We start from the raw sequence: 72,089 nt of genomic DNA on the forward strand, positions 1-72,089 counted from the left end.
ATAGAAATATTCGGGCAAAATGAGCTGACATGAAACCTTTTTCATCATGACATTTTTGTATTACCATCATTCTAGCCACAATATTAGTCCATGTGAATATGGGTAGTGACTCGTATGCAACACTATATAGCAGTTTGGCAGTAATGATATGCATAAATGCTGTTATCCAAATTTGGGCTTCTTTGTTTTTTAATTCGGGCAGGAACCAACCTGCCCCCACCCACCCCCTATCCATACGTCATTAGACACACTGGATGCCAACACTAGGTAATTCTGTCACATAGTCGTCAGGGGAAACATACTATATTTTTCCATTTGCAATAAAACTGGAAATAGAGAGCATATTGACTTGAGGTGGGAGGGATGTAAAGAGAAGACGGAGGTGTGTGTGTGTGTGAGAGAGAGAGAGAGAGAGAGAGAGAGAGAGAGAGAGAGAGAGAGAGAGAGAGAGGAGAGAGAGAGAGGAGAGGGGGGGGGGGGGGGGGGGGGGGAGAGACCAATGACAGCGTCACGGCCTGTTCTAACTGATTACTCTGTGTTCCAGCGTGCTGTGCTCGGTCGAGTGTTTCGACCTTAGGACCAACTCGTGGTCGTACGTGGCCCCGATGAGGACGGCCCGGTGCGGCATGGGCGCCACGGTTCACGACGGCTACATCTACGTGGCCGGGGGGTTCGGCGAGCCCCACGACAAGAAATCGCGCATGCCAGTGTTGAATCAGATGGAGATATACAGCCCCAGGACAAACAGGTTAGTCAAAATAATCAGTGACAGAAAAACAAAAAATAACCAACCCCCCGAAAAAAACCCACACACCCCAAAAAACAATAACTTTTTTTTTAAAACCCCACAAAAAAATAGAAAAACAAGAACAGATAAACAAAAAACACAAAAGCAAACACTATGCCAATAAAATAGAGTGGTTTTATTGCTGATATCTGAAAAATTAACACATCCTGGCTAACCCACCTTATTAATTAATTTTTAAATATCTATATATTATACATACAGTAAATATACAGTATATGAGGTCCCTAGCTTCTGTTTAATGAGTTAAATGGTACACTCCATTCAAATAAGTATTCAGGCACGCTTTCCTGGGCACACACCTCAGCTATCTGAGATGTCTGTCCTGGGCAGTGGGTTAGTGGTTAGTGAGAGAGAAGTCGGTGTAGTGGCCTTACACCCACCCAGCGAGTCGTTAAACTCTCTCTCGGTAGGAGCCGGTACCGTGAGGCGAAACCAGTATCTGCCAGCCTTACGTCAGGTCAGGTCAGGTCAGGTCAGAGTGTTTAACGTGCACATTCAGAGCAAGCTGTTGTAGCGCACGCCTGTCCTGGGCAGGAAAGGGGGCCTTACGTTTGATGATCATGACTTAAGGCTTATGTAGATTGAATGCAGCGCGTGCGTGCGGTCCGACTGTCGCGTCAGATGCGTCTGCGGCTTGCGTTTTAGCCATATACACAATATGCCATTATTTTATTGCGTCTGGCCGTATTCGTTTTACAGACGCACGCATCACTTTTTTGTGTGTGCTGGGGTGTCGTTAAACATCAATTCATTGCATCGCACGCATCCATTCTAGACGCTCTCATTGAAACTAATGTATTTAAATTTTTTTACCCAGACCGCATGCACACTCCGCATCCATTCTATAATTTGAAAGTAATGTATTTCAATGTTTTTATCCAGACCGCATGCACACTCCGCATCCATTCTATAATTTGAAAGTAATGTATTTCAATGTTTTTATCCAGACCGCATGCACGCGCCACATTAATTCTATATGAGCCCATCTTCGCAAGCCAGGGTACCATTCCGTTTAACTACTACCTTTCGAAATGCAGTACTTAAACAGAGTGTGGTATCTTGGCTTGCGAACATGATATGAGCCTTATTCATTCATTCATTCATCCATTTGAACGTATTTTCGTGCTTAGATTTAATTATGGTTCAAGCACTCTGTCCTGGGCACATACCTCAGCTATCTGGGCTGTCTGTCCAGGACAATGGGTTAGTTGTTAATTGTTACTGGTTATTGGGAGAAAAGAGGGTGTAGAATCATACACCTACCCATTGAGTCGTTAAAACTCGCTCTAGGTGGGAGCCGGTACCGGGTGGCGAACCCTGTATCTACCAGCCTTATGTCCGATGGCTTAACCACGACACCATCGAGGCCGGTGAGCCTTAAACAACTACACCAACAAGGCTGGCATTCATGTTTTTTGTTGTTGTTGTTTTTTGTGTGTTTTTTAAACATATTTTTAATATAATTTAATAGGTGGACTGATGCATGCCGCCTGGCTATGCCGCGCTGTTACGCCAACCTCGTGTCCGTGGAAAACCACCTGTACCTGTGCGGCGGGGCCACGCGTAACGGCGGCCCGGCAGACAACCTGCCCCTGGTGAGCGTCACCCAGGTGGACGTGTACGATCCGTTCGAGGATCGCTGGGACGCGTGCACAGACCTCTTCCAGGCACGACACAACGCCGGGGCAATCGTCATGGGTAAGATCATCGTAGGCAGTCTACTGGTCGTGTTCCAATCATCGATTATAATCGAAAATGCATAATCGATTGTGTGGAAATGTTAACTGTAATTGTTCATCCAGTTTGATTGAAAACGTATTTTATTTCATATAATATATATATATACACACACACAACTCTCTCTCTCTCTCACTCTCTCTCTCTCTCATACACACATACACACATACACACACACACACACACACAAATATACTCTTCAAAAGAAGAAACGCAAAACCACATTGTCGTAACATTTGGAGAATTGATTTAATTATTGAATGGTGAGTCCGATAATTACCAAATGTTGCAGGATTGTTCACAATTCACTCTAGTCCATTGTGAGTAAGTGATCACCACCAAGGTCTCATCTGGAGTCTCTCCTCCGCGTCTCTGGCACCGCCTCCCATTGAAGCAACCAGAGTACGGATGACGTCTCCCACTCTCTCTCTCTCTCTCTCTCTCTCTGTGGTTGTCGCTCTCACTCGTCCACACTCAATTGGGTTCAAATCCGGTGACGATGGCCAAGGAAGGACATTAATGTTGTTGTTCTGTAGGAAAGCCGTTGTGAGACGTGCTGTGTGAGGCCTCGTCCATGTTGGAACACTGCTTGGCGTTGGCCTCGATGTGTGGCTAATCCTCATTCAGGTTGCCCTGCACGTGGACAGTCAGTTCTGCCAGTGTAGATGGCTGCCCACACCATGACACTACCCCCGCCGAATCTGTCCACTTCCTGCACGCAGTTTGCCGCATAACGTTTCACCACGACGCCTATACACGCGACATCTTCCATCATGACGTCGGAGCAGAAATCGGGACTCGTCACTGAAACCACACCTGTCTCCATCGCAGTTGAGGCCATTGTCGATGAATCTGTTTCGACGGTGTTGTGGTGTTAAGATGACATAACTGGACGAAAACCGTAGATTAAATAATCGTTCCCGAAGGTGGCGTACCCGATGTAGCGGTCCTGCCCTAGGGTAGGTATCTAAGGTCATTCCATGTTTGCTGGTAACCATCTGGAGATGGTGCACACATGACCCTGGCAACGTTCGGATTCGCAGTCGGCCGATGGCATTGTTTCTCTGCGGTTCACTGAGAATGTCCTGGATTGTCAAAAGCCAGATACTGCTTTTATACTGTCGGTGTTCATGTTGCACGTGCAGACAACGCACGTTACATGGTTTGCTCGTGGCTGCGTTTTTGCGAATATTCACATTTTGGAACTTTATTGTACAGTAGCTGCGTTTTATCGAATGTAACCGTGGGAATGTGTTTGGGACATGCAATGACCTTATATTCACAAAGCATGAACCGGTAGGAAACATAAAATCGGAGTTATAACCCATTTGAACCCTTTTGCGTTTCTTTTTTTGAAGAGTATAGATGTAAATATACCGATGTTTTGTTTTGTTTTCATGTGTACATAAAGAAAACTAGATTAAATAGTTAATAAAGGTAAAATTAGCCATTTGCAGGGTGCACACGACAGTCGGTGCATGGTCCTTGGAATTCAAAGCCTTCTTATGTTCATAACATTCGAACTGATTGTGTAATCGAAAGTTGATCGGTTAATGCCACCTCAGTCTGATTAAAATTAGCTCTACTGGTCTACCAGTAGAGTGTGTGTGTGTGTGAAGACTTTCCCATGCTCCTATACCACTAAGGCTTCGAGCATGTCCACCCCGAGGTTCGGTCTCTGGAGGCCAGGGGCCCAATCCGGGACAGAAACTACCAGTAGAGCTAATTTTAATCAGACTGAGGTGGCATATATACTGGTCTACCAGTAGATCTAACAGCATTGCGTGGACTCCCATGTCCAGGTGACATTTCATCTATAAATAACAATTTAAATATCGACCAATTACACTTCACCTTTTATAGCGTTATTCGGGACCATATAAATTCTAAAAATATCGGGCGAGAGTATTTATGCAATAGGCAAACTTGTTGGTCTATTTCAACATTGAAAAACCAGGGGGAAAAGTGCAGTAATAAACTCTGTATTGTATACTAGTATAAGCAGATTTTATGGCTATACCATCACGGTTGATTTTTTTGTCTTGAAACGAATTTTATATAAAATATAAAAAATGTGCCAAAACGTGTGTGTGTGTGTGTGTGTGCGCGCCCCCCCCCCCCACCCCCACACACACACACACACTTTTTGGCACCTTCCTACGCCCGTGCTTGTAATAATACATTTATTTGTGTTCCCGTGTTACTTGCAGGAAATAAAATCTACATCATGGGCGGCGTGTCTTCTGAACAGAACGACACCCTGCAGACGATCGAGTGTTTCGACACCACCACCCGAACGTGGGACCGCTCCATCACCAAACTGCCCCACCCTGCCACGGGCATTGGGTGCGTGTCGGTGCCAATCAGGTCCTTCTAATCGAACTAACGAAGCCGTGGAGAAAAAGAAAAATCATTGAAGAGGAATGAAACAACTAGCGGCGACTTTTAAGATAATAGATTTTTGGAGGAAAAAAAAAGAGGAAAAAAATTAATTCAAGTTGGAATTTGTTATTTTGTAAGTTAGGTTAAAAACAAAAGTTTTAGTATTGATGGGTGTGTTGACAGGTCTGTTTATATACTGATATATTGATGTGGGCAAGTCATTTGGTACCGACAATACTTTTTATTGTTGGTGGTGATATGGATAAAGTCCGTTTATACTGGTACTGACGTAGGCAAGTGATTTTGTACTGACAATGCGGTTAGTGTTGATAAATGCGTAGATACAAAAGTCTGTTTATACTAATATTGATATGGGCAAGGTGTTTTGTTTTGTTTGTTTTTTACTAATACTAATGTGCAGGGCCCCGTTCCATGAAGCGATCTTAGCGCTAAGACCACCCTAATGCCGGCGCCACACCAATACGGTTTCGCCAATGCGCATCGATATGCGCTTTGAACTGGACGAGAATAGAACTGGAAATTGATTATGACGCCGTTAACATACCGGGCGATAAAAGCGCATTAAAGCGCTTTGGAATGTGCTACACCAAATACGGTTCTCATGTAACAGGAGGGTTCTGTTGCTTTCATATGACGTCAGGTAATTTACCTGTCTTTTTGCTTCCATATGATGTCATCCAGTTTTCCTTTACCTTCAAAGTACCATAGTAACCTGCAAAATGGGAATGTGAATGGCCTGTATCGCTTTCGTACGACGTGACGTTATAAATAGAACTGAACTGGAATGGGTTCAAAGCGCATTGAAGCGCTTCGTAACCGAATTTGGTGTAGCAGCAACAGGTATTCAACCGTATTCAAGCACATTGATGCGCTTTGGGTGTTTGGTGTAGCACCAATGTAAGACTGCTTCGTGGAACGAGGCCCTGACGGATATGCAGATAGTTTGTTTATACTGCTGGTGAAGCGGGCAAGTCATTTTATACTGAGTTTTGTCGGTGCATACAGTGAAGTCGTCCAGTTTGCTTTCACTCATACTAATGTTGGCAGCATGCTTTAAAACATATCCATATTATTTACAGTTATTGTTTCATTTCTTGCAGTTTTGTGCAAAATTCACGTTGATTTGGTAGGAAATTTTCGTTTTCTGTTAAACACACGCTTTACATTTTGTTGTATACGTTTGGCTGTTTCACAACTGATCACATCGCTAGTTGTGGTCCGTCTCGTCGGACCAGTCCGTGTCGCTTTGTGTGGCCAACTGTAGGCAAATAATTAATTTTATTTGCAGTACTGATGGGCAAAGTTCAAAAATTCGGATGTATCGTACTACAGCTTGACTTGTATACGTCATCACTGTATGCTACAAAACTTTACTGTTTTGCATAGCATCATTGTTTACGTCTGTTGTTTCTGTGAATACTGTTTTGCCTTGCACACTTGTTTTATTATGTTTATATATATATATATATATATATGAACCATTTTAGTTGTGAATGTTTATAATATAAACATTTGTAGAACATGCACGTGATACTATTAAGTTTTCTTACTTAACCATTTTATATAAACATTTGTAGAACATACATTTCATACTATTAAGTTTTCTTACTTAAATCATTTTGGTTATTTTTCTTCTATATCATGTCTTGTTTCTGAAAAGGTGTTGTTTTTTGTGTTTTGTAAGGGCTAATTATATGGTATTTATGCTTTTGAATTAAAATTGTGTGGATACGTCTGTTGGTGCTTTTGACGTGGGCAGTGTGTTGATTATACTCATGCGGGCACAAGTTATTAATGGTATTGATGCGGTCGAAGTTTGTTGATAATACTGATGCAGCACAGTTTATTGACACTACTGATGAGTCGTAATTTATTGATGATGCTGATGTGGGCACAAATTATTGATAATACTGATGCGGCACAAGTTGTTGATAATAATATGGTTTGAAGATTACTGATATGGTTTGATGTGGGCAGTTTGTTGATAATACTGATGCGGCACAATATGCTGATAATACTGATATGGGCGCAGTGCATTGATGAGACTGATGCAGCACAAGCTGTTGATGGTATTGATGCGGCACAGTTTATTGTTGGTACCTATGTGGGCACAGTTTGTTGATAATATACTGTTGGCACCCATAATGGTATAAGCGCGATTGAATTTGTTTAATCCAGTATGAATATGTGCAGCATGCTTTACAGATATCCATACAATGCTGAGTTATATTTTCATTTATTGTTATTGTGTGCAAAATCAACATTTATTGATCATTGTATTATTGTTTTGTAATAAACATCTTTGCAACTGTTGTATGTTTATGTCTAAATAGTAATTGTCTATATGGCGGCTGTGTTTATTTATAATCATGTTGTCTGGTCTGTTGGGTTAGTGTTGGTTTAATGTGGGTGATTGTGATAGGGTAGTTATGCTGTGTGCTATAATGAATGATACGTGAGTTTGTGTAATGAGCGATGGTCAACGATTCGAATGTATAGAATATGTATCTTTCACTATTATCTTCATTAATTATTGTTTTAGAATTCAATCAAATGTCTTGCATGTGTCTGTCGTCTTTTTTAATACCTCGTGTACTTTAGTATTTTTATCCTTACTAAATCGTATGTCAGTTATTTGTGGTAGATAATGAATAGGTTCATATTTCTGTCGTTTTGAATAGCTCGTGTATTTTATTATTTTTACTTGTACTAAATTGTATATCAGTTATTTGTGATAGATAATGGATTGGTTCTTTTATATGTCTGTTCTGAATGAAAGCGTAATTATGTTCAATAATTTGTATTAATACAATGCTTAATTAAATATTGCATTCATTTGACAACGTGTTGTGTTTTGTGTTGTCATAACTAGTGTTGTACACAAACTTACATGTATCACTTGAAGACCACATTTCAAACCACAACTGGCATTTAATACACAACTGTTTTGCAGAAAGGCGTTTAACTGTGATTGTAAATGTAGAATACACTGCACTCAAGATGTTTGGAAAATGTGGACAGCCTTCTTACAAACAGGCAGTCTCGTACATACAAACTTATATTCTAAACAACCGTGGACAGCCTTCTTACAAACAGGCAGTCTCGTACATACAAACTTGTATTCTAAAAACCGTGTCTTTGGTATTCTTCATGTCGAACAGGAAATTCACCCCTACCAAAATCACAGAATTTCAATATTTAGTATTTAGCTAACCGATCAAACGTACCAAATCTGGCATATTAGTCATGGCCGTAGCTAGCGGGGGCCAGAAACAAAATCCGGAAAACATTATAGAAACTTAAAGAAAATTCTCTTCTTAACCGTTTAAGGAGTTTTAGACTATTAACTACTCACTCCCCCCCCCCCCCCCCCCCCCCCAACAAAACATCCTAGCTACGGCCATGTTAGTAACTAACCAACTGATGAAGCAGCCTCTGTTTGACTTAGTATAAACCAAGAGATGAGAGCGAGCATAAAACATTTGGCGAATTAAGCTAGACCATGCAAAACGTTAATATTTTATAACGCTAACTTCAGCAAGATTTAAAGCGAACATGAGCCGCGGAACAGACGGCTCCGGAGGCTGCGAATGTTGTATTTGAAAACCATTAATTTCGAACCTAAAACAGGTTCGGCACTTCGGACCCTCACATTTCCATCTCCTTGGCCATCGCACTAACAGTCGTCCACCCCATTTTCAAATACACTGTACAAATTTTCACTTTCGTATTGTACCTCATTTATTTGAATTTAATTTGTTGCTTACATCCAATTAACATTCAAGCACGCTATCCTAAACATACCTCAGCTATCTGAGCTGTCCGTCTAGGACAATAGGGTAGTGGTTAGTGGTTAGTGTGAGCTAAGTCGGTGTAGCCTAATGCTAGGTTCAAATTACCAACAGCCAGCAAGTTTGTGCTGGCAGTTGGTAGTCTTAGCCTAGCATAACACCTCTCTTTGAGCCTTTTAAAATTCACTTTGGGTGGGAGCGAACCTAGTATCTACCAGCCTTAAGACCGATGGCTTAAGTTAAACACTACCCCCACCAAGGCCGGTCTATTGTACTTCAGCTCTGTTGTAGTCAAAAGTTCATTAATATAAAATATTGCTGCATTTTGGCAGGACACCAAATACATATATCGACTTTATATATCGCTTTTGTTGCAATCGAAGATAATTGAATCCATTGTGAGGGATTAATGCAGGGTTAAACGGGTGTGACATACGTAGATATGTATCTGACAAAGATCACACGCAGGTGATTTTATAATTTTTTCCCAGGCTGATGGGTGGATGATGGACCATTTGTTTTTTTATATAGATTTATCGAATGGGAAAAACAGAAAGGTTCCATTTAATAACACATTTTTAGTATTCAGTCTACGGATCTGGTATAACATTTAACAGTGGAGGTTCCACATATTCTCAAGTGGTGAAAACGTTTGTTTGGTTTGACGGCACCACTAGAGCACATTGATTTATTAATTACCGGCTATTGGATGTCAAACATTTGGTTATTTAGAAAGGAAACCCGCTAGCAAGGGATCTTTTATATGCACCATCCCACAGACAGGATAGTACACACCACAGCTTTTGATATATCAGTTGTGGTGCATTGGCTGGAGGGGTTCTGCCCCGGGCCAAGTCCCAAGGATCCGGGATAGACATGCTCGAAACCGTAGTGGTATATGAGTATATTAAAATTATCCGCTCCGCTCCGCATTGGCTGGAAATAAAAAACAGCTCAATGGGCACACCGACGGGCATCGATCCCACAACCACCTCGCACCAGGCGAGCGCTTTACCACTGCGCTATGTCCCGCCCCCTCCCGACTAATAGACTCTTGTTTGGTGACTAAAATTACATATTAAATGTATTTTCTTGTTTAGAATGTCAGTGTTTGTGTATTCAATGTGTTTTGTTGTCAACCTACATTTTGTAGTAGCCCAAACCAGATTTTACTTCTTAATAGAATCGTACGTACGGAAGAAAAAAAATATATATAATACTAAATAAAATGAAAAATTACTTTAGCAAATATTAGCACACGACCGCAAACACAGTGAAAAATGTATTTTATGTGTAATTTTAATCTTTAGAAAATCTCTGTTTGTCGGAAACATCTTACAATATCTGCAAGCTCAGTTCATACCGTTTAAAATGATACTTTGATGCCAGTACTGTCATAAATAATGTCGAACAAAAATAAATGTGTTAGTGTTCGACTGAAAACTTACAGCTGGTGCGGTAAAAAAAAAACAAAAAAACCCGGAAATAAACATTCAATAATTCTTGGGGCGGGATTTAGCTCAGTCGGTGGAGTGCTCGACTGAGGTGCTTGCATCGCAGGATCGAACCACCTCGGCGGATTCATTCAATTGATTGGGGGCTTTCTTGTTACAACCAGTGCACTGCAACTGGTCAAAAGCCGTGGTATGTGCTTTCGTGTCTGTGGGGAAATGCATATAAAAGATCCCTTGCTGCTAATGGACAATTGTAGCTGGTTTCCTCTAATGACTGTGTTAGAATTACCAAATGTTTGACACCCAAATAGTCGATGCTTAATTAATCAATGTGTTCTAGTGGTCTCGGTAAACAAAACAAACTTTACAATAATTCCTATTTTTAATTATTATTATTATTTTTTTTTTTTTTTTTTATTTTTTTTTAAAGAAAAAACATTCAGCTTCTGTTCACATAGAACGTTAAATTACATACACGTATTGCACGCTATTAACCACTGGAGACAAAAGGGTCTACTTATACCGAAGTAATCTTTCCACTCACCCCGATATCTGATCTTCATGGTCTGTCACGTACTTCCATTGGCCACACAAATTGGAGTACACGCCATGTTGGAAACAATAAATATACAGTTACAGTCATTCACTGTGACAGGTTGGGGGCATGTCGTACACAAAGCCTTGCTCGCGGAATACGCCGTGTATCTAACGAGCACTCTCGTGACGTCACGACCGATCGCCTAGCGCCGAATGTCGATATGGCCCCCATGGACTGTCAAATCCTCCAGCAGATCGAAACGGATTAATCGCAACGGAGTTAGAGAGAGAGAGACGTCTCGTTGGGAAGATTGTGAAGCGAAGCTTGAGCAAACACTACATGTCGACATAACAAGAATTGATGAATATGAAAAAATAGAACCTGTTTTACAGTAAAGTGAACAGAAAGGTGAATTATTGAGACAGACGGGAAAGAGAAGTACATAGTGAACAGGAAAAACAACGTGACAAAACATTTATGAACAAAAGAACATCTTTGAAGCGCAGTGGACAGAAAAACCTGTGAGATATAAACTGCGGAAAGATATCGAAGCCATGACTGAACGCGTTCAGTGTCACCACAACCCTAAGTTCATAGCGCAGGATATTTTGCTTCGTAAGAATGAGAACAAGGGTGACGGTGGTGTTCGAAACATAGCGGTCACGTTTCTCACGCTTGAGACTAACGAACTTAATAGTCCGGCGGATGAATACGACGTGCACGTTGATGATGATGACATTCGACAGAAATCCAAGTTCCTCCACGAATTTCGAGTGAGGCGGAAATATCCATTCACGAGGAAAACGACACCGAGTCTTCAGAGAAACGACACTTTTCTTGAACTCGGTCTCCTGGGGAAGGGTTACCTCAACGAAAAGGGCCACCACAACACACCCGCGTTTCAACCGAAAACGAAGGAAAACGCTCACCTGACAGCCTCCCCGAACCCTAGTGACATCATTGGTGCTTCTCGCAACAGCCTTGGCCTTCCTCCAGTGTCTCCGCGATCAACGAAATCCGACAACCCAACTCTCTCAAACATCCATCAGTTCTCCTATCTCAACACGGATTTCGGATTTGGGAAATACCGAACTGACACCTTTTCCGGTTTAGGCGTGCACAGCAGCCGCAATCTGTTTCATTATGGTGGTGACTTGCAGAGTCGGTTGGCCACGCAGGCCAGAAGACACATCGACGCTTGCACCACGGTGGGGATGGTGAGGAAACGCAGCAGGGCGGCGCAGAACGTGCTGGGGCTGAAGAAGACGATAGAAGAGGGTGCGGTCTTTGATAAATACGGAAAGCTGGTGCCTCTCCCAATCAACGTGGACAAGGAAGAGAAGAACGACACTAACACAATGAAATCATCGTTACGCAGCAGCAACGACAAGACGAAAAGACACAGACGTCAGGCTCTACCGCTGATCTATGGAAATTCGTCCTTCAGAGCTAGATGATAACCTAAAATTCTCAAGACGATTCATCGGATAACAGTAAACGTAACGAATTCAATTGCAAAGAGGTGCATCTTTAGAAGAGCGGATAATATAGTGCTGTTGCTGATTTTCAATTTGAAGGTTTAAAAATATAATAACCACAAAAATAATAGTAGTAACATAAAACACTGAATACCGTAATTAACACTGCATGTGATCTATTGCTAAAACTGGAAGGATTCTACACCGAAACTATATGGATACAGTATGTTCCCTTTACAAACTGATGGAGTCCGTCGTGAATATGTGAATAACGTTGCTTTGAAGTAAAGGACCAACCGGTCATATATTACAAGAAGTTATTTGATGTCTAACACCCAACACGTCTACAGCCCGTTGATGTTTATGAATAATTATCACATTAACTGAAAAGGAAAGGACGAACAGGTCATACATTACTTGTAAGAAGTTGTTTGATGACTAACACCCAATGTGTCTACAATCCGTTGTTGGTTATGAATATTCATGACATTAACTGAAAAGGAAAGGAATATATGTCTTTTGTTTCGAACTTTAAATCCAGCTACGGTACAGGTACGCTATCCTGTGTACACGCGTTAGCTGTTTCGACTGGTTTTTTTCTGAACTGAGGTTCCTTGTTAACAGTTCATTAGAATAAACCTCGAATGTAGGGTCGAGGTTTTTGATCTTGATGAAGATATATTGTGGACTTACATCTCCAAACTGTTAAACTGTATCCAAGTTGGAGCTGTTACTGGGAGGCGAACCCAGCAGCTATTAGTAGGAAACTCGATGCCTTGACCACTACGCTTTCAGGACATGTATATATTTGTTTACTAAAATAGTTTTATTGAATCACGTTCTAGGCTTATTAAATGCATAATATCATTATGTTATTTGCGATCATATAGATTAACTGTGAACATAATTAATATGTTATTTGCGATCATATAGATTAACTGTGAACATAATTAATATGTTATTTGCGATCATATAGATTAACTGTGAACATAACTAATATGCTATTTGCGATCATATAGATTAACTGTGAAACATAATTAATATGTTATTTGCGATCATGTAGGCTAATCTTATCCATTAGCAGAAAGGAGTGTTTTATTTTAACTTTCATGACTTCAAACAATATAGAACTCGTAGAATACTGACTTGAAAGGGGAAAGCGCTGAGAGGGTTTAATCTTTTGACCTACATGAACCTGATCTTTTAACCCAGTGCAAGTCAAGCGGAGGTGCTACTACTGAGCTAAACCTATAACTGCATTAATGAGCAGGATAATCTGTATTATTTTTTTCCGACAGCAAAGTCGGCGACGACATCAACGTTGGAGTTTAGCTCAACGTTTTTCTCCATTTTTCACAAAAGTTCCGGATCAATGAAACTTACCGATAGGTCATAAACGCACGTATAGGGCCTATATGTTTATTTTAAAACATTTTTTAAATGTGTTTTATTAAATGATATCAATCATGAATTTTACATCATAAAATTTCTTTAATCAAATTCATTTCACTTTTTTTTTAAAAGGAGAGAGAGAGAGAGAGAGAGAGAGAGAGAGAGAGAGAGAGAGAGAGAGAGAGAGAGAGAGAGAACATTGACTAGTGCATTATAACAGACACCATCTTGGTTTATAGTAGACGAGACAAAAAAATATTTTAATTCCGCGGTGGTCCTATAAATCTAATTAAGGCGTGCTGTGTATTGGATTCCCTCTGCTAACCAACCGAGAGGATTTCGCGTCGTGTGACTCCACCGCGATACAAGAGGACGGTATTGGATTGCACCGAATCGATTTAGCTACTGATCGGTAATGGTGTGCTCCCCAAGACGTGAATCCGCTCTGTACTATCGGGTCGAGCTGTACAAACCAAGGACGCTAGCAACGTGGATCAACTATGTTTGTCCTTTATTACACAATTCCAAATCCCATACCGGAACCGTAAGGAAAGGGGGGATGGGGGAAATGGGGGGGGGGGGGGGGGTAGCAGAAGGAGGGCGACGGGAGAGGTCGAAAGGTACGTTACTTTAATTTATTTTCGTGCTTATATCCAATTAAGGTTCAAGTAAAATGTACTGGGTACACACCTCAGCTATCTGAGCTGTCTGTACAGGACAGTGGGTTAGTTGTTAGTGATTAGTGAGAGAGAACAGGATGTGGTGGTCTTACACCTACCCATCGAGTCGTTAAAACTCGCTCTGGGTGAGAGCCGGTACCGGGCTGCGAACTCAATACCTACCAGCCTTATGTCCGATGGTTTAACCACTACACCAACGAGGATGGTAAAAAAAATAATGTACGTTTGTCTTACCCTATCTCGTGTCAGAATTTATAAAGACTGTAGCGAGCAAAGATTTTATGGGGAGTCGAGACATGCTGACCCCCCACCCCCACCCTCCTGCACACGTGCCTGTTTATATCGAGATAAAAATCTGGCTTGTGCCCTTCCACTAGAGACTGTGCCCCCCACTTGAGATCACCCCCATACATTTCAGATATCGTCAGTAAGCTTGAGTAGTTTCAAACAAAAAGCTATGAGCGATTAAATATGTGTGTACATGTATATATGTGCAGGTTACATGCATTGTTATATATAAAATTATATGAAATATGTGTATATATGTGTGTACGTTACATGTATTGTTATATATAAAATTATATGAAATATGTGTGTATATGTGTGTACGTTACATGCATTGTTATACAATGTATATAAAATTATATGAAATATATTTTGTACGTGGTACGTATTTTATCTGTCAGATTGCAATTACTGAATTATGTGTATATGCATGTATGTATGTATTGTATGTATGTATATATGTATTGATGTATGAATGTCGATGTTGACTGTTACATACATAGATATTAACGCACTGGCGCAGGGGATAATTAAATCCTTTCTGGCCTCACAAATTGTTCCATGCCGTTGCTGAGACTCAAACCTATGGCACCTATGGCACTTTGCAGACTTGCCACGATACTGTTTGAGCTATTGAGGCATCCATGTGTATGTATGTATGTATGTATGTACGTACGTATGTATGTGTGCGTGTCTGCGTGCTTGCGCGCGCGCGTGTGTCTGTCGGTCTGTCGGTCTCTCTCTCTCTCTCTCTCTCTCTCTCTCTCTCTCTCTCTCTCTCTGTGTGTGTGTGTGGGGGGGGGGGGTCACTAAAGTAGTGTCGGAAATAGAATAAAAAAAAATTTCGTCAATTATTTCTTTCATATTAAACTGACAAGTAAATATTTTATAAATATCTATTTAATGATACTCTACCTAATTGAGCATTCACTTGTTTGGGCTCTCATTGATGTACAAGGTGGTGTTTACTCTTGAAATTAAAATAAAGAGGTCAGTAAACAGGATATTTGTGACCTTTATTGGAACAGACTATAACACATTTTGGTTGATATGTGTCAATGTCATTTACCATTAAAGAAACTTTTAATTTAAAACTACAAGTTAACTGATTATTTTGAATTGCAGCATAAATTATTAATTATGACCAGCATATTTAGTAAATATAAATTCAATATTAGTACATTAAAAATTTACACAATCTTGCAACCATTTAAAGGTGATATATCAGAAGTTATATGTGAGCATCTGTTTGTGATAAAGATTCTTCAATAAAAATGTTTTTTCTACTAGTAGATCAAATTATTTCCTATAATCATTTATGGAAATATAGTTAAAAGTGTAGTCTTTAAATGTTAAAGCAAAATTTAATAAAAACATGATTTGCAATAGCTGCCATTATGCAACTTTGAGATAGCACCTTTAATACCGGTATAATAGATCACAAACGCAAAATGGTTCTTGACAGTTTTACTTATAAATGTCTACAACTATTTTGTTTTGGAGAGGAATAGGGGTAAACCGTAATCAGAAACGGTCTCTCAAATACTGAAACAGCAATGAAATTGACACATGTTGACCAAAATGTGTTATAGTCTGTTCCAATAAAGAGCACAGATTACTTGTTTACTGACATCTTTCAAGAGTATACACCACCTTGTGCATCAGTGAAGGAAATGGTTTATTTAACGACGCACTCAACACATTTTATTTACAGTTATATGGCGTCAGTGTGCATCTATGAGAGCCAAAACAAGTAAATACTAAATTAGGTAGACTATCCTTAAATAGATATTTACAAAATATTTACTTGTCTGTTTAATATGTAAGAAATAATCGACGAAAATCATTTTTATTTTATTTCCGACAGTACTATAGTACGGTACATACATAGACAGATATTAACACTTAAATTTTCCATCAGCAACAGGGCATCTTTTAAATGTACTTCCGACAGACAAGACAGCACATACCATGTCCTTTGATATATTAGTCATGGGACACTAGTTGGGACGGGGTGTACAGGTCAGGTCAGGTCAGAGAGTTTTAACGTGCACATTCGAAGCAAGCTGTTGTAGCGCACGCCTGTCTTGGGCGCAGATGTCGGCCTCAGCCGATTCCTCCGTCCAGGACAGGAAAGGGGTAGGGAGGGGGGGGGGGCGCCTGCACTGTCAGGTGCAAGGGAGCATCTGCAGTCCGACCGTGATCGGTAAATGGCAGAGGGGTGGTTTGGTGCTATGGAATTTTGAGTCCCGAAGGATGAGTCCAAAGAGAAATGGTGCGCATTTATGAAAAGGAAATTAGGCGCATTTTTGAACGGTCCGCCGAAATAGTAAAGAATATAGTTTTGGAATTTAGTAAACCGAGAGTAGCTCGTTAAAGGGACACACCCTAGTTACGGCTATTTGTTAACCATTACGGCGTTGTTTTTCGCTATTAAACCCCATTTTTCACAAATAAAATTGCACTTTACTTACATTTTATTATTTAGAATACACATTTCCATTCACCTGAAGTGCTTTTTGGTAATCCTGATGTTTGTAAAACCACGAAATGCATTTTTTGCATTTTTTCACAAGACGTGTTGTCGAGAAAAAACCGTTAAGCAAGCGAGGTCCAATCTATTTTTAGAGGGGATATTTCCATTTCAATGTCACAGACGTTGGTATATCACGTGACCGTTATCATTTTGGTGCTTCGAGCGACATCTACCGGTGACATCAGAATACTAACTTTCAAAATTATTTCAAGCAATTGGGACATGGGGATTCCCATGGTATTTATCGATATAAAACCTGCTTTTTCACTCCATTTGATAAAAACGTGATCTAAGTGTGTTACAGGTTTGTAGATTAACCAAATTATAATTTATTTTCGCTGGATGGAACTAGGCTGTGCGGCTTTAAGGGGACCTAGATGGCGTTGAAATGTCTCCCTATGTTGCCCATAGGGCCCTTAAAAGGGCCTGAACTGTTAAGCTCCTGGCATGACACCCCAGGGGAGACTCACTAGCAACTGACGGGGTGTGTGTCATGTCATGTCATGGGGTTTTACGTGCACATTCAGAACAAGCTGTTGTAGCGCACGCCTGTCGTGGGCACAAGAGCCGGCCTTGGCCGGCTCCTCCGTCCATGACAGGAAAGGTGGGGGGAGGGACCGCCTGCACTAGCAGGTGCAACGGGAGCACCAGCAGCCCGATCAAATCGGTAGCAGGCGGGTGGGGGGTGGTGGTGGTGCTATGGAATTTGAATGGAGAAGTTAAATGCCAAAGAGAAAAGGGTGCGCAATTTTGATTGAGGGAATTTGGCGCAATTTTGAACGGTCGGTTGAAAGGTAAATGGCCGAGCTAATATAGGTTTTGATATTAGTGAATCGAGAGTAGCTCGTTCATTTTAGACCTCTACGATGCTGTGGTGTCTCCTAGGTTGCCCATAGGGCCCTTATAAAGGGCATGACCGCTTCTGGTCGAGGCATAGCCCCCTTTATATACATAGGCATCAGATGATGCCAGCAACCGCGTGAGGGGCAGATATATCAATGCGCCTTTCAACATATCCCCACCCACCCCCCGTTTCCGATCCAGTTGGCTAAAGGCGACGCCACACAATACGAGTGTCTCGTGCGATAATAACCGTAATGTTTATCTGAAGTTTGTTTTGTTTAACAACACCACTAGAGCACATGGATTTATTAATCATCGGCTATTGAATGTCAAACATTTGGTAATTTTGACAAATAGTCTTAGAGTGGAAACCCGCTACATTTTTCCATTAGTAGCAAGGGATCTTTTATATGCACCATCCCAGACAGGATAGCATATACCACGGCCTTTGATATACCAGTCGTGGTGCACGGGATAGAACGAGAAATAGCCCAATGAGGCCACCGACGGGGATTGATCCCAAACCGACCGCGCACCAAGCATGCACTGTACCACTAATGTTTATCTCGTCACAATTGGCTATTCTCGCACAAGGCACTCGTATCGTGTTGCGTCACCATAAGCATAACGTGAAGCTATATATATATATATATTTGTATAATGTCGTATTGTATTGAGTTAGGCCCGGCTACTAACATATTGTACTTTGTTCGTGGCACATTGTACATACAGACGCGGATCCGGGGCGGGGGGGGGGGGGGTATGGACCCCCCCCCCCACCTGCTCGTGACCAACAAGCAGGATTTTGATAATGGGAATATACTTCAAATCCATCTAAAGCTATCTTCAAATATGAAAATTTCCTATCGGGGGGGGGGGGGGGCCTTCAAAGGCTCAAGACTGCTCCCCCCTGCTAAAATTCCTGGATCCGCCCCTGACATAGTTAAAAGGGCTACTTAGGCTCCACCCGTGAAGGGTTTACGCCTGGTCAGATTTCAAGTAGTCAAGTGTACGCTGACCAGAGCGAAAACTGTTCTAGGTTATTCCTTCTCAGTCTAGTATTATAATGCAATCCCAGTTATACCACCCACTACTTTTATTTATGGCACTGACCCTAGATATTAGTGTAAAACACTTTCGGTTAATATTTAGGGGGGGGGGGAGGGTTGTGTGTGGGGTGTTTTTTTTTAATATGTCAGAACGTACACCTTACAACGTCTTGATTAAATTATCAATTTTAATCGCCCTACTGTTTGTCGCCCTTAGACCCAAATGCTTATTATGCATTACAGAAAAGGTACACACTTCGAAGGCTATGGTCAGTAATTAACATTATGTCTAGGACTTATTACTGTGCAAGATAAAAACTAATGAAACCGTATTAAATTTCCTTTTTGTGACAGTGTAACAGTAAGTTTGTTTGTGTGTGAGGAATGGGGTGGGGGTGTTCTGGGGGACATGAGGGTATATTGCTCTTGTTTTTGCTATGCCTACATTGGTGTAGCCAGGATTTTATATTGATGGGGTGGACATCCACTGTGTTATTTACATGTTATGGGTGCTACAGACAAATATAAAAGGTGGTGGGGGAAAAGACGTGTGAGTGGGGGGGGGGGGGGGGGGGGGGGGGGGGTAATCGAAGGGCATGGCTACGCCAATGGTTGTATGCCTGGTTATGTATTGTTATTTATATGACTATATGCATTTCACTTGTCGACCAAAAACACTCATAGTTCTTATCTTTTTAACATAATAAACTGTGATATTATTTTGCTTATCTCTGGCCTGTTTGTCCTCCTTTTTTTATTGACACTCCAATTCCCTTGACACCAAGGAATTAATATAGCAACTCAATACATGTGGGTACATTGTCAACAACTTAATACTGGTATATGCATTGTCAGACTGTGTTAGGATCTATACTATACAAACAACACGTGCCTTTGTCACCACTAGTCTCGCGTTCCTGAACTCTCTCACTGGTCAGAATTAATATGAAGACCGGCCTCGGTGGCGTCGTGGCAGGCCATCGGTCTACAGGCTGGTAGGTACTGGGTTCGGATCCCAGTCGAGGCATGGGATTTTTAATCCAGATACCGACTCCAAACCCTGAGTGAGTGCTCCGCAAGGCTCAATGGGTAGGTGTAAACCACTTGCACCGACCAGTGATCCATAACTGGTTCAACAAAGGCCATGGTTTGTGCTATCCTGCCTGTGGGAAGCGCAAATAAAAGATCCCTTGCTGCCTGTCGTAAAGAAGAGTAGCCTATGTGGCGACAGCGGGTTTCCTCTAAAAACAGTGTCAGAATGACCATATGCTTGACGTCCAATAGCCGATGATAAGATTAAAAATCAATGTGCTCTAGTGGCGTCGTTAAATAAAACAAACTTTACTTTAATATGAAGATTTCCCCGAAGAGCCGAACTGATCGAGTCAACTTACTTACTTATTTAGGGGATGTATAACGTAAATATGTCATTTCTGTCGTAATAGTTTGTTTTGCTTAACGACACCACTAGAGCCGAATTTACAATGCCTGTTTTTCTTATACGCCGTCTTGTTTAATTTTCTTTTTCGTTCTGTTTTATACTCTTTGATATTGATGTTAAAAAGCCGTCGACACTGTCATACATCAGGCGCGGATCCAGTAGAGTATTCCATAGAGGGGGCCCAAAAGCCGTTGTTGTTTATGGAAATAAAATATAAAGGTCTTTGACAAGTGGACAGGATAATGTGTATTCTGTAATATATATATATTGTTTCACCATAAATAGGGGTTGGGTGGGGCCCTTGGGCACCCGCCTTAATCCGCGCCTGTGCATTTGCTGTGAACTGCATCACACAAATTAATATGATGATGTTTTAAACAAATTTTTGACAGTGTGGACACTGGACAGGATCTACACAGATAATGAGAGAGGAAACCCGCTTCCGCCACTCTATGGGATACTCTTTTCATTTAGCAACGAGAGGTATTTTATATGCAATGTGTCAAAGACAGGCGCAGGGGAGTATACGTACCACGACCTTTGTTACACATGATGTGGAGCACCTTCAGTCCCCGTGCTATAAAACGGTTATAGCCTAGTCAAGACTCTAATAGTCGGGGTCGGTCATAGAGCGATCACGCAATAGGCGATCGTGTTACCACTGGGCTATACGTACCGCCCCCAACCCCAGAGTGAATGGACACAGTGGAGGGACATAGAACCACCACACTGATTTCAATCTTTCTATCCACTAATTTCGATATAGGGAAAGGGTGTGTATATCGTGGAATGCATTACAATGTGTCAAAATCGTTATCCGTGATCAACACCTATATATCTGTACAATGCAGAGTCTAATGGGCATTTGTCAAAATAGTGGTTGATTCCATGAATCTCTATCTGGTGCATCGGCTATAGGAGGACAGTCATTCCCCAAGGAGATCCTTTACTAAGAGTCTGCTAAGAGTCCGTGGTTCGAATCTTGTCAGTGGAGGTTGATTTTTATCTGTTACATCAAGTCCATCACTTCATCTAAAACGATGGGGAAAAAAATATGGAAGAGGCATTTGTCACGAATGCTAGTTAACTCACCCCAAAATCGACTCGTGACAACTCGTCCAAAACTATGCATGTCGTCAACTCGCACCCTAAAAGCTGTAAGCTCACTCCAGTGATTGGTGAACTTGCTCCAATTGCAATTTAAGTACCATAAGTATTAAATTGCAACCACGTGTATAGTGTGAACAAGCTATTACGAATTCCCATTTAAACCAGCTGGTGCATATAACTATTTGTGTTGTACATAGCCTACATCATTTAACATGGTTCTTGGTCAACTCGCCCCAATCCCACAACTGAAAAAGGACGTCTCCTGTCATCACTGTATGCATTTTTTAGTAAAACAATAAATTATTGAATTTGTAGAAAAAATGTACCATAATATCCTGGATAATATCATATTCTGTTATTTTAACTCCAACATTGGGTGATTTTAATATAAAAATTATGTTATTTAAAAACAAACAAAATACAACGAAACCAATAACAAATTAACAAACAACAAAAACAAATTCTGTTATTTAAAAATATCAGTTAATTGTACCTCGCTTAGGTGCAGAAGTGTGCAATAAATATGTATAACTGGCCACTTGAACCTGAATTCTCACCGAGCTAAAACCTTCCGTTCAACTACTCTCGGGGCTACAGACTGTCAATCAAAACATCAAACAAGTTCAATAACTATAATATGCGTACTACTCTTAAGTCTATGCAGTAATTAAAACTTAATTACGTTTGAACAGTAAAACCGGGTTGAGGTGAGTTAACTAAACATTGGGGTGGGTTGGTAACCCAGATGCGAGACAGTTTTGGGGAGCTCACTGACATCGTTTGAATATTTAGTAATGGCGGACTGGAATTAAAGTTGCGTATACAGTTTACAAAAATAAGTTGTATTAAGCTTGAGATTATGTGATAGAGACTAGCATAATACAATTTTTACCCCAAATATATATTGACAATACCGAAAAACACTCTAGCAATACCCCCCCCCCCCCCCCCCCCCCCCTCCTCTCTCTCTCTCTCTCTCTCTCTCTCTCTCTCTCTCTCTCTCTCTCTCTCTCTCTCTCTCTCTCTCTCTCTTTCTCTCTCTCTCTCTCTCTCTTGTTTTCTTTTAATATTTATTTTAATTAAGTATTTTATTAATACTAAAACCTCCACTGAAAATGCAAACAAAAAACCCTTTATAATGTTGGTCAAATTACTCACCACACACACCAAAAAAACCCTAAAACAAACAAAAAACAAAAATAATAATAAATAAATTTTTAAACAAAATTAATTCAAAGTCCTATTACTCGTCCGTATTTCTTTGTGATTCACTGCCTTCATCACATTCCGGTTAATGAGGACAGGGTTCAGAGTGGTCTCCCATTAACAACAAAAAAAGACCTTCCGGCGAAAGACGACGCATTTCATGATTTTGCTTTGGTTTTTCACTTAAAATACATCATGCCATTACCTGCAGCATTAGCAGCAAGATTGGCCAAAAGAGGGCTTGTTAAGGCCGAAGAACGCAAGCCTCCACAAAAGCCAGGTGGGTTTTGTAAGTCTGTCTACTTGGGTAGTGTTAGGAGAGATGGTTTTTATATGGCAATATAGCCTATTATCGTGAAGGTGTTTATATATATATATATATATATATATATATATATATATATATATATATATATATATATATATATATATATCGTGGAGTTTAGGTCGGTAAGTGTATAAGAATTGTCGACCACTGTCATTTCCAAGTGTAAAAGTGAAATCTACTTACAATATTAATTTAATGAACATTGCATTATAATTATTCATAATGGTTCGGCCATTAGCAGGGGTGTCGGAAGCAGTACAGCCATGGCACTACCACCTTTTGGGCCAGGAACGTTTTGCTTTCTCTTCATATAGTGCTCGCATAGTATAGATATCATCATATACATTGCTTCCGATGCTCCTGATTAGGCATTACCAGTTTCCAAAATTAAGACTGGTCTGTTATTTAACTTTCAGATAGACCTGGTCCGAACAGACATAGGGAATAGTATTGACTTAATGTATGCCATGCACTAAGATAGACCTACATGTAAGCTAAATCTTACGTATAATGTTGGATTTCTTATAAAAACATTCTTGTACGAATTGGCAAAAAGAAAGAAAAATAATATTTTGTTTTTCTTCTTAAAATATACTAGCCCATCAGGCTACCAAGTTGGTGTTTAAATTGTCACTAGTATTTCATATTTAACTTTAAATAGGTTTTCATATCTTAATAATAACAGTTACACAGCCATGTATATGCACTGATGGTGAATATTTGCTCTTTTTTCCAGAGGAAGTGGAAGAAGTTTTTGCAGAAGATTACGATGATCCTTCCAATCCAGAACCAGCCCCAGAAGCACCCCTCCAGTCTGCGGATGTTCCTCCCAGTCAGGTTACCATGGTACACATAACCCCAGACAAAGAACCGCCCACAACTGAGACTTTGATCTTCGAAACCATAAACTGTCCCAACAAGTGGAACCCTTATCACAAGTGTGTCACTTACTGTCGCACCCACTGGGGGGTGAAGGAATTCCTCCCGGAGCCAGTCATGTTGAAGCGTCGTGACCGCCACCTTCGAAAATATCCTCTGCCTGATGGCTGGATAGAGGTTGCTGATCCTAAAACGTTAGTTCTTATGTTATATGTACATGAAGTAGGTAACTTTGTTTTGACCATACCATATAAAAATAGACTGTCATAAATCTACAAGTTCTCCCTTGTTTGGCTTGTTATTGGCATACATAATTAGTGATTTTCCTAGAAATTAGGCAAGACATGGTAGACCAAACACTTTTGGGGCATTTTCACCATTTTCGGGGCACTTGTTTTTCATTAAAAATACACAAAAAGTAATTGAAATAAACATTAATGTAATTTATGTGCTTGCTTTAATAAATGAATGGCAAAAGATATAAAAGGCATATTTTATTAATTAATAATACCTTTTTTTGGTGTTTTATAAAGGCAATTTTAGAATTAATTACTGAAAAAGGCTTGTTTAATCTCAAGCAGCATGGTGCTGATTAAGGCAAGATGGTGTTGGACTATTGAGGCATGGTGCTGCACCATGCTAAAACAAGCTGGGGAAAACACTAATAATCATCCAATTGTCAAAGAGAACTATAGGTTTCGTCTCTGTCCATCCATCTGTCTGTCTCAAGTATACAATGTAGTTTTCCTGACTTGTTTGCTCAGTACTTCAAGATATTAAGCTGAGATTTTGTACATTATAAATATATAATTACAGATCACGTTTGACTTTCATAGGAATTTGCCCATTTTTAACAAAGTTATGGTCCTTAAACTTAGGAGATATGAAAATTTGGTGGTCTCAGTAGGCCTAGGGACATGTATTGTTGTTCTCAGAATGCTTTGGTATCATTCTGTTTGTCACATAACATACATTTGTAACTGATTGTTATAACTGGCTATAACTTTTGAAACATTTGATTTCAGTGGCAGATACTACTACTGGAGCATTACAACAGACCAAGTCTCTTGGCTTTCACCACTTCATCCCAAGTCGACCATCACACTGCCAGCCGACAGACTCCAAGGTAAGATGTTATAAACCAAGGCAGGGTTAACTGTGGGTGATCAGAAAATTTTGCAATATTATCTAAAAAATGCAAAACCTATAGCTATTTTACAACAAAATATCAGTAATAACACAAATTATTTTCACCAAATTAAAATAAAATTTGCCAATTCTTCTTAAAATTTGCGAATTTGGCGAGTGCTAGAGCTAGCCCTGTAAAGACAAGATGTAGGTCAGTAGTACTAGTAGAGTGCTTAAAGGAAACATGTCACGTAAACCATATTTGGCACCAACCATGTACAATTAATTATAAATTGAATCGCCTAAAAAAATTTTTTTTTTTAAATTAATTACTTAAAATATCTCCATAAAAGAACCCCAGATACGAGCTCTTAGCGGAAATTGCCGATCTTTAATGAGCAGGGCAATCACGAGGTCCGTGACGTCAGAGACGCGTCGCTTGATCTGACGCCTTACACTTAAAAGCATTAGTCCGTACCACGCATAAAGAATCTAAGACTTGCACAGCTTACCAAAACAATGAGTGTTCGTTCGCAAAACGTTTTGCCGTATCAATATGAGCTGTTAGTAAATGAAGAAAGACACACATTTACTTACAACAGTGATACTGAAGAAAAAACGGATAGCGAGTCGGAGGGTGGAGAAACTGATGGTGCCAGACCAGACCGGTCGACTAATTTACAGCCCGGAGCCCGAAAGTAACCCAGAGACAAAACCGAAACTCGGATGCTAATGCCGAGGTGTATACTGTTCATATTTAGCATAAAGATACACCTCGATATGATGTATTTAAATATGTAAAAAATATAAATGTAGGACAAACATTTTTGGGTGGGTTTTTTTAGAAAATATCGCATTTTTTATGTTCGGGCTGTACATAATGAAATCTGTATGCACAGTGTAAACAAACGCTCTAATTTACGACAAGGCGCTTCACTTTAATTAACCTGGCTTGTAAAACAACATAAATGACTTGAGAGTATAATCAACTTTTAAACTAAATATATTTCTATTTGCATCAATAGAACGAAATGGGGTTATAGTATTTTTCTCTCATAAAAAAAAGTAGCATATTATTAGGCCTATTGGTTGGGTGCGTTAGAGTAAAAACGACCACTCACGATACCCAAGTGATAATTTTCTTTTCTTTGGTACTACGTAATTGGTCAGTTTTGTAATTTTAGATGGGAAAGTCTACTTAATCAAGGGTTTTACAGCATTATTTACAGTAATGAAGCAGGGCGGCTGATAATGTCCATTAACATTGTACTATAGTCGCGACAGGTTACGCCACAATACCCTGTGATCTTAAAAAAACTGGCACGTATTTTGTACGTATGTCTAGACCGTGGTAATCACTTACCTGGTCGATACCCTGCAATATACACCTGCCAATCAGGAATCACATGTGCAGGCCACGGAAAGAAAGGACCAATTAACTAAAACAACACTCCGATTCTCAAGTCAGCCCGTGGATGAAACATAATAGTTATTTCGACACCGACAGTAGTGGTTTATTTTGTATTGAACTTCGTGTTGCTTCGGGCGATGAGGAAGATTAAAAACATTTAAAATTATTATTGTTTTCTACACGTTTTTTAAAAACATATTTAAATACATCATACTGAGATGTATCCTCATGCCAAATCCCATGTTTGTATATGCCATATTTAATTACTTATTGACGTTTCCTTCTTCGGACGGTGAATACAGATTTTGTTATGTAGGCCTACAGCCCTAACATGAAAAATCTTTTTTTTTCCAAAAAAAAAAATAAAAAAAAAAATTCTACATTTTTGTTTTAACATATATAAATACATCATGCTGAGGTGTATCTTTGTGCCAAATATGTACAATGTACACCTCGGCATTCGCAACCGAGTACTGTATTTGTCTCCGGGTAACGTTCGGGCTCCGGGCTGTAAATAGGCTGACACCAAAGTACTATGCGGTGTTGGTGTCCAATCTTTTCTTTTGAGATAAAATACACGCGTCTTTCTTCGGATACAATACTTTGGAAAACCATAAAAAGACAATCCCGATCGTTTAAAGTGTTTATTTTTACACCCAAAGGCCACGCAGTACGGCACTGTTGGACTGAAAAGACTGAAAAGCCCCTTACTCCATATATAAACAGTTAACAACAATGGAAGAGTACAGCGGCTCTGACGTCACTTCCCTTTTTTTCCGAACGCTCACGAAGAAATATGCATAAATCGTACTTTGATACTGATTAGCGTAATTTCTTCATTTTAAGTTAACTACACGTATTTTATTGTTATAAAGTTATTTGTATATTATTTTTATATCATTTTTCTTTTAAAATTAGCTATAATATGGTCTCGTGTCATGTTTCCTTTAACTCTTGTACGATGGTATGTAGGATTGATCCACATTGGTAGATCCAGCCAGTGCCCCATGACTGGTATACCAGTTGTCACTGAGTGATGCATGTCTTCATGGAATCAGGACATAGCTTACTAGTAGAGGACATTAAAATGAACTACTAGAATTAGGGCATAGCTCACTAGTAGAGGACATTAAAAATGAACTACTAGGATCAGGGCATAGCTCACTAGTAGAGAACATTAAACATGACCTACTAGGATCAGGGCATAGCTCACTAGTAGGGGACATTAAAAATGACCTACTAGGATCAGGGCATAGCTCACTAGTAGAGGACATTAAAATGGACTACTAGAATTAGGGCATAGCTCACTAGTAGAGGACATTAAAAATGAACTACTAGGACTAGTAGAGGACATTAAAAATGAACTACTAGGATTAGGGCATAACTCACTAGTAGAGGACATTAAAAATGAACTACTAGAATCAGGGCATAACTCACTAGTAGAGGACATTAAAAATGAACTACTAGAATCAGGGCATAGCTCACTAGTAGAGGACATTAAAAATGAACTACTAGGATCAGGGCGTAGCCTACTAGTTGAGAACATTAAAAATGACCTACTAGGATCAGGGCGTAGCCTACTAGTTGAGAACATTAAAAATGAACTACTAGGATCAGGGCATAGCTCACTAGTAGAGTGTAAGACATTACAAATAAATTATTGGGATCAAGGTATACATCATTGGTAGAAAATTAAACATTGAAACCAAACTACTGGGATCAATGTTGAATATGATTTTTGTTTGTATTTTCAGCAATGCTTGATAGCTCAGCGCGAGTTACCTTGAATGACAAGGTCAATGAGGAGGAACAAATGGACATGGAGAGTGATCTGGTAAGGACACAGTATTACTTGAACACAAATGTAGAGCAGACAAATTCTGGGTTGTTAGCCCATCTGGATTTGTTTCAGAGTGACATGAGCAGCTGTGGTTGTTTTGTTTCAGAGTGACATGAGTAGCTGCGATTGTCTGTGTTTTGTTTTAGAGTGACATGAACAGCTGTGGTTGTTTTGTTTCAGAGTGACATGAGCAGCTGTGGTTGTTTTGTTTTAGAGTGACATGAACAGCTGTGGTTGTTTTGTTTCAGAATGACATGAGTAGCTGCGATTGTCTGTGTTTTGTTTTAGAGTGACATGAACAGCTGTGATTGTTTTGTTTCGGTATGACATGAGTATCTGTTATTGTCTGTGTTTTGTTTCAGAGTGACATGAGCAGCTGTGATTGTGTTTTTGTTTCAGTGACACAAGCAGCTGTGATTGTGTTTTTCTTTCAGTGACGTGAGCAACTGTGATTGTGGGGGGGGGGGGTTTCAGAGTGACATGAGCAGCTGTGATTGTGTTTTTGTTTGAGTGACATGAGCAGCTGTGATTGTCTGTGTTTCCTTTCAGAGTGACATGAGCAGCTGTGATTGTCTGTGTTTTCTTTCCTTTGTTAGTGACATGAGCAGCTGTGATTGTCTGTGTTTTCTTTCAGAGTGACATGAGCAGCTGTGATTGTCTGTGTTTTCTTTCCTTTCTTAGTGACATGAGCAGCTGTGATTGTCTGTGTTTTCTTTCAGAGTGACATGAGTAGCTGTGATTGTCTGTGTTTTCTTTCAGAGTGACATGAGCAGTTCGGAATCTTCGAGTGAAGATGAACGAGAGCGCCGCCGAGACCATGGCCGTGACAGACGATATGGCCGAGGTAACCAAGGAGACAAGAAAGGTAAACAATAACACTAGACTCATCTGTAAAAAGCTTACAGTCCACCAGTCTAATACAAATAAGACAACATATCATTATTGTAAGACTAGACTAACCTTTAAACAGTTTAGTCTCCCAGTCCACCAGTCTGACGCAAATAACACAACATTATTGTTAGAGTAGACTAACCTTTAAACAGTTTAGTCTCCCAGTCCACCAGTCTGACACAAATAACATAACATTATTATAACAAATTAAAGTAGTTGCAGAGTTGCTGCAAGGAATGTTTTTTGGAGGGTGCAAATTTCTACAATTCTGTCCATTTTTATTTTCATTCATGACTATGGAAAATCATCAATCTTGTGAATGATGCTTGAACTATTTTTCGCTCCATCCAGTGCACCACAACTGGTATATCAAAGGCTGTGGGATGGTGCATATAAAAGATCCCTTGCTACTAATGGAAAAATTTAATGGGTTTCCTGTCTAAGACTATATGTCAAAATCACCAAATGCGTGACATCCAATAGTCTATGATTAATAAATCAATGTGCACTAGTGGTGTTGTTAAACAAAACAAACTTTAACTTTAAAACCAATGACAATGTTCATTCATTGTATTTTAGAAAACATTTACAGTGTTTTTCTTCCATAGCATATTTGAACAACATATATACAGATGTAGGTAAACCATCAAGCCATGTCCAAAAATAATGCAGATATCAGAAAATTAGAAAAAAGCTTTTGTTTAACGACACCATTAGAGCACATTGATTTATTAAACATTGGCTATTGGATGTCAGACATTTGGTAATTTTGACATATAGTCTTAGAGAGAAAACCTGCTACATTTTTCCATTAGTAGAAAGGGATCTTTTATATGCACCATCTCACAAACAGGATAGCACATACCACGGCTTTTGGTATACCAGTCGTGGTGCACTGACTGGAATGAGAAATAGCCCAATGGGCCCACCGACGGGGATTGATCCCACACTGACCGTGAACACTTTACCACTGGGCTACATCCCACCCCGCAGAAAATGAGAAAGAGCAATCACTGAAGCATAATTCTGATAATCTTAACAATCAGTATTCTGCTATATTAACCATTCAATTTTGTTACAAAAATATGTTGGTTTTGGTTTTGAATTAGTGTCAAAGTGCTTTAAGGTGTATACTACCAATACAATGTACTACCAAATCAAATCCCAATAGTAACATATGTGGCTAAAACTTTTACCTGCAGTGTATCAATCAATAAAAATGCCTCATATATAAATACTACCACCTCTCACACTTAAAGTGAATCAGAAAAAATTGGGGGTCAAGCTGCTCATTTCTGAGATAACGGGTAGCGTCTATGACTACCCTAGTTCCACACAAAATTTGAGTACTTTTTTTTCACAGGTACCCCATACATGTTTCAAGCACAAGGCTACTTGACACAGTGGTACTAGATGAAATAAAATTGCATACATTTTTTGCCCAGATAAAACTATTTGTTTTTACAACCAACACACTGACATTTATCACCAATCACAGGACTTATAGTGTTCACTTCTCTATCAAAAGTTGGGTGCACCTCGAACTTTGACCTAGCCGGAAGTTATTTTGTTTGGTACTACCTTTAGTACCAATGAATTATACCCTACCAGTATGCACCTCGAACTTTGACCCAGCCGGACGTTATTTGGTTTAGTACTACATTTAGTACCAATGAATTATACCCTGTTAGTATGCACCTCGAACTTTGACCCAGTCGGACGTTATTTGGTTTAGTACTACCTTTAGTACCAATGAATTATACCCTACCAATATGCACCTCGAACTTTGACCCAGCCGGAAGTTATTTGGTTTAGTACTACCTTTAGTACCAATGAATTATACCCTACCAGTATGCACCTTGAACTTTGACCCAGCCAGAAGTTATTTGGTTTAGTACTACCTTTAGTACCAATGAATTATACCCTACCAGTATGCACCTCGAACTTTGACCCAGCCGGACGTTATTTGGTTTAGTACTACCTTTAGTACCAATGAATTATACCCTACCAGTATGCACCTCGAACTTTGACCCAGCCAGAAGTTATTTGGTTTAGTACTACCTTTAGTACCAATGAATTATACCCTACCAATATGCACCTCGAACTTTGACCCAGCCGGGAGTTATTTGGTTTAGTACTACCTTTAGTTCCAGTGAATTATACCCTACCAGTATGCACCTCGAACTTTGACCCAGCCAGAAGTTATTTGATTTAGTACTACCTTTAGTACCAATGAATTATACCCTACCAGTATGCACCTCAAACTTTGACCCAGCCAGAAGTTATTTGGTTTAGTACTACCTTTAGTACCAATGAATTATACCCTACCAGTATGCACCTCGAACTTTGACCCAGCCAGAAGTTATTTGGTTTAGTACTACCTTTAGTACCAATGAATTATACCCTACCAGTATGCACCTCGAACTTTGACCCAGCCAGAAGTTATTTGGTTTAGTACTACCTTTAGTACCAATGAATTATACCCTACCAATATGCACCTCGAACTTTGACCCAGCCGGGAGTTATTTGGTTTAGTACTACCTTTAGTTCCAGTGAATTATACCCTACCAGTATGCACCTCAAACTTTGACCCAGCCAGAAGTTATTTGATTTAGTACTACCTTTAGTACCAATGAATTATACCCTACCAGTATGCACCTCAAACTTTGACCCAGCCAGAAGTTATTTGATTTAGTACTACCTTTAGTACCAATGAATTATACCCTACCAGTATGCACCTCGAACTTTGACCCAGCCGGACGTTATTTGGTTTAGTACTACCTTTAGTACCAATGAATTATACCCTACCAGTATGCACCTCGAACTTTGACCCAGCTGGACGTTATTTGGTTTAGTACTACCTTTAGTACCAATGAATTATACCCTACCAGTATGCACCTCAAACTTTGACCCAGCCGGGAGTTATTTGATTTAGTACTACCTTAAGTTCCAGTGAATTATACCCTACCAGTATGCACCTCAAACTTTGACCCAGCCAGAAGTTATTTGATTTAGTACTACCTTTAGTACCAATGAATTATACCCTACCAGTATGCACCTCAAACTTTGACCCAGCCAGAAGTTATTTGATTTAGTACTACCTTTAGTACCAATGAATTATACCCTACCAGTATGCACCTCGAACTTTGACCCAGCCGGGAGTTATTTGATTTAGTACTACCTTTAGTACCAATGAATTATACCCTACCAGTATGCACCTCGAACTTTGACCCAGCCGGGAGTTATTTGGTTTAGTACTACCTTTAGTACCATTGAATTATACCCTACCAGTATGCACCTCGAACTTTGACCCAGCCGGGAGTTATTTGGTTTAGTACTACCTTTAGTTCCAGTGAATTATACCCTACCAGTATGCACCTCGAACTTTGACCCAGCCGGGAGTTATTTGGTTTAGTACTACCTTTAGTACCATTGAATTATACCCTACCAGTATGCACCTCGAACTTTGACCCAGCCGGGAGTTATTTGGTTTAGTACTACCTTTAGTACCAATGAATTATACCCTACCAGTATGCACCTCGAACTTTGACCCAGCCGGGAGTTATTTGGTTTAGTACTACCTTTAGTACCAGTGAATTATACCCTACCAGTATGCACCTCGAACTTTGACCCAGCCGGGAGTTATTTGGTTTAGTACTACCTTTAGTACCAATGAATTATACCCTACCAGTATGCACCTCGAACTTTGACCCAGTCGGACGTTATTTGGTTTAGTACTACCTTTAGTACCAATGAATTATACCCTACCAGTATGCACCTCGAACTTTGACCCAGCCGGACGTTATTTGGTTTAGTACTACCTTTAGTACCAATGAATTATACTCTACCAGTATGTTTATTGATTGGGAGACATTTTATTATATTTAGAACAGATTATTGTTTAGTTTTTTTAATAATGAGTGGATCCGGTTTCAGGGAATACATTTTTTGATGGTTGGCCTCAAGGTATATTTGAGCTGTTTTGTGAGGTATACTGTTTCTAATTAATAAGACATAGAATCTGCTGAAGTTTCTAGAGATGTGAATATGTACACCAGCTATTGATTGATTAGAGTCTATTCTGTTTACTTAGTTCCGCTCATTATAAAACAGTGTTATGTTAAAACAGGCCCGTAGGAATGATATATTTAGTGATGGGATGGAGGTGGGTCATAGCCGCCATAGTGAAGGGGTTATAAGCCATATTTTTACGTTTATCTATATAAAGTAGGACAGAAAAAAAGAAGTATATTTTCATCATTGAGTGGTTCCTATGGTCCTGAAAGTGTCTGGTACTTGGATTCGGGTCGAGTTTGATCCTCGAGTACATATGGACAACACTGTAAACTCAGTAGTGTTACTATAAACTCACTAGTGTTACCGTAAACTCACTAGTATTACCGTAAACTCACTAGTGTTACCGTAAACTCAGCAGTGTTACCTTAAATTCACTAGTGTTATCGTAAACTCACTAGTGTTACCGTAAACTCAGCAGTGTTACCGTAAACTCAGCAGTGTTACCGTAAACTCAGCAGTGTTAACGTAAACTCAGTAGTGTTACCGTAAACTCAATAGTGTTACTGGGTGAATATGAGGAAATTAGCATCAGTTCTTAAAGCTGGGGTTTTCGGGTGTTCATTGTATTTCTGTTATTTAACCAATTAGAATAGACCATTAATTACTAAGTCACTCAATTCTTCAATATTCTTTGACAATACTGGATGATCTAGGTTACTCACAAAGATACTGTTTTCCACTATTCTATTGTTTTGTGTTGCAAAGTATTAAAAACATGAAAATTATTTGTATGTTGTGTGAAGACAGCCGATAATGACTGATAGCGACAACACACAAGTTTTATCTGTTGTTGTATGTTGTGTGAAGACAGCCGATAATGACTGATAGTCAGGGCTCGACAGTAAGGATTGTCCGCCTGTCCGGGACAGGTAGAATTTACTGGGGACATGTGAATACCCCATTTCACCTGTCCGACCAGACAGGTGCTTCAAAATTTGATGATATCGCTAATTTTTCGCATTTATTCAGCATGAACATGATCTTGTTGATTCTGTCCCAATGTCGGAAGTTGATATTTCGCTAACTTCCAATACCCATGCGTTAAAATGCCATAACGCAACAGATCAATCGCGATACTTCTTATGGCAAGCCATGGCTTTATGTAGCACGCTGTCATTGGTCAATTGCTGTCGTCTGCTGGACTGGAAAAAGGCCAGGGGCGGCGTATATTTACGTAAGTATTTTCTCATAAAACAACCCTTCTAAATCAATAAAAAACCATGCAGTGACTTCAGTAGAATTCGGAAGTAAATGGCAGAGTAGCAAATGTAAACGGCAAAAGACCTACATACATCACACTTCCATCTGTATAAATAGTTGAATCAACAAGATTGAAAGTAGACGACAAAATAATTTAATTAGGGTAACATAGACGAACAATTTCGCACCATAGATTATAAGTTTTCAATGCTGGCACCTATTGAAAACAATAACATGTGACATTCAGTAAAAAAAAACCCCATCAATTATCTGCCAAATAATTTAATTTTTATCACTTTCTGATGAAGCATAAACTTGTGTTTTGCATGATAATTAATATAACCACATCATGAAAACATGTTTAGAAGTCTATGGTGTGAACTTGTTATAATCTTTGGAATAATATGGAGCTTTTTTGATATAACTACAATTGAGGATTGATTGTTTGAAACTAGAGTGCAGAGGTTCATCTTATTGAGCACATGGCACATCAGTTGACTTTTGCCATTTGAATGTTTTTATAACTTTGATATGTGATGACATTGATTATTATTTGTTTGAAACTCATCTTATTGAGTATATAGTTGATATGTCAGTATGAGGTTTTTTTTTTTTTTGTTCCTGTGATATGCGACTAGATTGGTGAACGATTGTTTGAAACACTGGTGCTGAGGTTTATCTTACTGAACATATCAGTCAGCTGATTTTTTTATATTCTTTGTTTTGTTTATTGTGATATGGATGTGACTACAATTGATGTTTGGTCATTTGAAACTCGAGTGCTAACGTTCATCTTATTGAACATAATATTCATTAGTTGATTGTTGTCTTTTGATTGTGGGTTTGGTTTTTGTTGAGTTTTTTTACTGAGATTTGTGACTCACTGAAGATTTTATTGTTAAACAAAACAAAAAAATATATATACAAGGACATGTGGTATATCTGATGGGACAGGTAGTTTTATTTTTTGCATGTCCTACAGGACAGGTGCCTTAAAAAGTTAATGTAGAGCCCTGATAGTGACAATACACAAGTTTTATCTGTTGTTGTATGTTGTGTGAAGACAGCCGATAATGACTGATAGCGACAACACACAAGTTTTATCTGTTGTTGTATGTTGTGTGAAGACAGCCGATAATGACTGATAGAGACAACACACAAGTTTTATCTGTTGTTGTATGTTGTGTGAAGACAGCTGATAATGACTGATAGCAACAACACACAAGTTTTATCTGTGGTTGTATGTTGTGTGAAGACAGCCGATAATGATTGATAGCGACGACACACAAGTTTAGAAGACTTATCTGTTGTTGTATTTTGTGTATCATAAAACCAGGCCTCTGAAAATTGAAAATCTGCATGACCCATTTATCGGTTACACAGAAATAATCAAGGTAACCCATTTAATTTTTGCATAACCCGTTATATCCAAGTAAATGGTGCTCCAAATTTTGCGCAAACAAGAAATAGGTTACTAAAAATTAGATTTGTGCGAGCAACATGCGAACCAAATGATCATTCTCACAATTTTCAGTGGCCAAAAAATGTATATGCACAGTTACAATATTTTTTTAGGTTAGAGTGTTCTTAAGGAGATGTCATTAGGTCATGAGATTTACATGTTGTGGTCATGTTCTAAGGTGCCTCAGGGAACAATATTTCAAAATCTTAGGTAACCGGAAGTCCATTTACGTGAGTTTTACTTAGGTAACCAATTTTTTGGTTACGTGAATATAGTTCTTGTAACCAATGAGTTAGGCCTACCTAATCCTAAAACACTTGAACTACAGTTCTGTGCAGCATGATGGTTCAAATGTATTTAAAAACAAACTGATTTTCACTTTCATTACTGATATATAGTACTTTTAATGTTAGAATGTAATTGTTCACCACGTAACCGATTGGCGGTTCTCGTCATAACAACAGTTCTCGTGAAAGATTGTATCCTGTGCCTGTTCACTAAAAACAATATATGCCGCTATATGAATTCAGTTTAAAGTATTGAACAATGCAACTGTTAATATGTTCTGATTGAGTGTAGAATGTAAACTAAACATGATAATGCAGGGCTTCTAGATTATGGTAGCCCACTCCCATGGCTAGTGATATTCATTGTCGGGCTAATAAATAAATACTACTGCCATGCCCGATGGCTAGTGAATTTTTTTGGTCAAATGTTGCAGTTAAGTCTATTTTGTAAATATGAATATCCTTCCTCCATCCCACCCCCCAATGTTAGTGTTTTTAAGCTCTATATCTCCCTCTTTAGGTGACATATCCGATTATTACTGTTATTTAGTAAAATTGTATTAACTTAAAGTAAAGTAGGGCTAGTGAATTTTTAATTGTGGATAGTAAATTTTTAAAATCACTGATCCCATGGCTAGTGGATTTTATAAATTTTTTAGAAGCCCTGTAATGCTGTGCAACATGAATGTTGTTAGTTTCAGGTAACAGGAGAAGTAAGGAAGATACACTGGATCCTATGGACCCTGCATCATATTCCGATATTCCCAGGTATGTTCATATTAGTAAAGAGTGTTACCCATCCAGTCATATTCCAATATTCCCGGGTATGTTCATATTAGAAAAGAGTGTTACCCACCCAGTCATATTCCGATATTCCCAGGTATGTTCATAGTAGAAAAGAGTGTTACCCACCCAGTCATATTCCGATATTCCCAGGTATGTTCATATTAGAAAAAGAGTGTTACCCACCCAATCATATTCCCAGGTATGTTCATAGTAGAAAAGAGTGTTACCCACCCAATCATATTCCGATATTCCCAGGTATGTTCATAGTAGAAAAGAGTGTTATCCACCCAATCATATTCCGATATTCACAGGTATGTTCATATTAGAAAAGAGTGTTACCCAGCCAATCATATTCCGATATTCCCAGGTATGTTCATATTAGAAAAGTGTGTTATCCACTTAGACTTCTAGCATCTTATTTGGAGATGAGTAAATGCTTATGTGTCTGATAATCCCCCTCCCCAACCCTCTCGAAAAGATCATGAAAAATGTCTTTTAAAAAGTCAAAGAAGTCATGGTATTTAGTTGATGACAAAATATACTCACCTTGTTTGTGACTAAACATAAAACACTCCTATTTTTATAATATTTATATGACATTGCATGTTGGAAGTTTTGAAAGACACATGTATAACTACATACCATGCTTAAACGCCTGGTTAAGAAAAAACATAAACCACTGCTATTTTTATAATATTTATATGACATTGCAGGTTGGAAGTTTAGAAAGACACATGTATAACTACATACCATGCTTAAATGCCTGGTTAAGAAAAAACAGGCTTGTTAAATTCAGCCCTGTATGGTTACTATTTTATTTTGTGTTTTAGAGGTTCGTGGTCTGACGGGTTGGATCAGCGGGGGAAAGCCAAGACAGGCGTGGATGTCACTGCATCCGGCCCACTCTTCCAACAGCGGCCGTACCCAAGTCCTGGAGATGTCCTACGAGCAAACAGAGAAATGTCGGAGAAAAAATAATGAAAGCCTGGATGCCTGTGATGGGTTGTTTTAACAAAACCAGCTGTGTGTTTAGGTCCACTCTAGCTCAAGTGTCCTCTAGCTCTGTTCCGTTTGTAATGTGAGAATATGGCTAGAGTAGTCTTTGAGTTAAAAACAGTTGATTTGGCCATTCGTGATAACCACAGGATTATCAAGTACTCTGTCTACAATACACACAATTTCTTAAATCTGATGCCAGAGAGCATTAGTTTGATTATTTTGAAGGTACTTGTAACATTATACATACAAAAGAAACCCAACACTCATATTGAAATATAGCAAGATGCTTTCAGATAGATGTGTTGGGTTTCTTCTTGTAACATTTGTGCTAGTCACTAGGTTTAATGTTTTGAATAAACTCAAAAAGGATGAAATTAAAGATCTGTGGCATCAGATTCGTGAAGTATGTGTTTTAAACACAATAGTTGGCTACCATTTGTTTGTCGTAAAAAAGACAGTCTATTAAATAGAGTGCACACTAACCGCATTCTGACATATAAAGAGAACATCGCTGGAGGACATTCGAGCTAGATCCAGATGGAAATGTTTTAAATCATTCATTGAAAACAAAAGAGGATCATGAGTGAACACTGAATGTGACTGACTGAGACGTGTTTCACTTTTATCATGTATACTGTGGTAAAATCACTGAAATGAGAAAGATGGGTAATAAATGAATTCATTTATATTTTTATTTATTTATTTAATACCCTCAGGACTGTACCTAGCAGGGGACAAGGGAGATGGTTGTCACACTCCCCAAAGATTTGTTTGTTTGTTTGTTTTGTTTAACGACACCACTAGAGAACATTGATTATTAATCATAGGCTATTGGATGTGGTAATTTTGACATATAGTCTTAGAAAGGAAACACGCTACATTTTGTCATTAGTAGCAAGAGATCTTTTATATGCACCATCCCACAGACAGGATAGCACATACCACAACCTTTGATATACCAGTCGTGGTGTACTGGCTGGAGCGAGAAATAGCCCAGTGGACCCCCAAAGAATATTAAAAGAGTAGTTTTTGTGAAGCTGGAGAAGACCGTATATTGAGCTCTGGTTCTTGTGACTTCTTACAGAGGCGAATACATTATCTGGGTAATATCTACTTGTAAACACTTTACTACCAATTTCTGTTAAAGGCACAACCCAAGTTTAAACCCATAAAAATGGACACCAGGTTTAGTTAATCTACAAACGTATAAATAATTTGGATGTTACAACAGAGTGAAACAAGAGTGTGATGTTGAAATGGTGAAATACCCTTAAAAATCGACTCCCTAACCTTACTTTTCTGACGCATGTGCGTTTTTGAAAAAAGGAAAAATGCATTTTGTGACACCATGATGATCAGAAATACTTTGGTTGTAGGGAAATGAAAATCTAAGTAATGACTGATTTCAGTTAAGAAAAACGGCTCTAATAGTGAAAAATATGCCTTGGTGTTTAAAAACTAGGGTCTGTCCCTGCAAGGGATGACTCAAATTACGATGAAGAAGTTTCATTTCTGAAATGGTGAAACAAAATCCTAAAATGGAATGTTGGATACCTTTATCAAAACTAATCTAAATGACATCATATCTCTGCACAAAGCAGAGTCAAATGAGTGTTTTGACAAGTTTGTGACAGCTACCATCAAGCATTTGTCAAGTGCTTTGTCTTTCCCCAGGAAGATGTATCCTTCCTAGTCCGCCGGCCACGACTTGAAACAAATTTAAACCTGCACACAACAATGTCCATGTGTCTCTTTCCATATGTATAATCAACAAAAAAAGGAAAGTATACATGTAATAATACAGTGTATTTTATCATTCTTACAAACTTCATGAATGAAATTTTGAATGAAGATAAATGCACCATTACACAGGATGTTAGTGTAATTAAATGCGACATTGCGTGTCTATGATGACCTCACAATGATCATCAACACCTTTACCCCATAAAACAAAAATCACAGTTCTCCACTGCAACGACTCACAACATGATAACTGTCCCTGCAGGTCAGTAGGAAGTGTGGTCAATGCAGACTTGACAACGTCGTCTCATAGACTCTATACGCCCGTTTACCAGCATAACTGGCGTATTGTGCCACTCCTGTATTTAAGGGGTCTGCTGCAGCTGCTGAATGTTTAGAGGCTAGGGAGTTTGCATCTAAACTCGTCTACGAAGTTCATCCGATTGATGTTCTATGGGATTGAGGCCTGGTGACAGCTGGCCAGGGCAATACGTCGACATGATTCTGATTCAGAAATTCAGTATACACTCTCGAACAACGTGCTAATGTACGTTATCATGTTGTACAAGATGTGGAACAACAGGAGCAAGGATTTTGTCTCTGTAACGAACACCGGTGAGGTTTCCATGAATAACATGAATGTCAGTTCGACCTCTCCCAAAAATCCCAGCCCAAACCATGACGCTACCTCCACCAAACCTGTACACTCTCGTAACACAATAGTTCTGGGGTACACCATGATACGCGCATCCGCAAATATTAAGTTGGATCTTGATTCGTCACTAAAGAGGAAATTTCTCTAAAGAATTCTGGTCCATCGGAAATGACGTCTTGCCCACTGCAGACTATACGGTGGCGTTGAGTCAGAATGGGGCGTGTCACTGACCGTTGTGCACGGATGTTGTATGCTCTCTCTGACGCCATATAACCGTAAGTAAAATGTGTTGAGTGCGTCGTTACAGTTTGAGCAGTGATGGGCAATAATGGTGGCTGGTTGAAATCGGTTTCGGAGGGTCGTGGTTAGGATATACCGATCCTGCACAGCCGACATAGTTCGTGACCTACCACTATGAGGACAGTCATTGGTGGATTCTGTGACGTTTAGGCCACTGACAAGTCTGTGTACAGTCGCTCTTGTCACATTAAAACGTCTGGAAACGTCACCGATACTGATGCCTGCTTGAACATTCCTACTGCTCTCTTGTGGTCCTTTGGGGTCAACTGTGGTATGGTTCAAAGGGATGTTTTAGACGTAATTTGTTGTTTTTAAACAGTAATGAACCTCTGGGTATTCGTTTTAAATACTGAACTCGTAGACGCAGAGAAACATTCCCAACGTGGAAATCGTGCGTTTATTGTGAACCCTATGACGTCATCAACAGCCTTTCGACATGGCATGCACGTGCAGTATGTATTGGACAAAGAGCTCACAAGTTTCTATTGCGATACGGTATAACGATATGTAGAAATACATGTCTCTAATATGTATACTTTCTTTCTTTATTGAGTATATTTAAGAACGTGCCAGTTTAATGGAAATCGGATTTACTGCTGGATAAAAGTCCAGAGTGTACTGTATTTGGCCTGTTATGATAGATGTCTGCTCAATACAGGAGATAATATAGGTGCTGGCTTGAAGAGGTTTGCTTATTAGACGTGAATCTAGTATTCTTTCATAGGGAGCGTAACATTAATGTGACCTACCGATTGATTGAAACATATTGTATTGCTTTTTAAAGAACAAACTTACTAGGCCTTCTCCATAATACATACATGTCCCAACAGTAATATTTTATTCTTGCAATTTAAATATGAACAGAAATAAATATTGAAAAAGAGAAAGAAAGAATAAAGGAAACATAAAAAAATAAAAAAATATGTGACGTACCGATAGTTCAGTGGCGTTGGTGAAAAAGAAAAGAAGAAAAAAAAGAGTCCTTTCCTGATACAAACGCAAAATTAACTACTTGACCAAAAACAATGGACGGGCAACCTGGGACCCCACCTAAATCTGCTTCTGACCATAACTGATGTGCCATTGTTCAGCATGCTTGCCGGCATCTATATTAAGGTTACGATAAAAATTCATTTATTAATGCCAAGACGCTGGTATGACTGCATCAGCTACAGGCGCATGAATGTTTACCTTTTTATCTGATTTAATTGTTTTTCACAAGGTAGATTTGATTTAATCTCAATACAAATGCTGAAAAATTACCTTTATTTAAGCATAGTATTGGATTTGATCAAAAATGCTGAAAAACGACCTTTAATTAGGATTGGCATGAGATGTTATCTCAAATGGCGGGAAATTATCTTTATTTAGGCATAGTATTGGACCTCCAAATGGCGAAAAATTATTTTTATTTAGGCATAGTATAGGATTTGATTTCAAATGCTGAAACATTTTTATTAAGGCATAGTAAATGTATGTTTTCATCTTTTTTGAAGATCATTTCAGCTTTATTTTTGAATCAGTGTCAGTCCCTGCAAGCATTCAGTAAGCTTTTACACCAAACAGTGTGTCGCATCTACCTATCTCATTATTCTGTCTTTTACGATTGATTAAATCTCGCTGCATTTTGACGTCGATTCGTCAGCCTCCCAGCTCTAAATAATTGATACCTGGGCTTGGGTGAAAGGCACCGCGCGAGTCAGTCAGTTATCGATATAAACACGTCGCCCGTTCAAAGCAATGCTCAAAGTAATGCCATAAACGGAGCGACTTCTGGAAGCAGTTGGCAAAGACAAGTATATTGTGCCGTGGAAGTCTCGATTCATTGTTATTTTGTCAGCAAACGATTATATTATCGTCTGATACAAATCTCGCTCCAGTTCTCATGTCGTCTGCTTTTCCGTCCACGGTTGTTTCGTTACCTGTGTTGACTTCTCTCCTCCACTCCAAGACGAACGAGGTGATGTCGTCTGCTTCTGTTTGGATTTTCCTCATAACTCTGTTGGGTAAGTTAATATGGTGTTGTGTACCATAGGTGACAAATTCAATAATTTTAACGCATGTGGTTAAAAATTCTATATTACGTTGTACATCTAGCTGTTTCTGTGTGGAATTTCCCCATAGCTCCATTGAGTAAGTTAGCATGGTGTTCTTTACCATCAGGGGCCTAGCTTGGGATTTTCAGGTGCTATAGGACTTTATAGTGAAAAATATGCTGTAGGGTTTAAAAACTAGGGTGTGTCCCTTTAAGAAAATATTTGTAATCTCAGGTGGTACGCAGCTGCGTAACTGCGTATATGGAAGCTAGGCCCCTGACCCTAGGCAACAATGTTAACGTGTATGTCGTTGAACACGCAATACATTTGCCTCTGTTTCGATTTCCTCATAACTCCATTGGGTAAGTTAACATGGTGTTGTTTACCATAGGCGACAATGTTAACGTATGATGTCAAAAACACTATAATATGCAATATATCAACCAAACAATGACCCTTAATTTTGGAATATTACATGAAGAAAGTGAAACTTTTCATGACTCATTTTCGATATAACCGAATGTTTGCAAAAGTCTGTGCCACGCATTCATTGTGCACCAATGGCCATGGTTTGTACTGTCCTGTTTATGGGAAAGTTCATATAAAGATATCTTGCTGCTTTATTGGTAGGTAAGTTTATGTTGTGGTAGTGGGGGAGCTTAACCCGATATTTGACCCGAATCGTTCACTTTATTGCAAATCTATGAGACTTTGACCAGAGATGGATATGACCTAGACATTTCAAAATCTGCCGGCAGACAAGCTCAATAATGCCCCTGGCGGCCATTTTGGGCAAATCCAAGATGGCCGCCACTCGTAAGGCGGAATTCCATAACTGTTAAACTAAGGTCTCACTACACAGATCACTTCCGGGTGAGAGTTCATTGATGACGGTCCACTATAGTTCCTAATTATGGCACATGTTATGGTTCACATATTCACTTCTAGGAAATGGTGAAGAATTAAAACAATATGTATGTTTAATGGTAAGCCTTCTGGCTGTATTTTTGCCCATGTTATTTTGTATTATTGTGCATCGACCTTTTGGGACATGGGTATATAGTGCAAGTGACAGCGGAGTGAATCGGTTTATGAACCACCTGTTCGGACCGGTATTACAGCCAGATGCGGTCATATAGCAAAAAACTGAGACGGAAATGTTCACAATTTTGGAATGAATACAAATGCTTATATAATGTATGTTCGCAATGGTTTATGTTGTTAGTGCCAACGAGAACCCGTTCTATGGGCAATCTTCGCTTGAAGTTGGGCAGTTTAACATGGGTTTCAATGGCAGATGACATCTGTGTAGTGAGACCATAACATCATAGAATAATGTGTAATACATCCACTTTGGGGTTTTCAAGGTGGAGGAACTCGATTATGACATTATTTTTACGATTCAAGGTTAATGTCAAGGTCAAATCGCTATTTTAAGGTCAACATTGGTAAAAACACGACATATTCTACACACTGTGGTAAAATTAATCACAGTGGTTTTATTATTAGCCCATAACATATTTAAATGAAAATGATGAAATCTGATAGGTTACTATGCTTGAATCTAAATTCTAGATTCACGAGATTTAACATATCAGTATTCAAAGCAGTCACTATGCAGTCTGTAACAGGCTGCCTAGTGACTGCTTGTATATAATAATGAATCTTGACAAATCTACTGACCCTGGCATAATTAAACATGTCATGCTCATTGTCAAGACATCCATAGCATTCTTCAACCCTGGCCAGACTCCTGTCCTTGGTGCGGATCAGCCCCTGTATGCAATAGCCAAGCAACTACAGTGGCAGTTTTCCACTATCCTTGGCGAAGACAAGTATGTCTTAGTGATGGGTGCACTGCATACCGAGGACAAAGCACAACTTATGCTTGGGAAGTTCATCCGTGGGTCAGGATGGGAGTTGGCGATGACTACAGCAGAGGTGTTCACAGTGGGTAGAGCTGCATCAACTCTAGATGAACATCACATCAAACGCACCCGCTATGCTCACCATATTTCGCTTGTAGCATTGTCACTACTCAAGCAAGAGGCATATTCTATCTACTGTGAGGAATCAAGGGGCCACCTGAACACTTTGAGCTATGGAGCGTGAAACACGGTGAGAATGCCGACATGTTCAAGTACTGGTCTCAGATCATCGAACTGGAGCTCATCGTGTGTCGATTTGTGCGCTCGTTGCGGGAAGGAGATTTTGATCTATATGTCCAAGTTCTGGATGAACTCTGCCCCTGGTTCTTTGCTTTAGATCATACAAATTATGCTCGATGGGTCCCCATCCACGTGAAAGATTTTGTCGAACTGCCTGTCAAGCATCCTGCCGTGTACGAAGAGTTCAAGAAGGGACATTTCGTCGTCCAGCGTTCCCGTCACAAATTCTCGCTAATAGCCAAAGACCAGTCCCATGAACAAAGCAATAAAAAGCTGCAAGCAGGTGGTGGTGGCTTGTCAGATATGTATGATGATGCAGATGCCATTACGCTCTACATGTTGGCAGGTCCTGACTCTGTGCGGCTCATTGACCAGGGACTAAATCAGACATCCTAAAGTGTCTAGGTGGCCCAACAACAGTGTGCCCTGCTGCTCATGATGTCACAGTCCTGGTCCTGGACATGCCCGCTGTGATTCACATGGTGCGCCCAGTTCATGCAGTTACGTTCAATGATTATGCTCCAGTGCATCTGGTCCCGTTCCTGAAGAGCAATCTGACTCCTTCTGTTGAGTGTGTTGATGCAGTATGGGATGTATACCCAGAGAAAAACCTGAAGATGCAAACTCAATTGCGACGTGGAGCTGGACCACGAACCCGGATTGGTCAAAATGGCAGCACACCCATCCCAAAAAGAGCCTGGCAGAAATACCTCACCAACACCGAGAACAAGAAAGAGCTCTTCTCGTTCTGCAGTCAGAAACTCTCAGAAACCAACTTAGTCGACGTTCTCCTTCTTACAACAAAGTTGGAAACTGTTTTGTCCAACAAACCATCGACTGTGATATCGGATCTACAACCATGCAACCACACTGAAGCCGACTCGCGCATCATTCTCCATCTGGCACATGCCTCGAACCAGGGACATGAGCGAGCATATGTCCGCACTGTGGACAGTGATGTGGTAGTTCTTGCCATTGCTTTTTTCGATCAGCTACATCTCTCCAAACTCTGGATTGGATTTGGAACTGGGAAGAACTACCGAGATATACCAGTTCATGACATACATGCAAGGCTGGGTGCATCCAAGTCTCGAGCTCTTCCACTATTTCATGCCCTTAGTGGATGTGACACGTCGTCTCAGCTCCTCGGGTGTGGGAAAAAGACAGCTTGGTCTGCATGGGAGAGCATGCCTGAGATGACGCAGACGTTCCTGGAACTTACTGACGACCCGAACTCGTTCACAATGGACTCCATCCATATGCAGCGGCTTGAGCGATTCCACGTAGTCATGTACAGCAAGAGTTGCAGTGCCGCAACAGTGAACCAAGCAAGACAACAACTATTCTCACATGGCCTACGCTCCCTTGAAGCTATACCTCCACCCCAGGCTGCGTTGTTTGAACATTTGAAGAGGTCAATTCTACAGGCATGTTTCATTTGGAGGCAGGCTGCAAAGTGTCACCAGGAGATCCCTAACTTCAGCACGTGGGGATGGGAGCTCGACGAGAGATCAAAGCAGTGGGTGCCGTTCTCGACAGCATTACCTGATGCCATTAAAGCGTGTGCTCTTCTTCTCCAATGTGGTTGTCAGAAGGCATGCCGTGGACACTGCAAGTACAGCAAAGCCGGCGTGCGATACACGTCTCTGTGCAAGTGTGAAGGAGGCTGTGTCAATAATGACAATGCAGATTAATGATTAATTGCAAGTTCTAAGTTGACCAGTTTGTTAAACATGTCATAGATTGAATTTTATTTTTGTTCTCGTAATATCTACCAGTTTGCTAAACATGGCATAGATTGAATTTTATTTTTGTTCTCATGATATCTACCAGTTTGCTAAACATGGCATAGATTGATTTTTTCCCTGTTGCTATATGTACTACTTATTTATACATGGCAAAGATTGCATTTTATTTTTGTTTTTCTTGTTATATCTGCCAGTTTGTTATACATTCCATAGATTGCATTTTAGTTTTGTTCAAATAAATGTTTTCCACTTTAAAGCAGTGTATATTATGCAACATTTTGTTTTCTTTTTTGACGGATCCTCCGGCCTGTTTTTCGAGTTTTGGAAAAAAATAAAAAGTATAAATTTGACTGTTTTATATTTTTTATATTTATATTGCCACTCTGACTTCAATAATTCATAAACAATTTTAACAAATTCAATAAAACTACATTTTTATGCGGTTTTGTGGACAATATTGCTAATTAAGCAAAAACTTGATGCTATTGGTGATTTGACCTTGACATTAACCTTGAATCGTAAAAAATATAATGTCATAATCGAGTTCCTCGTCCTTGAAAACCCCAAAGTGGATGTATTACTCATTAATATATGATGTTTAGTTCAACAGTTAAGGAATTCAGTCTTCCGGGTGGCGGCCATCTTGGATTTTCCCAAAATGGCCGCCAGGGGCATTATTGAGCTTGTCTGCCGGCAGAATATGAAATGTCTAGGTCATATCCAGCTATGATCAAAAGCTCAAAGATTTGCAATAAAGTGAACGATTTTTCAGCTAAGCCCCCCTACTGATAGCCGTATGTTTAAAACTTGCTGAGGTGTCGTTAAACAAATATTAATTCCTTTAATTTTCAAGTTTAAAGTAGCTGATTCCAATTGTCGACGTACGGTCGTACTTTTTCTGTTTTAGGAGCATGGGGTTGAGGGGTATATGGACTGCCATTTGCTCACGACAAAGAAATGCTTGTTTTCCCATTTATTTTAAACACAAACCGTCACCAGCGTTTAGTTTTGGCTAACAGGGCATTAAATACGTGACCTAGATTACAGACAGCAGCCAATGAAAAGCGAAGACTGGTGAATCAAGGCGTGAGGATGAATGATTAAACCTAGATGATCTGTCCTTAAAGCTTAAATTATTTAAGATATACTTGATGTTTAACCTTTGTTGCAATCTCTGTTGTAATTTCAATCCCTATTGTTATTGGGTAACACTAATTACAAGTATACATTGCAAATGCAGTGCAGTCGTAACCCATATTGTGTCGAGGTTCAGATTGGTAGATGGTTTCGTAGATACTGAATGTTTCAATTTCCATCACGAAATTGAAATTATTTTTTTTCAATTCCTAAATTTATTTCTCACTTATGTTGTATTCCTTTCAAGAAAATTGCTACTAAATATTTAATTACCAAATTACCAAGTAATGGATTTAATATTTATGAGCTTGTTCGATTTCTATGTATGTATTATGCATATCACCGTGCAAATAAAAGGGAGACCGCAATCTTGGAAAGGAAATTAAAGAAATGTTTGCTTAACGACTGCCAAACATATTGTTCAATCAACGGCTATTTCTGTAACAGTAGTAGGCATTAAACAATATATATATAACAGACACACACACACACACACACACACACACACACACACACACACACAATATATATATATATATATATATAACTATGTCACTGTAAACTGAATAGATTATTAAAGAATTCTGTACTGCCTATTATTATAAATACTTGGACACTGTCCTCTGTTGGAACGTGCATGCATATAAAATATCTCTTGTTGCTAATAGGAATATTAGTGTTTCCTCTAAGACACCCAGTAGCCGATGATTAATATGTGGGCGTTTTGCTGGAGAGAGTAAGGGTGTGTGTATGGGGGGGAGGGCAGAGAGAGAGAGAGAGAGAGAGAGAGAGAGAGAGAGAGAGAGAGAGAGAGAGAGATATATATATATATATATATTAAGTTTTTAAGCAGCGCACTTCCCCATAAACAATGCAATGTATTATGGATCCTTTGATATACATTTACCGGGTCTGGGGTATTAGTTTTGACGAAAATCCCCACCTAAGATGATGATCCAATACCAAAACATGCCCTTTTTGTACATGATTAAAAGGAAATAAACAAACAAACAAATATTTTTACTTCCTGTAGTTATTTTAGACTAGACGCCCCTGTGCTCTACCACTGAGCTACATGATTAAAAAAGAAGCAACAGATGAACGAATTAATGAATGTTTAACAACACCTCGGCACAAAAACCCACACCGGCTACTGAACATCAAAAAAGGTATACCGTCTGAGCAAACGAGCGTATTGCAGGAAGTTCTCGTAAAACAGACATGAATATTTGTTAAATGACACTTCAGCACATTTTAGTCCATGGCTATTTGGTGTTTTTAAAACATATTGTCATTTCGACTTTTGATCAAAAGGGAGAAAGAAGAACCTCGCAACCGCTACAATGTCTATACCTATGGCATCTTTTATAGTATATGCACTTTCCCATAGCCAGGACAGTACATACTACGACCTTCTCATTTCACCTCAAGCGAGCGCTCTTTCACATAGCCAGAACAGTACATACCACGACCTTTTCATTTCACCTCAAGCGAGCGCTCTTTCCCATAGCCAAGACAGTACATACCACGACCTTTTCATTTCACCTCAAGCGAGCGCTCTTTCCCATAGCCAAGACAGTACATACCACAACCTTCTCATTTCACCTCAAGCGAGCGCTCTTTCCCATAGCCAGGACAGTACATACCACGACCTTCCCGTTGCATCACAAGTGAGCGCTCTACCATTAACAGTGGCGGATCCAGAAAATACATTTGGGGGGGGGGGGGGCAATGACATGAGGCGGAAAGGGATCGTAAAATGAATTTTTTTAAATTAATATATAATAAAATTATAACTCATAACCCTGCCCCCCCCCCTCCCCAGATCCGCCTCTGATTAAGCTAGAACCTGCCCTTTGTCATAGAACACAATGCGGTACCACGGTGACGAAGACAATGTAATTAACCCGCCAACAACACGCGTTATTAGAAGAAACCAATCTCGCCGAAATCAAACCGTTCCGTCATCACTGACGCCAGCCAACAACATTTCCTATCCACGGACATGTTTTTGTCTTTGGTTGACGTCAAACTCGATTTCCTAGTATTTGGAAAACAAAATAACAATGTTTGTGAAGACAATTTTCCGATGTTTTTTTTATTATAAAAGACGTCCCACTTTTAAAACGATAAATAGCAGAAAACGTAGACATAACACTAACATTTTTAACACAACCAGTTTATTATTTTGTCTATGGAAAGTTTTACGCTGATACATAATATTATATAACTCAGGGGCGGATCCAGGATTTTTTAATGGGTGGGGAAACAAAATTCTAAAAAGGGCAGTTTGAGTTTGTAGAAGGCAAATGAGCAAAGCTCCCAAAGGGAGCGACATCTGTAGAGATGTTTAAGGGCATGTTTCCCGTTTTATTTAGAAATAAAAATGCTTAAAGATACGCTTTTAGGGCAATTTAGTGTTGTTGTATAGGCCTATTGTGGATGGTGAATTTAGAAAGTCATTAAAAGGGGCACTTCAGACAGGCGAGGATGGGGGGATGTCAAATGATCCCCACTGGATCCGCCAATTTAAGATGGCCACCTGGACCAGCATTCTGTTCCACCACAGCATGTAGTCTTTGTTTGTTTATTTCTCCGAGAGTTATTCCCCTCTCAACCAACATTTCGAAATTTCATCGTCTATTAGAAAGAAAGAAATGTTTTCTTTAACGACGCACTCAACATACTTTATTTACGGTTATATGGCGTCAGACATATGGTTAAGGACCACACAGATACTGAGAGAGAAAACCCGCTGTCGCCACTTCAAGGGCTACTCGTTTCGATTAACAACAAGGGTTCTTTTATATGTACCATCCCACAGACAGGGTAGTACATACCACGGCCTTTGATATATCAGTCGTGATGCACTGGCTGAAAAGCGAAATAGACCAATGAGCCCACCGACGGGGATCGATCCCAGACCGACCGCGCATCGACCGAGCGCCCTACCACTGGGCTACGCCCCGCCCCCATCGTCTATTAGATGTCAAAAATTGGATAATTCTGACATTCCGTCTTAAAATAAACCCACTATATTATTAGAAGCAACGGATCTTTTATATTATTTTCACACAGACAGGATAGTTTTGTCCACTGGACTGAATTAGACAGCTTTCGCACGATGCTACCACAACGTTTGATATACAAGATCGCGAGGAACTGGTTGGAACGGGAAAAACCAATCACATAATGGGTCCACCGAGACGGTGCTCAGTGAGAGTTTGTTTTGTTTAACGACGCCACTAGAGTAACTGATAAATTAATCATTGGCTATTGGATGTCAAATATTTGCTCGGTGAGAGAGTCACATACGAATAGTCCAGGCAGTTTAGCTCATTTTTGGACTCGACTTGCAACAGAATTCATTTCATCACAGTGTAGGCTACTTCTACAAGATTCCTAGAATAATATTCTAAATGACCTTAGGAATAACTCTATGGGTAATATAGTGAAATTAGAGACACTGATACTGCAGACAAAAATATATTGGTTATTATTGTTGTCGTTGAAGCTGCTCCGTCACTGGAAAACCCCTTAACAATGGCAGCTAACCATAACAGTGTCTGGGGCGGGACGTAGCCCAGTGGTAAAGTGTCTGATGCGCGGTCGGTTTGTGATCGATCTCCGTCGGTAGGCCCAGTGCAACACGATTGGTGTATTAAAGGCCGTGGTATGTGCTATGTTGTCTTTGGGATGGTGCATTTAAAAGACCCCTTGTTATTAAAGTAAAACTGTAGCGAGTTTCCTCTCTAAGACTATATGTCAGAATTACCAAATGTTTGACATTTAAAAGTCGATGGTTAATATATTAATGTGCTCTAGTGTTGTCGTTAAACAAAAAAAAATATTATGGCTACAATTTAGCAAATATTTTTCACATTGTGGTAGTGGGTTTTTTTTTGGGGGGTGGGGTGTTCTTTTTTTGAATATATAGCCAAATTGCACTTGTCTTAATACAAAAAAGGCCTTTGAATTACGTTAAGTTCGTTTGCGTGTTTGTGCTTAAATCCAATTAAGGTTCAAGCACGCTGTCCCTGAGAGAGCAGTCGGTGACAGTGTATTTAATGAAAGTTAGACTATACATGTATATGTACTTGGCCTTTGAAATCTGAGATGCCATGCTTGGAAGGAAATAAAGTAATCGTAAAGAAACTCATATAAAAAGTTAATCATGTTTTCAGTATCTCGCTGCTTGCCGGGTAACATTAAACTGTTATTATAACATTAATCAAATGCTGCAGTAACTTGCTTTATGTCCAGTAGATTTCTAACTAGATCCAGAACAATAACATCTGAACTCTTGTTAGTTTTCTAAAACTGTGTTTTCTGAATTTCGAAGATGTAGGTATTTCAGAATTTGTTTAACATTTACATTTAATACCATCTGATAGAACCGTGCACTAAATTAAAATTAGTAACCTCCATCTTTAAAAAAGAAAACAATTATAATAACTGACAGTTTTTCTGACCGTTCTGATCACGTCTTCTCTTTTCATCTGCACTGCCGACAGCCTTCTTTGTACTTGTCGCATTACGCAAGGATCGTTTTGCGCTCAGATTCCGTCGACTACCGTACACACATTGTGCTAAATATTGACTAGAACGATTCCATAAATACAATGTAATGGAGGCCGCCATCTTTGTTACATAAGACAGAAATGCCTATATACACGGTGGCCCTGTATACAGCCTCGGATAATGAAGGTTATTTACACAGCGGTATTTTTTTCTTCTTTTTTTGGTGGGGGAGCCCAGTGTAAGCTATCATACTCCATCTAGAGATTTATATTGGGGAGAGGGACACCCACACAAACCCGCACCTTTATAGCTTGCTAGGATTGTAAGACAGGCCCAAGTATAAGGTTCGCCGACACCCTCCCCTCGATCGTAAGACCCATCGCAGCTCAGACAAGTGGCAGACCACTCACCTTGTGTGCGGTGGGCCATAGGATCGATCTCCCTTGAGAGTTTGATAGCAGGACGTAGCTCAGTGGTACAGCGCTCGTTTGATGCGCGGTCGGTCAGGGGTCGATCCCCATCGGTGAGCCCATTGGGCTATTTCTCGTTCCAGCCAGTGCACCACGACTGGTACATCAAAGGCCGTGGTATATGCTATCCTGTCTATGGGATGGTACATAGAAAAGATCCTTTGCTGCTAATCGAAAAAGAGTAGCCCATGAAGTGGCGTCAGCTGGTTTCCTCTCAATATCTGAGTCCGACGCCATATAACCGTAAATAAAATGTGTTGAGTGCGTCGTTAAATGAAACATTTCCTTCTTCTTCCTTAAGAGTTTGAAGTTTGTTTTGTTTAACGACACCACTGGAGAATATTGATTAATTAATCATCGGCTATTGGATGTTAAACATTTGGTAATTCTGACTCGTAGTCATCAGAGGAAACCAGCTACACTTTTCCTAATGCAGCAAGGGATCTTTTATATGCACTGTCCCACAGACAGGAACACATATACTTTGACCAATTGTGGGGCACTGGTTGGACTCCCTTAAGAGAACCCGTAGCATCCCCTCCCCACCCCCACCCCCCACCCCCACCCGATACAATCAGTGCGATTGGTTTATCAAATACTCACCCGGATACGGGTAGCGTTGGTATGTTGTTTGCTCTTATGTCAAGTAGGTAGGTAGTTGTTATGACAGGAGGTTGCGATCAACATGCAGTAGTTAGATACGTGTTTGCGAAGGCAGGTGGTCGTTACAGACAGGTAGCATTTATAGATTTTTGTCAAACACAAGCGGTTGTTATAGAGCGATGGTTCTTATGAGCACGTGGTTGTTATAGAAATGTTGTTATTATGGGCAGATGGTTGTTAAAGATTTTTCAAACTTTCTGTGTAATCATTCAACAAGTTGAATGGCGACAGCGGGTTTCCTCTTTCAATATATACGTGGTCCTCAACCATATGTCCGACGCCATATAACGGTAAATAAAAAATGTGTTGAGTGCGTCGTTAACTAAAGCATTTCCTTCCTTCTTCCTTCATCAAGTTGAACTGCACACAATATCAGTGAAAACTGTATATACCGCATCTCCTTCTACCTTCATCAAGTTGAACTGCACACAATATCAGTGAAAACTGTATATACCGCATCTCCTTCTACCTTCATCAAGTTGAACTGCACACAATATCAGTGAAAACTGTATATACTGCATCTCCTTCTACCTTCATCAAGTTGAACTGCACACAATATCAGTGAAAACTGTATATACCGCATCTTCTTCCTTCATCAAGTTGAACTGCACACAATATCGGTGAAAACTGTATATACCGCATCTTCTTTTATCTTAGGGCGGGGATATAGCCCAGTGGTACAGCGCTCGCGTGATGCGCGGTCGGTGTGAGATCGATCCCCGTCGGTGGCCCCATTGCGCCATTTCTCGTTCCAGCCAGTGCACCACGACTGGTATATCAAAGGCCGTGGTTGTACTACCCTGTCTGTGGGATGGTGCATATAAAAGATCCCTTGCTGCTAATCGAAAAGAGTAGCCCATGAAGTGGCGACAGCGGGTTTTCTCTCTCAATATATGTATGGTCCTTAACCATATGTCTGACGCCATATAACCGTAAATAAAATGTGCTGAGTGCGTTGTTAAATAAAACATTTCTTTCTTTCTCCTTCTACCTTAGGCCATGAACTTATCAATCAGCCCTCGTACGTATGGTTTGACTCTAGTTGAAGAACCCACAATCTCCCGCAGCTGTCTGTTGTATATAAACTCTTAATGAGAAATATAATTATTAAAATGATTAGTAATTATCTTCTCTTTTCTATTTCGGACAAAAAGTTATATTCAGCCAAAAAGCATTTTCTATACAAATAATGTACGTAATATTTTCTAAATTGTTGTTTAGTGAGTTTGTTGCTGGTGGTTTATTATTAATTTATAGCTTGGATGGCCATTAAGATAAAATATTATAAGAGAAAAATTAGTTTCTAGGTTTATTACTTAACTATGGCTTTAAATGATGTAGAAGTTTATACATGGACTCAGAATCAATAGCCACGTACAGTCGCAATCGATGTAAAGAACATATTCATAAACAACCACCTTGCTATTAAAGATACATCAACGTATTCAGGAAAAATCCATACATTGTATTTACCTCTGTCTAGCGGCCTTATATAAACTGGATGCGGCGCGTGCGTGCAGTACGCTAAAGTTGAGAGCGTCTAAACTTGACGTGTGCGATGCGTTCGTTTGCAAAACTCATGCGGCCAGCCGCAATGAAGTAATCGTATGTGGTGTATATTATGCGCAAACCGCAAGCCGCAGACGCATTAGACGGAAGTCGGACAGCACGCACGCGCCGCATCCACTCTACGACAGACTTAGGTCATCTTTTAAGCAGACGGTTTTGACTGTATACGGAAATACTAAAGTGATAGCATTGTCGATAACATCACTTTAGATATTTCCATATACAGTCAAAACAGTTGTTTAGCAAGTAAATGTAGTAACGAACGGGAGAATCTAAGAGAAAACATGGAGTTCGCCACCACATCCTTTGAGAATGACTGAATGAATGAATGTTTAACGACACCCCAGCACAAAAAAATACATCGGCTACTGGGTGTCAAACTATTGTAAAACATCCTTTGAGATAACAGGATCATCTTCATTGTTCTATTCACTTTCATTGAAACACTGACATTCTTACTTTTTGTTTAAACATTAAGTTGTTGTATCTCGCGTTTACACAACGATGATTTAGATTATTTAGGTAGAATACCCTTCTACTGACTCGGCAAATATCAAGGATGCAAAAAGTCCCTTTTTTAATTTTAGACCCACCACCACCTCCGCCCCTTTTCAGACTAGTTAACAAAGACCGTCCTATGTAGTAAACTAGCCGTGAGATGGTGCGTATACCTAATGCAGCAAGGGGGTCTTTTATATGCACTTTTCCACAGACAGGAAAGCACATACCACGTTCTTTGAGTAGTTGTGGTGCATTGGTTGGAACGAGAACAAATGCAATCAGTTGAATGGATCCACCGGGTATATTCCCTTCTACCCCTGCGCGTGCTGTAACCTCACCGTGGTGCAGGGGTCTAACATTCTCTCTGAGAACCTCTGCGCGTGCTGTAACCTCACCGTGCTGCAGGGGTGTAACATTCTCTCTGAGAACCCCTGCGCGTGCTGTAACCTCACCGTGCTGCAGGGGTGTAACATTCTCTCTGAGAACCTATGCGCGTGCTGTAACCTCACCGTGGTGCAGGGGTGTAACATTCTCTCTGAGAACCCCTGCGCGTGCTGTAACCTCACCGTGGTGTAGAGGTGTAACATTCTCTTTGAGAACACCTGCGCGTGCTGTAACCTCACCGTGGTGCAGGGGTGTAACATTCTCTTTGACAATGGCCAGCACAAATCCCCTTGTTTTCTTCGAAATACAATTAAAATTTTGCACAAAAGTCAGTATCTGTCTGTGATATTTGTATTTTTGCACAGTTCTTTACACTGTGCTTTTATTTAAATCTTGAATTTTTATATTTACTTTGATCATCACTTTATTTTTTTGCATTACCATAGTCTGACACTCAATAACCGATGTATTCTTCGTGCTGGGGTGTCATTAAACATTCATTCATTCATTCATTCATTTATTCCCTTCTTTTTGACGTCTGTCGTGATTTGATGAATAGAAAAAGTGACCGTTTATGTTTAAAAGTGCCATTTTAATCTGTCTAATCCTATACTCATGTATCCCTTCCCCACACACCCTGATATTGTAGACAAGGTTCGACCCTACTGAGTGAAATGACAGACTTGATATTTAATACAAATTGCTTGGTGGTTTCAAATAAATAACATGGCATGAAAATCAATACACTAGCATTATTAATGTCGGCCATAGCAGAATAACTCCCGTTTAAATATTGAAACAACTAGCTGCATGTATACAGCATAAATCTTGTGCAAGCATGGTTCCAGAGGGCTAGCGCTTTCTTCAAATATTTCAAGTGTGTGTGTGTGTGTGTGTGTGTGTGTCTCCATAGCTCGAGCTTAACAATTTTATCACCCACGGCAATTAAAAAAACAAATTGTCGTCGGTGAAAGGGCCCATCGGTGACGCCCCTAACCGACGGCAGTTTATATGTCACCGACGGCAATTGCCGTCGTTGCCGCCGTTAAGTTCGAGCCCCCCCCCCTCTCTCTCTCTCCTATTCCATCCCTCCCTCTCTCGTTACTCATCCCCTCTCTCTCTCTCTCTCTCTCTCTCTCTCTCTCTCTCTCTCTCTCTCTCTCCTTCTCCCCTTCTTTCTACCTTCTTCCCTCTCAACATAAGCGTACGAGACAGTGGTGGGGGAGGAGGGCAAATGCTCCCCTAGTGCAGCAGCAAAACCTCAGACTCGGGCAAAAGTAATAAAGATATTTTGGCAACCTTTTTACCATTTATTTCCATAATTCTACCTACAATATTAGTTGTAATCCATGTAAAACTTCGTAGTGATTAGTGTGCAACCCTATACAGCTGTTTGGCAGTAAAGTTAATATGAATAAATGTTGTTATCTAGATTTGGACATTTTCGTTTAATTCGGGGGAAAAACCCAGCCTGCTCACCCTACAAAAATCGGAGCCCGTACATCTATGTCTCTTAATGGGGAAATACTCGTATTTTTCACTAAACAGCCTGTTCTGAGAAGTCATAAAAACAATCCTTCTTCTTAACATCCAGACTTGTCTATCGCCGACAGCGAGATCTGCTACTCCGTCAAAGACGGCAGCTCGGAGGACTGTAACTACGGCTGCTGCGGCAGCGACGGCGACAAGACGTGTTGCAGTCTTCTCGGCGTCATCATCGGCGCCGTGGTCGGCTCCATCATCGCAATCGGCGCCGTGGTGGGCGTCGTCATCTGCTGTCTGAAAAGTCACAAACACAAAGGTCGCACCGTCCGTCCGTCCGAGGACGCCGCGCTACAGAGAAGAGCTGTAGGTGAGTGTAAAAGTTAAAGTTGTTTAATGACACCACTAGAGCACATTGATTTATTAATCATCGGCTATTGGATGTCAAACATTTGGTAAATTTGACTTATTGTCTTAGAGAGGATCTTTCAAAGGATCTTTCATATGTACCATTCCATAGACAGGATAGCACATGCCACGGCCTTTGATATACTAGTCGTAGTGCACTGGCTATAACGAGAAATAGACCAACAGACCTTCCGAAGGGGATCGATCCCAGACCGACTGCGCATCAAGCGAGCACTTTACTACTGGACTACGTCCCGCCCCTAGGTGAGCGTAGTGACCAGGACACGCAAGGTGGGAAGATTTGAAACAAATCTCTTCATAAGTAGGGACATCAAAAACAAAATGGATTCTGTTATTATCGGTTACAGTGCTTTAGTATGGGTGGTGGTGTTTTTAGTTAACGCGAGGTGCAAATGGAAACACTGCTAACCATTGAATCGATTTTTCATACACCCGATATATATAATGTACCCGTTTTCTGCGCCCGCGCCACGCCATTTTCCGGTTACCGAAAACCGCGCCACTCACATAATCGTACCAATCACTGGCGTAGCCAGGGGGACATGGGGAAGCATGGGGACAATGGCTCTCCAAATCACACCTCTGTTTCCCACCAAGTTATACATTTTCCAGTCAACCCATGACATGACTCATAGACATTCTGGTTTGCCCCCCCCCCCCCCCCCCCCCAATAAAAGAAATCTACGCCAGTGGTACTAATGACAATAGAATCGATATTTTTACGCGTCCGTCCACTGCGCTCGAGCCACAATGAAAATCGCACACCTAGAAAACAGAGTAACCGAATTAAAAAGAAACCATTACATTTATCGTAAAGAAACATTCTTCGCAGTAATAGAGTTCCCTAATGGTGAGTGGCACACTGGCGATTACTGATGACTGACGTTACATTTGGGGCCAATGTTCGAATTTAAATACCTTGGCTCATATTTTCGAAGAAATCGTAAAACTATCGTGAGGTGTGATGTCACTACAGCACACGCCATAGTGACGCCATAGCTTACGATAATATCACGATTTCGTAGGCTAAGATTGCTTCAAAAATATGGGACCTATATGTTGGCCATTAGCCACGAAAATAATAACAACAACAACAACAACAACAACAAAATAAATAAATATATAATTAAAGCAACAAAATAACAGCAACGACAACAAACTGTTAAAACAAAATCCACCAAATTACTTTTAACCACGAGATTATTACCCGTTTTTAATTTATGTTTCAGGACCCGCTTCGACCTTGGCTCCACCTCCGTCGTACAGTTTCACTGGTTACAGCAGCCACTACATACCACACAACCACCAACGTCACGAGCTGACGGGCAAGTCGCCGCCGCCATCTTACAATGACCCGGCATACCCGCCGCTGTACCACCCACCCGGTCACCAAGCGCCTTACACCCCCCGACCGTCAGGGCAGGGTGCCCGGGACTGCAACACGCCTGGTGAACACAGTCGATACTTGATTTACGCACAGGGTCGTACCCCCTTGTACGAATCTCCTCCCCCGTATTCCTCCCCTACATACGATCGGCATGGAGGGATGAACTCATTTCTTGAAGATATTCATACGCAAAGTGGAACTAATGTCTGTTGTGTACAGACAATACCGACAACTGTTATAAACGCCAGTGTATCGAATCCCGGTGTATCGAACCCGACTGTGTTAAATACCAGTGTATCAAACCCTACTGAGTTAAATACTGATGTATCAAACTATTATGTTGTATCAGACAATAGTGTATCAAATCAGACTGTATCGAATTCCAGTGTTTTAAATCCCACAGTATCAAACTGCACTGTATCAAACACCATTGTATCAAGCACCATTGTATCAAACACCATTGTATCAAACACCAATGTTTCCAATCCCTATGTATTAAACCCCACCGTATCAAACCATATCGTATAAAACACCAGTGTGAAAAGAAAGACAAAGAAAGACTAGTAAAAATTAATAATCTGTTTTTAAAATGTATATTTTTGCATTACTGTTAATGTTACCACTTGTAATATTAACACAACTGTTTAAATGTCCAGTGAACTCTGTCTTGTGCAAGTTTCGATTTATCTTTCTTACACACCAAAGTGAGAGATCACCCGTTGACGCGTGGATCATTTACGTCTCGAAAATACGATGGAGGTCACTTTTGAGACTTGTGATTGGTTACTTCACGATGATGACACTGTTGCCACAGACATACCATTCAATAAAACAAACACCACCGAAATTGATTCCTCTGTAACGTATAAGTTAACTTGAAACTGATTGCTCTGTGACACACAAGTTAACTGCAAACGTAAGGGCCATAAATATGTTTCAGTTGAAAAAACGTTTAAATGTATTCTAAACTTAGGTGTTTTTTTAAGGATGAGTGATGAATCTTACCCTATGTCAAACACCATTTATCTTAAAACCTCGTTGTTAGATAAATGGTGTTCAACGGCCACTTATGTAGTATTATCTATATTATCTCTTGTATATAGAGACAGTGTGGGGGTGGCAGTCCTCTTACGGGTGAAGTAGGAAGGATGTATAGGCTTTTCATATTATCAATACATCAGGATGACTGCGTTATGTAAAGATACGTGGACATGTTAATTGTTATGTTGTTCATATTTATGTTTAACAATACATATTAATATATAGATGTATGTATATATTAATAACTATAAAATCAGTAGTTACGTAACGCTTTATCATGGGATGCATTACAAATGTCATAGGAGTGTTTGTCGGGTGTGATCGGTCCTCGTCGATGGGTCCATTGGGCTATTTCTCGCTCCAGGCAGTGCACCACGACTGGCATTTGCTGTTCTGTGTATATATACTCTTCAAAAGAAGAAACGCAAAACCACATTGTCGTAACATTTGGAGAATTAATTTAATTATTGAATGGTGAGTCCGATAATTACCAAATGTTGCAGGATTGTTCACAATTCACTCTAGTCCATTGTGAGTAAGTGATAGGACACACCACCAAGGTCAAGGTCATCTGGAGTCAATACCGGGTGTGGCCTCCGCGTGTGTTGACAACTGCCTGGCACCGCCTGCCCATTGAAGCAACCAGAGTACGGATGACGTCCCGGGGGATGGTGGCCCACTCGGCCTGCAAGGCTGCTGCCAGCTCGGGCAGGGTCTGGGGCTGTGGTTGTCGCTGTCGGAGGCGTCGGTCCAACTCGTCCCATAGATGCTCAATTGGGTTCAAATCCGGTGATATCGATGGCCAAGGAAGGACATTAATGTTGTTGTTCTGTAGGAAAGCCGTTGTGAGACGTGCTGTGTGAGGCCTGGCGTTGTCATGTTGGAACACTGCTTTGGCTTTGGCCATAACTGGAACGATGTGTGGCCGGAGGATCTGGTCAATGTAGCCCTGTGCATTCAGGTTGCCCTGCACGTGGACCAGGTCAGTTCTGCCAGTGTGTGAGATGGCTGCCCACACCATGACACTACCCCCGCCGAATCTGTCCACTTCCTGCACGCAGTTTGCCGCATAACGTTCACCACGACGCCTATACACGCGGCATCTTCCATCATGACGTCGGAGCAGAAATCGGGACTCGTCACTGAACCACACCTGTCTCCATCGCATTTGAGGCCATTGTCGATGAATCTGGCACCACTGCAGTCGGAGTCGACGGTGTTGTGGTGTTAAGATGACACCTCGAACTGGACGTCTGGCACGAATTCCTACCTCACGTAGGCGGTTCCGTGCGGTCTGGTCGGATATCCTGCGCAAACCTGGTATTGCTGCGGCTGTGGAGGTGACAGTAGTCAATCGTTCCCGAAGGTGGCGTACCCGGATGTAGCGGTCCTGCCCGGGGGTAGTGACCCGTGGTCGACCGGATCTAGGGAGGTCACGTGTTGATCCATGTTGCTGGTAACGGTCCCACAGTCTGGAGATGGTGCTTGGGGACACATGGAATGCCCTGGCAACGGCCGTTCTGGATTCGCCTGCGTCTAGTCGGCCGATGGCATTGTTTCTCTGCGGTTCACTGAGACGTGGCATGTCCTGGATTGTCAACTGTCGGCCAGATACAGAGGCCAGGCAAGCGAACACCCTGCACTTTTATACTGTCGGTGTTCATGTTGCACGTGCAGACAACGCACGTGCAGTGGTGACATGGTTTGCACGTGGCTGCGTTTTTGCGAATATTCACATTTTGAAACTTTATTTTACAGTAGCTGCGTTTTATCGAATGTAACCGTGGGAATGTGTTTGGGACATGCAATGACCTTATATTCACAAAGCATGAACCGGTAGGAAACATAAAATCGGAGTTATAACCCATTTGTACCCTTTTGCGTTTCTTTTTTTGAAGAGTATATATATAATATCCCTTACTATCCCTAACATTATTGGATTTCCTGCATGTATCTTTCTATATATAGGCCTTTAGGAAATAAAATTATATATATTTATGGGAACAAAATTATCGAAAGACCAACTACAGTTTGGGCCACTACAAACATGACGATCAGAAACAGACTGTATATACAGATACTGATATTCTAAACAAGAATCTGTATTTAGTATGTAATATTTGTTACAAAATTATATTAGTGGAAAACATCTTACAATACAGAAAACTCAGGACGGTATTTTAAGTGAGCCATACATCTAAGACCTAAAACCACCAACAGAAACAATCGTCAACTAACAGGATTAATGAAAAGAGGAAAGGAATGTAATGAGAAGGCGGAAAGGGAATTTTGCTAAACAGAGTGATGAGTCACTTTCATCAATGCGAGTACACAGTTTTAGGAAGCAGCTAATTTATTATAATTACATCATCATCATCATCATCGTTATTATTATCATAATCATCATCATCATCATATTATTATTATTATTGCATCATCGTCGTCATATTTTATTATTATTATTATTGTCATTGTCATTGTCATGATGATGATTATTATTATTATTATATTATTATTATTATTATTATTATTATTATATTAAGTCAGCGTAACTCATGTCTTTGTGACAAGTAAACCTAATTATTGTATTTTCTATGTCGCGTTTCTTTTCACTTCACCAAAACCACCTGACGGGTTACTGATGCTCTTATTATAGGCTAGAAACTTCAGCTGTGACATGTCAAACAATTGATAATTCAAAGGGCGGATCCAAGGGGGTGGACCGGTCCCACGTAATAATGTAAAATGGGGGGGGGGGGGGGGGTCCTACATTTTTAGATGGGACAGATTCACCCCATTTTAATATATTTTTTTAAATTATCATTTAATTGCTAGAAAGTACAAAAACTGAGGAAGAAAAAATAATATACTGCCATTTATATTCCCCAGTGTGGTACGAGAAAATACGTAATAAAAATCATTCCATGTAATTAGCGTGGGTGGAACAAGCAATCAGCAGACGACTGATACTCTAGCTACTGTATAATTATTGATTCTGAAACTGAGACGCGCGCATTTGAAGAATAATTCCACCTTCCCAATTTGTTTTTCACCATCTTTCTTCTCCAAAATCTATAATCATCTTGTATTTTTTGTAACAAAATAAACACTAACAGCAGAAAAACAGCAGGCCTGTCAGAAAGTTAGTGGCACAATAATAACTGATACGAATATCAGAAGCCCTCCGGGTAATTAATTAATATTATTGTCATTATTTGTCATTTAAGGTCCGTTCAAAATTATCAGTGTTTTCCTCAAGGGTATCCCGTCTTAAAAGCGAATATAAAAATTTAATTTTGCAAAATATATTTGAATCAACATTTTTGTTTTTGATAAAACATTACTCTCCCCCTTCACGTAATAAATCTTTCAGTGCATTAAGAATGTTTCTACGTACGAGACAGGGTCAAATGACGTTTTGGTGAGGTAGTGACTACTATGAATCCCTGGTGTGTCTATATAGGACTTCTACATCCAAGGACAATACCAGGCATATGTGCAGGGGGGGGGGGGGGGGGGGGTGTTCGGGGTCAACTGCCCCCCACCTAATCAAGCGAAGTTTTAATGTATATTTTCCGGAGCAGCATGTTTCGACCCTACTTAGAAACGTCGCTCCCATGACTCTAGATCCCACCCCCCGCATATAGTTAAAGTTTGTTTTGTTTAACGACGCCACTAGAGCAAACCAGACAGAATAGCACATACCACAGCCTTTACAACAGTCGTGGTGCACTGGTTGGAACGAGAAATAGCCCAATGGGGCCACCAACGAGGATCGATCCCAAACCGACGGCGCATCAAGCGAGCGCTTTACCACTGGGCTAGACAATTAAGATGGCACTCGCTCATGAACCACTTTCAAAACTATGATAAAATCAGGTGTTTACTAAAGGTGGGCGGGGGCGGGGGGCAGGGGCAGTAATGTGGTTTCTTACACAGCCGTTAATGAGAACACCATGTCTTATAAACATGGTTGTTTACATATGTACGTGTGTTAACAATTTCAAGACACACGACTGACTGCTACTATGTGATGACCAGGTCACCACTGCCATACATCCAATGAAAAACTACACGATGGAAATCGATTATATTGTGACGTACAGTTAACCTGACAATCATGGGTCTGTGACGCATAAATTAGCTACAAGTGCAACGGCTGCAAATAACGTTTAGTCGAAAAAGATGTTAAAGGTTGTTTAAAACCATGTGGGTTTTTTTTTTTTTTTTTGAGGATATGTAAGCAATATAATAATGCATTCGTGTCCGTTAGATACCATTTATCTCACAACTCGTTTAGAAACTTATCAAACTCCATTTTGCTCATTAGATACATTTTAAAACAACTCGTGAGATAAATGGTATCTCACGGCCACTCGTGTATTATGCTCTATATCTTACGACAGGTGACTTCACCACCAAAAAGAACCAAAATGAAATATTTTATGAACATTTGAAGAGCTTGTATGTATGTCTTCTGCTTCACGGTGTACATAGCTACGACGTCCGCGAACTTAATTAAGATCAATATAATTGATAAAACTGTATGGTGGACAAAGCAAGTAATTGTTGGTCTTGATAATTGCCTACCATCTTCACACGCTAAGGAACTAAATGTATGCAACGTGTAACTTTCAAATCAATACATCGACTGAAATAGAATTTCCTGGTACACCTTCTGACAAACACACTTCAGTAGCAGACGACATATACAGAACAATGACAGAATCATGTCGGTTATAACGAATTGTCACGCACAAAAGTATTTATACTGGGATTTTTTAGTGTGAACACATTTGCAGACTTGCTAATACAGAGACTTGCTAACGGTTTTAGATTGTAATAAATTGGAACTCAGCGGTCAATAGTCATCAAACAGCCACGATGTTTAAGCTCTTAAAGTCGCAAACCCTGGTTTCAACCCGTAAAACGGACACTAAGTTTAGTTTATCTACACATTTGGATAAAGTTATAACAGAGAGAAACTGTAAGAGTGTGATGTTGAAACTGTGAAATGCCTTTAAAAATAAACTAAAACTCGACTCCATAACTGTTACTTCTAAGACGTACGTGCGTTTTTAAAAAATATGAAAATGAATTTTGTGATATTAAAAACGCCACGATGACCAAAACACTTCGGATGCAAGGAAATGAATAATCTAAACAATAACATGTAAGTAAAGTATAATTTCAGTTATCTTTAATAGTGAAACATGCCTTTGTATATAAAAACTAGTGAGTCTGTCACTTTAAGGGAAATGTCCCGAGTTTGCTGCCATTGTACGATATTTCCGACTAAAATTAAAAACTAAATATAATTTCATGTTTAGAATATATCGGTGTCTACATATTCAGGGTATCTGGTCGTCATAATGTGTGTAAGTATCTCAAGCTAGATTTGGTCTCCAAAATTAATAAGATCGTACGTTCGGAAAAAAAATATATACGAAAATATTGAAGTTTGACCTACTACAAACACTAGGACGATCAGAACAACATTTAATATACAGCCACTGATATTTTATGGAAACAAATGTATTTAATATGCGTCTCTGTTAACAATAACAATAAACCCTGAACAGCCCCTTTAAATATTGACACGCGGACGTGTTGGTGGTTTTTGTTAACCCGCGTTGATTGTTGATGTGGTGGCTAAGCCATCGGAATCAGGGCTGGTAGGTACTGGGTTCTCATCCTTTACAGGCTGGACGGGACGTACCCCAGCGGTAAAGCGTTCGCTTGATGCGCAGTCGGTCTAAGATCGATCCCCGTCGGTGGACCCACTGGGCTGTTTCTCGTTCCAGCCAGTGCACCACATCTGGTATACCAAAGGCCGTGGTATGTACTATTCTGTCTTTGGGATGGTGCATATAAAAGATCCCTTGCTGCTAATCGAAAAGAGTAGCCCATGAAGTGGCGACAGCGGGTTTCCTCTCAATATCTGTGTGGTCCTTAACCATAAGACTGACGCCATATAACCGTAAATAAAATGTGCTGAGTGCGTCGTTAAATAAAACATTTCCTTCATTTACAGGCTCTTACAAACAGCGACTTTTAACAACTACACGGGTAGGTGTAGGATCTCTACACCGACTTGTCGCTCACTAACCGGGGATTTTCATCAGTTTCATCACCACAACAGATACGGACCTATCTGTTAGTGTCGCCTGAGGTTATTGCGTTGTAGGATAGAACCCATCGGTGGATCCGTTCTCTAACAGGCAGGACACCCCACCCCCGACCCATTCAGTGCTCTACGACTGGTACACCAAAGATGATCCCTTGCTGCTAACGGAAAATATAGCTGGTTTCCCCCTTAAAATGATTTTTTTTAACTTTATGGATTCTCGGAAAAGCCAGTACCAGCACATTGCAGTTTTATTACGGAGTTAATTATGTAAAATATTGTACGATATCGATTAATTTGTAGGGCTTTTTAAACCACAAATAAATGTCCAAAATAACACACACAAAAAAACGAAAAAACCAAAAAAACCCAGCAAAATATGACCGTTGTAACTATGACGATACATCTTTAATTCCAGTACATTTAATCTGCAGATATAACATTTCCTTTTTATTTCACAACCCATGGGAAATTACTATTGCTAAAGTCATCATCATTTAATTAAGCCTACGAGCTTAAAGGAAGGGACAATTAAGGCATTTGGCCTGGTATGCATATTCAACGATATATAATGCACATTATTGCTTAATATTAACAAGTATAATCGTATAGTTAATTAATAAAACGGTTAAATGTGACGGCTATTATATATAACGGGCGCAGCCATTTTGTACCATCTCAGTGAGTACGCTCTCTGGCGAGCTGGTGGTTACGTAATACTTAACGTGTAACGTCAGGAATGAGCCTTAGAACTAGAGAAACACAATCTACCTGGTTTGTGCGGGATGATAAATAGTTATACATTGCAATGTTCTGTAATAATACACATCCCAGTAAGCCAGCAGTAAGTACATCCAGCTCTATATATATTATTTTTCAATACAAAATAAAATACCAGTAAAGTCGCTACACAACAAGTCGATACAATTAACAAAGTTTTGTCCATGCATTAACCTACGTACTGAAATGATACACGGAGTGTTTTCTTAGTTAATTGGTCTATGCTGTTAGTTGCTTCTACCTGTGATTCCTGATTGGCAGGTGGTATTTGATTGGTAACCAGACGAGCCAATTAATTGACGCTGTCTAGACACAAAAATACATACCGGTATTGTGGAATATTACCTGCCGCCCCTAAAATGGTAATGGACATGGTTTCTTACTGTAAATAGTTCTGTAAAACTATTGATTAAGTAGACTTTTCCATCTAAAACCACAGAACTGACCAATTACGTAGTCCCAAAGAAAAGAAAATTATCACTTGGGTATCGTGGGTTGTCGTTTTTGCTCCAAATGTAGCATATCAATAGGCCTAATAGTGTAAATTTTTCCTTTGGATTATTTAACAGAGAAAAATACTAGAACTCCATTTTGTTCCGTTAATGCAACTTGAAATATATTTAGTTTAACAGTTTATTATATTATTACGTCATTTATGCTGTTTTACAAGTCAGGTTGATCAAAGAGAAGCGCCTTGTCGAAAATTACTGCTTTTGTTTACTGTACATACAGGAGATGGTCAGGAGCTGACGTCACTTCGCCCCAAGCTATCCCACCAGACATCACAAAAACGAAACAAAATGGCTGCCCCCAGTTAGCAAGAATAATCATGTTTTTTTATTAACTCTAAAATTACGCTTTTTTTATTTACTAAAGTGTCACTATGTGTTGGAGGTCCGGGTATGCATCTTTCCAACACATAAGGCTCTTGTTTGAGTTGACCCTACCTTTAAAGACGGCGACATTTTCATATTTTTAAGCTCATTTGTTTCATTTCACATATAACCCAGTCTTAAACTGAGAGCCCAGTTGTAATATCTGAGGTGTATTAGTTACGATGGGTATTGCCAAAATGTTCGGATTACGATATATTGCGATGTATTGCGATACATGAACCTAAATTGCGATACGTACCACGATACATTACGAGACCAGCTCTCTATTATTAGAATTTATAAAGTGCTCTAATTTCATGCAGTGCACCACAACTGGACAAAAGCCTTGGTATGTGCTTTCCTGTCTGTGGGGAAGGTGCATATAAAAGATCCCTTGCTGCATTAGCAAAAATGTAGCGGGCTTCCTCTAATGACTACGAGTCTGAATTACCAAATAAGTGACATCCAATAGCCGATGATAATATCAAGGTGCTCCAGCGGTGTCGTTAAACTTTATTTAACGACAAATTCAGCACATTTTAATATGGGCAAGGACCATGCAGATAATGAGAGGAAACCTGCTGCCGCCACGCAGTGGGCTACTCTTTGCGATTAACACCAATGGATGTTTTATATGCAACATCCCACAGACAGGATAGTACAAACCACGGCCTTTGTGGTACATACCAGTTGTGGCCCACCATTTAGAGGGACCTCTATGATGTTCCCGAAGGGATTCTTCAACGTAAAAAAAAAAAAAAAAAAATTGTTGTTAACCAAGATACATTTCAGAAAACAAAAATGCGTTTCGATTACCGTATAGCTGCACAGCATCGAGTAAATTATAAAATATTGGTACTGTTCTTTCCACCATGAAACACCTGTAATTTAACGCAAGGTAACTGCAAATAATAAACATATTTGAAGTATATTATTTATATTACCGTCAAATACTAGTTATGCATCTTGCATAAAAAGCTCATATAATAATTAACTTACTGGAAATATATTATTTATTTCTTCGTGAAATGCAAGTTCCTGTAGTGATCTAATATTATATACATGTAAAGCTGGAACAACAACAAAAACACAACTCCACTTATAATAATTACCATATTGCAAATATATCATTTATTTCCTCGTCAAATACCAATTATCTGATGTTCACAGCTGCACATAAACAACATGTATAATAACTAACATATTACATCTCCAAACATACATACGGATGTTAATAAACTGAATGGAAGTAACGTCTTTTCCTTCTTCTGTATGGCAAACGTATATAATATGAAACTATAATGACAAACATCGTTACAATGTCCACACAAATGATAATACTGAAATTCAACTAGCATCATTACACAGTTAAACAACGGGCAGATTTTTAAACTGGTCAAACTAGATTCTATAACAAAAACTTTGAATGTTTGATCCGTGTCCATCATAAAACATGGACGGGCAACACAAGATGGCCTCAGACCACAATTAATTTCGCTATATGTTTCTATATAGCCTTAGTGGCTATAACATTTTTATTAATATCAGCAGGCCCGTGAAGTTTTGTATGTACCTTTGCCTGCATGGGGGACACATACCCTGAAAAGGACAACCCCTGTTGTCCAGCTCTTTCTCCCAGCATATTGGTTTAAACAGACACACCCTCTAAACCAGGCCGGAGTACACCCATTTTACACAAAAAGCACTACTTTTGCATGGGCCAGAATTACCACAAACAAGTCTTCAATGTCGACAAGTTACACATGTTTACAAACTACATGCTATCCCCTGTCACTTCAGTCAAACAGTTGCCACTTCATAGCTGTCTGCCATGAAATAATCACAGTCAAACAGCAGACTACTTGCGCGGTGAAACTTCCGGATTTTCGACAATCAAATGGGAAGATAACTGTAATCTGAGGCCTATCAGTCCATTTTTTCCCCTAAAAACTGGCCCACACTAATGCATTCCAATGATATACATATTAAAGCAATGCTCGGTAAGTATCGGTATGTCACCTTTAAACTGAGAGTATACAGAGACTGTGTTAAAACACCTACCACAGTGCCTTGCCATGGCCAATTTTAGCAATGGAAACTTGAGGGACACCAACTTCAACATGTAATAACTTTCTCAAATTTTGGAATTTCTTCATACAATGAGCAGCTATTTTTTCTTCTACATATGTTCTATCTGCACAGTGTTGTCTTGGAAAGATTTTGAAATATTTAAAGGAAAAAAAATCAATCATTAGATTTTACTTCATTTTTAATTAAATATTAAACTTAAATTTAAATTTTTGAAAAACAAAAAAATCTAAAACTGTAAAATTTTGCATTTTAGATATGATAAGTGGAGGCTTAGTAAAGATATGGTGACTGAATTCATGATACATTATTAGAAATGTGTCAGAGGGATGGTGAAAGTCACAAAATTAGGGCCATTTGCAACAAATGTTTACACACTAATTTCAGGGAAAATTAGACATGATAGGCCTCATATTCAATTTTGACCTGCTGTATTTACTTAATCTACTTCATTTACTGTATTAGACATGTAGCCACTTTGTAAAAGGCAAAACAGTCCATATAAATGCATATTAATATGAATATGCCCTACAGATATTACTTAGGTATACACCATAATATTTTTTTTGTTGACGACAACTTTGAAAATGAAGATTTTGTTACAAAATGCTGATATAAATCCTACCAAGAGGTACTTGCACCATATTTTTCAGTTTCCAGTGATAACTGTTAACAAGTGTAGTCATGTGCCAGTGTCTGGGATACCTCAGTGTAGTATTTCTTGATTGGAAGGATGTTTGTAGTAATGACCACTGAATATGCATTATGGATTATTCTGCCATATGTATTACAAGCCAAATGTTAACATTTTTGGCACATTTTCTGCAATAAACTTGACAAGTATACCAGCATCTGATTACTGAACACAATAAATACATTCAGACAGCATAGAATATTAGCCTATTAGATTTTCTAAGGATAAAAGACCATTTTTGAAAAATGACTGAAGTGTGTAATTTACATAAATGTAGGTGAAATGTATTATTAGAGTACTTAATCTTGTTAAAAACTGTATACTATTTATTTAAAGTGTTTAATTACATTTAGTAGTGATATATTCATTATATTTAGATCTTCTGTCCAATTGCAATAATTGAGAAACTCATTAAAATTCAATATGTAAAACAAATTAAAATCTCAATATTGACTAACAAAATCCAACTTTTGCTCTTTTTTACCAAATTATTAGCTCAAAACTGTTAAAAAATATTGCAACAACCTGTAGTAACATCAGAGGTCATTTTATGCTATTTTGGAGGATACTGAAATTTAAAAGTTGAAAATTTTAATTTTAATTTTTAATAAATTCAAAAAAAATGTTTTTTAATTTAATAAAATATTTAGAAAATAAATAAATTAGTTTTCATATTCCTTGTGGTATGCACAATCAGTCTGTGTAATTTCACCTCTCTGGTTATAATACTTTCATCAGAATCAAGCATTTAACCGGTGTAATGTGTGAACTATATCAGTCCTCAGACCACAATTAATTTCGCTATATGTTTCTATATAGCCTTAGTGGCTATAACATTTTTATTAATATCAGCAGGCCCGTGAAGTTTTGTATGTACCTTTGCCTGCATGGGGGACACATACCCTGAAAAGGACAACCCCTGTTGTCCAGCTCTTTCTCCCAGCATATTGGTTTAAACAGACACACCCTCTAAACCAGGCCGGAGTACACCCATTTTACACAAAAAGCACTACTTTTGCATGGGCCAGAATTACCACAAACAAGTCTTCAATGTCGACAAGTTACACATGTTTACAAACTACATGCTATCCCCTGTCACTTCAGTCAAACAGTTGCCACTTCATAGCTGTCTGCCATGAAATAATCACAGTCAAACAGCAGACTACTTGCGCGGTGAAACTTCCGGATTTTCGACAATCAAATGGGAAGATAACTGTAATCTGAGGCCTATCAGTCCATTTTTTCCCCTAAAAAC

At 39.6% G+C, this 72,089-nt stretch overlaps 3 protein-coding genes across 5 annotated transcripts in view; all 3 read left to right on the plus strand.

Annotated features, from left to right (window-relative positions):
• Positions 1–7,788, plus strand: part of LOC121369209 — a 41,400-nt gene extending 33,612 nt beyond the window's left edge. For all 3 annotated transcript variants that reach the window (XM_041494135.1, XM_041494136.1, XM_041494137.1), the window contains 3 exons: positions 545–748; positions 2,280–2,506; positions 4,756–7,788. In XM_041494135.1, the coding sequence (XP_041350069.1) occupies positions 545–748; positions 2,280–2,506; positions 4,756–4,922 (598 nt within the window). In that variant the 3' untranslated portion in view covers positions 4,923–7,788. The remainder of the gene's footprint in view (positions 1–544; positions 749–2,279; positions 2,507–4,755) is intronic.
• Positions 7,789–22,871: 15,083 nt separating this feature from the next.
• On the plus strand, positions 22,872–38,727 carry LOC121369210 (polyglutamine-binding protein 1-like). The gene is made up of 7 exons (XM_041494139.1): positions 22,872–23,031; positions 23,816–24,152; positions 24,984–25,084; positions 28,252–28,331; positions 29,097–29,202; positions 36,950–37,022; positions 37,871–38,727. The coding sequence occupies exons 1-7, from the start codon at positions 22,947–22,949 to the stop codon at positions 38,016–38,018; spliced, it is 930 nt and encodes a 309-aa protein (XP_041350073.1). The 5' UTR covers positions 22,872–22,946; the 3' UTR covers positions 38,019–38,727.
• Positions 38,728–42,478: 3,751 nt separating this feature from the next.
• Positions 42,479–60,683, plus strand: LOC121366358. Its single transcript, XM_041490840.1, has 3 exons — positions 42,479–42,740; positions 57,526–57,783; positions 59,072–60,683. The coding sequence occupies exons 1-3, from the start codon at positions 42,620–42,622 to the stop codon at positions 59,755–59,757; spliced, it is 1,065 nt and encodes a 354-aa protein (XP_041346774.1). The 5' UTR covers positions 42,479–42,619; the 3' UTR covers positions 59,758–60,683.
• Positions 60,684–72,089: the final 11,406 nt, after the last annotated feature.

This window comes from Gigantopelta aegis, chromosome 3 (assembly GCF_016097555.1).
Source record: "Gigantopelta aegis isolate Gae_Host chromosome 3, Gae_host_genome, whole genome shotgun sequence".
NCBI lineage: Eukaryota > Metazoa > Mollusca > Gastropoda > Neomphalida > Peltospiridae > Gigantopelta > Gigantopelta aegis.

Bases quoted from the DNA above. Each gene is read 5' to 3' on its own strand.
- LOC121369210 (XM_041494139.1), top strand. From the start codon at position 22,947: ATGCCATTACCTGCAGCATTAGCAGCAAGATTGGCCAAAAGAGGGCTT. The intron at 23,032-23,815 runs GTGGGTTTTGTA...TCTTTTTTCCAG, and splicing joins CAAGCCTCCACAAAAGCCAG to AGGAAGTGGAAGAAGTTTTT. The intron at 28,332-29,096 runs GTAAGGACACAG...GTTTTCTTTCAG, and splicing joins TGGACATGGAGAGTGATCTG to AGTGACATGAGCAGTTCGGA.
- LOC121366358 (XM_041490840.1), top strand. From the start codon at position 42,620: ATGTCGTCTGCTTTTCCGTCCACGGTTGTTTCGTTACCTGTGTTGACT. The intron at 42,741-57,525 runs GTAAGTTAATAT...CTTAACATCCAG, and splicing joins TTTCCTCATAACTCTGTTGG to ACTTGTCTATCGCCGACAGC. The intron at 57,784-59,071 runs GTGAGTGTAAAA...TTTATGTTTCAG, and splicing joins GCTACAGAGAAGAGCTGTAG to GACCCGCTTCGACCTTGGCT.